Source organism: Symphalangus syndactylus, chromosome 8 (genome assembly GCF_028878055.3).
Source record: "Symphalangus syndactylus isolate Jambi chromosome 8, NHGRI_mSymSyn1-v2.1_pri, whole genome shotgun sequence".
Lineage (NCBI taxonomy): Eukaryota > Metazoa > Chordata > Mammalia > Primates > Hylobatidae > Symphalangus > Symphalangus syndactylus.
The window spans coordinates 80,113,070-80,180,298 of NC_072430.2; the positions used below are offsets into that span (position 1 = coordinate 80,113,070).

General features: G+C 52.0%; 7 protein-coding genes and 1 long non-coding RNA gene across 10 annotated transcripts in view; 6 read left to right on the plus strand and 2 right to left on the minus strand.

Annotated features, from left to right (window-relative positions):
* Positions 1-5,814, minus strand: part of EVX2 (even-skipped homeobox 2) — a 6,504-nt gene extending 690 nt beyond the window's left edge. The window contains exons 1-3 of the mRNA XM_055287825.1: positions 5,203-5,814; positions 4,029-4,300; positions 1-2,696 (exon numbers count right to left, since the gene is read on the minus strand). The exon at positions 1-2,696 is cut by the window's left edge and continues 690 nt beyond it. Of these exons, the coding sequence (XP_055143800.1) occupies positions 1,962-2,696; positions 4,029-4,300; positions 5,203-5,629 (1,434 nt within the window). The 5' untranslated portion in view covers positions 5,630-5,814 and the 3' untranslated portion in view covers positions 1-1,961. The remainder of the gene's footprint in view (positions 2,697-4,028; positions 4,301-5,202) is intronic.
* A 9,016-nt stretch (positions 5,815-14,830) lies between these two features.
* HOXD13 (homeobox D13) lies at positions 14,831-17,999 on the plus strand. Its single transcript, XM_055287827.1, has 2 exons — positions 14,831-15,775; positions 16,556-17,999. The coding sequence occupies exons 1-2, from the start codon at positions 14,998-15,000 to the stop codon at positions 16,804-16,806; spliced, it is 1,029 nt and encodes a 342-aa protein (XP_055143802.1). The 5' UTR covers positions 14,831-14,997; the 3' UTR covers positions 16,807-17,999.
* A 3,840-nt stretch (positions 18,000-21,839) lies between these two features.
* HOXD12 (homeobox D12) lies at positions 21,840-24,512 on the plus strand. Its single transcript, XM_055287828.1, has 2 exons — positions 21,840-22,420; positions 22,567-24,512. Exons 1-2 carry the CDS (start codon positions 21,847-21,849, stop codon positions 22,803-22,805), a joined length of 813 nt encoding a protein of 270 aa, XP_055143803.1. The 5' UTR covers positions 21,840-21,846; the 3' UTR covers positions 22,806-24,512.
* A 4,782-nt stretch (positions 24,513-29,294) lies between these two features.
* On the plus strand, positions 29,295-39,023 carry HOXD11 (homeobox D11). The gene is made up of 3 exons (XM_055287830.2): positions 29,295-30,151; positions 30,935-31,386; positions 38,927-39,023. Exons 1-2 carry the CDS (start codon positions 29,371-29,373, stop codon positions 31,168-31,170), a joined length of 1,017 nt encoding a protein of 338 aa, XP_055143805.1. The 5' UTR covers positions 29,295-29,370; the 3' UTR covers positions 31,171-31,386; positions 38,927-39,023.
* On the plus strand, positions 38,779-41,901 carry HOXD10 (homeobox D10). Its single transcript, XM_055287829.1, has 2 exons — positions 38,779-39,579; positions 40,930-41,901. The coding sequence occupies exons 1-2, from the start codon at positions 38,835-38,837 to the stop codon at positions 41,205-41,207; spliced, it is 1,023 nt and encodes a 340-aa protein (XP_055143804.1). The 5' UTR covers positions 38,779-38,834; the 3' UTR covers positions 41,208-41,901.
* A 2,350-nt stretch (positions 41,902-44,251) lies between these two features.
* On the plus strand, positions 44,252-46,877 carry HOXD9 (homeobox D9). Of its 2 annotated transcripts, none has more exons than XM_055287831.2 (3): positions 44,252-44,500; positions 44,597-45,537; positions 45,886-46,877. In XM_055287831.2, exons 2-3 carry the CDS (start codon positions 44,772-44,774, stop codon positions 46,125-46,127), a joined length of 1,008 nt encoding a protein of 335 aa, XP_055143806.1. In that variant the 5' UTR covers positions 44,252-44,500; positions 44,597-44,771; the 3' UTR covers positions 46,128-46,877. The 2 variants fall into 2 exon arrangements, with proteins under 2 accessions (XP_055143806.1, XP_055143807.1); XM_055287832.2 differs by having other exon boundaries at positions 44,600-45,537.
* Positions 46,878-51,648: 4,771 nt separating this feature from the next.
* HOXD8 (homeobox D8) lies at positions 51,649-54,674 on the plus strand. 2 transcript variants are annotated; one of them, XM_055287833.2, is made up of 2 exons: positions 51,649-52,855; positions 53,230-54,674. In XM_055287833.2, the coding sequence occupies exons 1-2, from the start codon at positions 52,306-52,308 to the stop codon at positions 53,523-53,525; spliced, it is 846 nt and encodes a 281-aa protein (XP_055143808.1). In that variant the 5' UTR covers positions 51,649-52,305; the 3' UTR covers positions 53,526-54,674. The 2 variants fall into 2 exon arrangements, with proteins under 2 accessions (XP_055143808.1, XP_055143809.1); XM_055287834.2 differs by having other exon boundaries at positions 53,233-54,674.
* A 2,073-nt stretch (positions 54,675-56,747) lies between these two features.
* Positions 56,748-59,013, minus strand: LOC129487225 (uncharacterized). The gene is made up of 3 exons (XR_008659263.1): positions 58,536-59,013; positions 57,236-57,339; positions 56,748-56,867 (listed from the first exon to the last, which is right to left on the minus strand). It is a non-coding gene; the product is annotated as an uncharacterized lncRNA (long non-coding RNA).
* Between the last annotated feature and the right edge of the window lie 8,216 nt (positions 59,014-67,229).

A 67,229-nucleotide genomic window follows, 5' to 3' on the forward strand; every position in this document is an offset into this window, starting at 1 on the left:
AAAATAACAATAATACGTCAGGACACAAATTTGAAATAAACCACAGAAAATAGTGCCAATGTGTATGTATACATGAATATGTGTGTATCTCTTACATATGTATTTGTTTAAGAGCACGGATATATATATGTATATACATACATATACATATATATACACATACACAAACACATGTAGGTAGCCTACCTACATTTTAATACACGTACACACACATACCCACTTCGCTGGGCCTAAACATGCACTAGCAAGTTATTTTAGGGCTTCAACTCTTCAGAAAATCTCATTATGTGAGGAACGAAGTGGCTCTGTGGGGAGCATTATGGAAATATCTGGGCTTGATTTAATGAGGCTGTTCACATTGGTGGAATATCAACTTAACAGAGAAAAGTCTACCCAGGGCGTCCAAGTTACCAAAATGAAAATTGGCAATTGAGATGATAAGAACGTGACTTTCTTCTGCGAAATCACTTCAGGTAACAGAGATAACATTAAATAACATACATTCTATGCACCAAGAACAATGTTTTATGTACCAAGTCTCTTATCCGTCTCTCCTAATGACTTCCCTTAGCGGGTTGTTAGTACTTGACAGCAGGTCTCCGTGCGGGGAACTTTTCTCCAATTCCACATTCAAAGGAGGTCCATCAGAGAGCATGATTGGCAATTTTCGTCATAATCTGCACATTATTAGCATCAAAATTGACGTGGCAGTTAACACTAGTGGGTTTTGATGTACCTTTCTTCAAGTTCAAGGAAACCCCTCCAGTAGCCGGGTTGGCAGAGCAGGTCTCAGCAACCCAGCGGTGGCTTTGCAGAGGCGAAGGCGCAATAGACATGCGTAAGAAATATGCCAAGAACCATTTCACCCGAGGAAAAGGAAAGCGAGGAGGGAAGGGGACGAGGGACACAGAGAGTTCTAACTTAGAAAAGTGTCTAAGGAAATGCTTTAGGATAATATTCATATATCTAGAGATTCAAGTATTTCCCAGATCGAGTGGAACCCGGTAGTTGGAAAACTGAGCTGAAAACGCCTCTCCAAATACTACAGCGATCTATCAGTCTTATCCCCACCCCCACCCCCTTCCTTTCCCTTCCCTGGCCTGGCTGTGGCAACCTCTTTTGCCATCACTTTTTGCAAAAAATATGCAAGATGCTTCCATTCCATCAGCACTGAAACCAAAGACCAAAAGAGAGAACGGTGTTGGACCGAGAAGGAGGCGGCGCAACGGCCACCCCTTCCAGCACCTCAGCTTTGTCCTTCCCGGGGAAGGCGGCCACAGCCCTAACCGCCTTGCTCCTGAATGTAGTAAACAATCTGACAAACAACCCCGCTGCCCACGCTCTCCATCCGTCCTCCCGGCCTTCTCAGACCTCCGTTCTCCCGCACTCTTCGGGCAGGGTCCCTAATAAGCTCAGGCTGAAAGAACGTTTGCCACCTCCCCAACCCTCGTTGAAAGAAAAGGAAGGAAGGAAGAAAAAGAGCAGCAGCAAGAAACCTCCGGGGCGACTCCTCCCCCGCCCCCAAACACCAGCGCACAGCATCCCCCTCTGTCTTTGTTGTGGTTCTCCGTTGCTTCGGGCCACGCGGTTCAGCCAAGCAACCCAGGCCTGAGAGCGCAAAGCCAGGACTAGCTTAGGGGGCGAGGGGTTGGTCTTTGGGAAACCAAGCGCTCAGGACAGAGGTGGAAAATGGGTCCTGGGGGCCAGAAAACAGAGAGAAGGGCAGACGGCTGGGTGGCAAATACAAAAATAGAAATAATTTAGGGGGATGCCCGCCAGGCTTCTGCGCCTGCTCCTTCTCCCCCAATTCGGAGCAGGTTCCCTTCGGCCTCCCGCGCCCCGGGGCGCCCCCTGGCGGCAGCGTTAGCAGCGGGCAACGCGCGGAGGACTCAGGGGGCGCACAGGGGACTCCCGGGCACACTCAGAGCGGCGGGCGCGGCCCCCTGGCGGTGGCGACGTAGTTATCTGGTGAGCGGAGCCTCGTCCCTCTGGTCCGGCGGGCTCACGGCCGTCTTACTAAGCACCGCGGCCGAGTATGGCAGGAAGCCGCTCTCGGAACGCGGGGCCGCCGCGCTGCAGCCGAAGTCCGAGCCTCCCCCGGCCCCTGCGCCCCCGCCGCCGCCGCCGCCGCCACCGCCACCACTGCCGCCACCGCCACCCCGGGAACCCAGGGCTGCGGCAGCTGCTGCCGCGGCTGCCGCCGCCGACTGACTGCTGTGGCAACTGAGGCACGAGCAGGGTGCAGAGCCGCCGCTGGGGGGCGCTCCGGCCGCCGCCGCGGAGGAGGCCGCAGCCGCTGCGGCTGCCGCGGCTGCCGCGGCGGAGGCCGCGCTGTTGAGCCCCGCGGCGGCCGCGGGAGCCTGGTAGAGACCAGGGTGGCGGAAGCTACACAGCAGCTCCGGCCGAGAGTAGGGGTGCGAGAGGGCGCGGAAGGTGTCCAGTGGCCGGATGGAAGTAGCGAAGGGCGACGAAGCCGCGGCCGCCGCGCCTGAGGCTGCAGCCGCGGCCGCCGCCGCCGTGACGCCCACGTGCGGGTAGTAGTGCAGCGGCACGTGCGAATGGAAGGGGTAGGGCAGGCTTCCGGTGGCGGCCGCGTGCGTCATCATGTAGGTGTAGAAGCTGGGGTCGGCTGGGTGCGGCCAGGACATGGCCAGGCGCTGCCGCTTGTCCTTCATGCGCCGGTTCTGGAACCACACCTGCGGGGAGAGACGCGCCTCAGCCCAGGTTAGGGTGCGCCCCGTGTTCCCGGCTCCTGTCCCAGGACCTCGGGCCCTCCCGGACCTCTGAATGGCTTGGTTTACTTCTCTCCGACCAAGCCCAACCCCGAGTACCCTGTGCTTTCCCAGCTGGGAAAGTGTGGACCGCAGTGTGTGGACCGCCGTGGGCACACCGTCCTCAACGAAGAGGGTCCTGTCCCCCGTGTCCGGCTGCTGCTGCTTCTCAGGCTTTTACTCCCTTACTTCTTGCTGCACTTTTTTATCCCAATCCAACCTTTCTTCTCCCTCCCGCCACCCACCAGTGCCGGTCTCGCTGAGCACCCGTTTCTCAATCCCAGGATTTGCACGGGGATTCTGGGCAGCCTTTGAAGAGAGGCTGCCGCTCAGCTTTTCTGAGAGGTCGCCGCGCGAAGTCTTGAGCCCTCCGAACTGCAAGGACCTGCCCCTAGGGACACGGGTCCGATTTTGACATTGAAGGGATGATTTTGTTGGAATCGTTTGCCTTAAATGAGCGGGTAAAACAATGTCTCCATAAACGGGGAAGGGGACGTTTCCACCCCTCCCAACACTATCTAATAAAGACATCATTCATCACAACTCTAAATTAAAGAAAGCCCGATCAAACCAGAGGGAGACTTCCACACTCCTCCCCTACCCCGTGGAGATTTTTTCTTTTTTCTGCAGTGTCGAACGCTCCATGAAGGGCTCACCAAATCGCCTAACCTCCCGGCTATCTCTCCCAGACGTATAATAAAATTAATAACCTAAAGTCATATATAAATAAGGACAATTTCGTTGCATTTTTCCCCGCAGGAGGTTGCCCTTTTTTCGTTGCCCAAGAGGAAAATGTTCAGGAAACTACTGTCTCAAACCAATCGATTTTAAAAATACAGTATCCTTTTCTCCGTGTAACGATTTATGCGGAAAATAAATCACCAGGCTCAAGAGCAAATGAAAAGTTTCACCTCTGGTTTCTGCTTGAGGAACAAAGACCAACTGGGCTTGCCGCCTAGGGGAAAGTGGGGCCGTGGGTATGGGCGAGGGGGCATCTGGCCAGGCGTTGGGCACAATGGAGCAGAGGCCAGTGCTTTCAGCATTGGAGTCACCATTCGGGGGCCTTCTTAGATCTGTCAGGCCGGACAACCGTTCGGATTCGGTAGCCGAGAAATAAATAAGCCAATTCCTTTGGTGACTACCCCCCGCGAATTTCAAGACCCTCAGCTAAATCTAGCCACCCGGAAAGGGGAAAAAGAAACAATCAACCCAGATGCCCCCGGGGAGGCCAGAGTAGGCACGCACTGGAATCGATACCTTGATGGTGGTTTCGGGCAGGTTGAGTGCCGCGGCCAGCTCGCACCGGCGGGGCCGCGACACATAGTTCTCCCGGTAGAACTCCTTCTCCAGGCGCGCGATCTGCTCGCGGGTGAACGCCGTACGGTAGCGCCGCACTTGATCCGCGCCAGAGCCGGAGCCACCCAGAGCCGCGCCCCCGCCGCTGCCTCCGTTGCCTCCATGCAGGCTTCCGAGGCCTGAGCCCGACGCCGACGTCGTGGTGCCGGCAGCCGAGACGCTCTCTGCGTACCCTGGCAAACAAACGACCAACAGCGCATGAGTGGCTGTAGGGCCAACAGCCCGGCGCTGGTGCTGCGCGCGGATCCGGGAAGCCCCGTCAGGAAGGAGAGTCGCTGCCGGAATTGATGGGGTTGTCACGCTTACAAATTGCTGCCGTTAATGGAATCAATAAAGTTTGGGGAGCACTTCATAAGCAAATAATAGAAACGGAATTAGGAGGTTTCTTTTTTAATAATTAGAAATTTTCAACCAAGGAGGAACAGTGGCCGAGGGAAAATGCCTACCTCTGGGCGCAGTTTGGGAAGCTCTGGGTTTGCCATGGTCTGGAGACCGCAGGGCAGCTTTCTATACGGCCTCTAACCTTTATTTGAGTCTTCGGGGTTTCAAATATTTTAAGAGTTCCAAGACAGCGGTAGCTCAAACCCAAGCCAATAGGGGGTGAAATCTACTTTTCAACTCTTTCTCCCGCTGACCTAAGCAGAGACGCCGGCGAGGCTTCCTCCGACTTACCCAGAAGAATGCCCCCTCCATTCAGCCCTGAGGGCATAGGGACAGCGGAGTTCAGAGTAGTTGCCCAGGGTACCTTTCCCAAAAGCAACTCGGCTGCTGACTAGGGGTCTACCGGCTCGCTCGGGCTCTTAGACACGAGCGCAGAAACATTTTTTCGGACTCAGGAGCGAGGGCGGGTGGGCCCGGTGTTGCAGGCTCCGCAGGCCTGAGCCTCGCGGGAAAGCTCAAGGAGCAGAACGGGAAGGCACGGTCCCAGACATGTGTCCCGCCCCCGCCCGTGCTAGCTCGGTGTAGCTTGCTTGTGGAGGGTCTGAGGGGGCAAAGGCACCGGGAAGGGCTGGCGGGGGCCGCGGAGGAGCAAAGAGGATGGGACTGGAGAGCGCGGTGCCGCCGGCGCGGTTACCTTTGCCATTGTTTTCCTTAAGCTGAGCGGCGCCGAGGCCGCCGGGGGAGCGAAGCGCGGAGCAGCCCACCTCCACGTCGCTGCTCATGTCGGCCTCAGCGGCCGCCTCTGAATAATGGCCCGGCTTCTTGCGGCTCTCAGCGGCGGAGGAGATTTCGGAGGAGACGGTGCTTTCGCTGCCCGTGTGCTGCAGGTTGAACAAAGTGTCTATTTCGAATTTGCCCTTGGCTGGGAGTTCTCCCAGAGCGCTGTGCAGGGGGGCCGACGGCAGGCGCGGGCTTAGGCGAGCCGGGTGCTGCGAATTTTCCAGGGCCTCGAGCACAGCATTGCCAGCCGAGTCGGACAAATTGGAGAATCTCTTGCCCGCCGTAGGGCTGTGCAGCCCCCTCTCCATGAGAATCATCTCTTTTCTTATTCTTTCCATCATCTCAGCTTTCTTAAAAATGTCACGGTGGCCCTGCTGTCCCGTCCTAATGATAGGCGCGCCTAGGGCTAATTCTCATTCAGCCCCAGCGAACGCCTCTAAATATTATTATCGCTTTCGGAGGGAGGCGGAAAAATTGTGGGATGCCAGAGCGAGGGAATGACTGGTCAAAATGACCCATACATCCTTCCGAGCCCGAGATGTCATTCATCAAAAAGTAGCGCCCGCTCGTCATTAAGGTACGAATGACGCTGTTCGAATAATCATTTATTGTAACAGGTTTATAAGCAAATAAATACACGCTCCTGTCAGTGGGTAATGAAGGCAGCTTCAGAGCAGACAAATAGATCCAGGTAGGAGGCGAGAAGAGACAAGTGAGGAGGAAGGCTCCGGTCCTTTGCCCGCTCCGAGCCAGTTCTGCTCGCCCGGGGGTTTGGCCTCGGGGGTGAAATTGACAGTCTGATTAATAGAGCGCGCCGCGGCACATTTCCCCCTTCATTTAGGGGCATCATTACGCTCTCAGTTTGCTAGGTTGCCCCTTAGGTCCTAATCATGCAGCGCCTTCCTCATTTTTCCTTGGACACAGATACGTATTAAATAATAAATAATGGTTTGACTTTCCAGAGTAGATCCTCGGGAAGGCTTTTTTTTTCTTTAACATTTACAAGCTGGGGGCATAAGTGGGGGGAGATAAGGGGGAGGATGCAGGAAGAGTTGCGTAAGGAGAAGACCTTGCGCCTCTCCTGTCTGGATTACTTATCTTTCGGATTTCAGAACCAAATATGTATTTTATTTAACAAATAGGACGCCAGAGTTCTTTCCCTCCCTATTTCTTCACCTCAGCCTAAATGCTCTCCTCCCACCCGGAGGGAGAGAAAGAGAGAGGAAGAGAGGGAGAGAGGGAGAGGGAGACGGGGGCGGGGGGGGGAGAGAGAGAGAGAGAGAGAGGGAGAGAGAGAGAAATATCGTAGAGTTTTGAAAGCGCTTTCTTGCTACGTGGCCGTGGAGGTGCATTGGGCCCGCGCCTCCAAACGGGAATCATTAGGTCCTCTCTGATTTTCTAATACCGTTTGCAGAGTTAGATCTGAACTCGAAGTCCCCGGTTTTTTACTTTTATAATCCTGCTGATAGAAAGCCTTCTCGCCTACGCATTTTCCCGAGGGGAAACGAATTAGGCTGGACGATTTGATAGCAGAATTCGACAGCTAACTTTAAACACAGTGGAGATTTACAGCGCCATACGGGCGCTCCGAATCCACTTTCACGTTGCCAGATTTTCCCCTCCCTCCTCAAATAGAATTATTTGCGGCAAAGGCGCTGTATTTCGAGGTCAAAAGAGGAAAGAGGAGACAGCCTTCTTCCCCTACGTCCCCGCTGCCCTCCCTTCCCCTTTGCTTTTCTTCCTTCTCTCTTTCCTCCTCTTATCCACCCCAGCCCCTTACCTGCGGCCACAGGTATTCCCAGCGTTGGGTCCGGGCGCAGAGAGTCGCCGAACAGCCTTACCGCAGCTCTCTGCGGCCTGGGCTTGGCGGCTGAGCCTCTTGGCGATAGCTTTGATAGTCATAATGACGCCGGTGGCAACCATTTTAACGAAGATCAATCTTCACTCCAGGCCTCTCCTCATCTCCCGCGGTTGCGCCCACCCTTCCCTGACCCTCCAAGCACTGTGCCCGCCCGCCAGCGGCCCTGCGGGAGAGAGATTCGCGGACACTGGCGGAGGCGAGAGAGGACGGGGATGGGACGCGGAGGTCCGCCCGTGAGCTTCTGAAGCGGCTGAGAGACCCTGACAATCTGGGCGCTGGGCGGGGGTCCTGCATCCCCGCGTTTAGCCTCAATCCGAACCCCAACCAGGGCCCCCTCTTCTCCTTTCTCCGGACACACCCAGAACATTGGGGTGTATAAGGGGGCAAGCTGGAGATCTATTCGCCTATGGCTCTTGGCGCTTTCCTTTTAACCTTAGACCCGTTGGGGGCGCGTCAGGAATGTAAGAGGAAGCGAGGTGTGAAGTATATTTATATACATATATACACACATACAGTCAATGCCAAAAGTTTATCTTCTGTTCCCCTCGGCGCCAACTTATTTCAACAACGCGAGCTTTACTTAGAAAATCAATTCCACCTCTTTGAGGTGATAAACGGAAAGCTCGATAGGCAGGCGGTGCCTGGGGGAACGGGGAACAGGCGGGGAACGCAGAGTGGGCATCCGGCGCACTGGGACTGGGACTTGACCCAGCGTCCACCTCTGCCCCTGCCCCATTGGCCACCCAGCTCTGAGCTCCTTGAGTTCTCATTGCGCCGGCTTTGGGGCCACCAGCGCGGTGGGAGCCCATCCCTGCCAACGCCCCCACCTGCTCCCTCCCTGCTCCGCAGCCCGGATGCCCAATTCTACCATGCCTGGCAGTCGCCGCCCCTGTGACCCAGGAAGGGTCCCCCTACCCAGTCCTCGCTGGCTCCAGGGACTGAATGGGACACCTTGGTCCAGGCTCGGGTCGTGCTGGGGTGGTGTGGGGGGGGTGGTGCGAGACCTTGGCGGGAGTGTGGGTGAACCGAGGCACTGCTTGGGTGGAAATCCGTGGATGCCTTTATTGCTGTCGTTTGGCGCCCCCATCTGTTTTTCTCGCGGTTTCGGCTGCTGTGAGTTGGTTTTCAAGTCGGAGACGAAGTCAGTGAGGACTAAGGTGAGGACTGACGACCCCTTCCTCTATCACTCAGCCCGAGGCTCTCCCACATCTCCCCTTCCTCTATCACTCAGCCCGAGGCTCTCCCACATCTTCCCTTCCTCTATCACTCAGCCCGAGGCTCTCCCACATCTTCCCTTCCTCTATCACTCAGCCCGAGGCTCTCCCACATCTTCCCTTCCTCTATCACTCAGCCCGAGGCTCTCCCACATCTTCCCTTCCTCTATCACTCAGCCCGAGGCTCTCCCACATCTTCCCTTCCTCTGGGACCCGACGCCTCTGGTCCCAAAGGCTGCGCCAAACCGGACCTCAGTCTGTCGAAAGGGAAAACACTATTTCTCAGCAGCACCTTCATTCATTAGTGGCTTTGAAAACTATTTTTGCACCTTTTAAATGACACTGATATTGCATTTCTAGCACGTTTATTACAAAAAACATGTCAGAGACCATGTCAACGAAATTACTCACAGTAAAAGACACCTATAATGTTTTCTCTAAACTGGGTGTAGCAGGCAATAATGTTTCATGAGGTACAGTGACCATTCCATTCCAATATTTAATGTCCCTTAATTTATTTAGAGATTCCAAGCCCACTAGTAGCAATATTGGCTAACTTATATGAAACTCTTGCTATGCAATTCCAAGTGCTTTTTACATGTTCTCTCAGCTAAGTTTCACAGCAACTCTGTGAGATTTAAACTATTATCCCTTTTCCAGAGGTTATGAGCCAGAGGGGTTCAGGGACTTGCTCGTGATTTAAATTTATCTCCGATGATAAAGTCAAAAGGGTTGTTTAAAACCTTGGGCAGCAGTTTTTAGGTTAATTCTCTCATTTTGCATATGTGTTATGTAAATATAGGCCTACCTCAAAAACATTGAACCTATATAGAGGGTAGTAAGAAGAATGCAGTTCTGTTGATTTGTGTGTGTGTTTCATTGGTGGTGGTGGTGGTGGTGGTGGTGGTTTTTGTTTGTTTTGTTTGTTTGTCTGTTTGTTTTTGAGACAGAGTCTCACTCTGTTGCCCAGGCTGGAGTGCAATGGCAAGATCTCAGCTCACCGCAACCTCCGCCTCCCGGGTTCAAGCGATTTTCCTGCCTCAGCCTCCTGAGCAGCTGGGATTACAGGCATACGCCACCACGCCCGGCTAATTTTTGTAGTTTTAGTGGAGACAGGGTTTCACCAAGTTGGCGGGGCTGGTCTCGAACTCCTGACCTCAGGTGATCCGCCCGCCTCGGCCTTCCAAATTGCTGGGATTATAGGCGTGAGCCACCGCGCCCCGCCCTGTTGATGTTTTTTGATGAAATACCGAAACTTGCACGTCTCCCAGAATGTGAAGGCCAAGGCTGGGAACAGGCCTGTCAAATGTTCCGGGTGGTTTGATGCAGCCTCTGTGACCGTCAAGGCCTCTTACCCACTACCAAGGTACAGAACCCACTAGATAAAACAAGACAAGAATCCAACCCAAGCCTGCATGCTTTGGCAGAAATTTTTAAGATGGGATGGGGAGTATAGGAAGGACTTCCTTCGCATGGACTGAAAAGCCTTTTTTGTTCTGAAGGAGTAATGACTTTGAAGAGGCCTAATTTTTTGGTTCGGCTTCCAGACTAAATATTTGTTTCTTGAGCAGCAGCGGGTCCTCTGAGGTGAAGTGGTAAACACTTTTGGCCTATGACTGCAGGTAATAAAAATCTGTCCGGGCTGCCCAAGGGGAGGGGCGCCGGTAAAGCCGGAGCTGCAGAGAAGCCCCGCGTCTGCCGCTGCCGGAGCCTGGCTCTCCTCTTACGCTGGGGGCTGCGGGCAATTGGGGCCGACAACTTGCGGGCCCGCCTTGGGACGCATGCTTGCTCGAGAGCTGGGGCTGCAGGGTGCGGTGGGACAGTAGGACCGCGAAAGCCTGGGCTTCGAGCCTCAGGCTCCCTGTCTTTAGGCAAAGTGCTGTTTCCACGACTGCAGGTTTCGCTGCATAAGGGAAGACTCGGATTTGGCGACTCCAGTCCTCACTGCGCAGTGGCAACTTTATGCTCCCATCCCTCGGCAGGCCAGCTCCTAGCTCTCTGTCCCTTCCGGGTCTCTCCGGTTGCTTCTGTCTTTCCTCCTCCCTCTCCGGTCGCAATCCCGCGCCCCACGGAGGAAGGTCGTGGTGCGGGAGTTGGGGGATACTTTCTTCCTGGGCTCGGGCTACGCAGACCCATCGCCTGCCTCGAGTTCCTGTGCCCTCAGACGCCACGGGAAAACTTGCAGGGACATCTAGCGCCAGGCGTGGGGAACTGCGCGCCGCCGGGCCGGGAAATGGAGCTGAACACTGCCCCTCCGCCTCCCTCTCGGCTCCCGCTTCATGCTTGGGCACTTTCCTCACCTTCATCCTTTTGCCCTGCCGGTAAGGACAATGTGGATTCCCCATAGAGACAATGGACTCTGCGGAATGGAGATAGGTAGGTAGACAGATATTTTCTTTTATCTCAAGCTACCGACAGAGTGAGAATTTACTGGACTTACCAAAAGTTTTGCTAGGGAAGTGTATTCCAAGGACAACCCCTCACCTTGAAATGTCGGATAAAACTTCAGCAAATTGGGGTCCCAGCTTTTATTTTCCAAAAAAAAGGCAACAAGTTACTCTGGGCCTCCGGCTCCTGCCTTCCTTCAGTCCATGCGAAGGAAGTCCTTCCTGTACTCCCCACCCCTCCTGCGTCCCTTTCACAGTGAGATTAGTGCTTCTCTTCAAAGGAAAGAATCCTCACTGTGTTAAATTTTCTCCAAGGCTGGAGAAGTTCTCTCCATCCCAAAGAAGGGCCCGCTGTGCTGCATGAGGCAAACCTGGTTCCACCAAATAATGTTTCTGATTTGGAGGGGGTTGGGGACTGTTGTTGCTGCAAACGATTTTCATTTGATAAAGCCTAATCGTGTTGTGAAACCCAAACGGAATATGTCTCAAAGGTAGAAAGTACTCAAATGTGGCTTCCACTGTCTGGCTGTTGCTAGGGTCCCTTTTTTTCACACTAGGTTTGGTTTGTTGTTGTTATTGTTTCTTTTGATATCTCCAGGCTGAGTAAAACTGGGTGTTGCCTGGAGAGAGAAAATTAGCTCCAAAGTTGGCAGAACACAGATTTGGTTAAGAACACTGCCCAGCCACTTCTGCTAGACTTAAGATTTTACTTTGGAATTAAGACTCTATTTCTACACCGAATATTTGGCTTCTTACAAGTTAATTAGGAGGGTGTCCTGCACTTCCTGATCTTGGCCATCAAGACAAGTGCTTTCAAAGGAGTCCCCAGGACCCCACTCTGATAGAATCCTGTGATCCTGGCCTTAATGGCCACTGATTATGTGGTTAATTGAGCTCATTGCTGTCTTGGCAAGCAGAGGAACTTCAATAAATCTAAATCACAGCCTGTATCTGCCCGTTCCCCCAACCCAGGACAAGAGCAAAATTTGAAAGATCATCTATTAGGATGAAAGGAGAGAATATGACTTCCAGAACAGCACTGATGCTTAAAAAGGATGCTTCTGGAGGAAAAGAAGGAAGAGGAGCAAGTGATGGGAGAGTACAGTGGGACTTTGGGCACCAAAGGGCCATCCTGAGTTTTTCACTAAAATCAGCAACAGCAGCAAAACTAGTTTCACTGAAGAAGACATGGATGTTTGGAGACATGTGTAGTCTCCAAGGATTTTCACTTAACAAAGCCTATTTCTGTTGTTAAGACCCCTGCATAATGCACCCACACACAAACACAAGGCTTGGTCTGTGCTCCTGGCCAGCTAAAGAAACTGATTCCCAGTAAGTTTAAACCCGAATGAAATGTTTCTGCAAATTCAGCCTCAAAATTCCTCCTCTACCTGGCATCCCTGGCTTGTAAACTATGTGTCTCATTAGTTCATAAACAAAGCAGCCCTGACTTTGCCTGGTACTCAACCACAGCCCTAGGAGCCAGTAGCATTTGTCCAGAGGTGCTGGGCTTGGGAGCCCAAGTTGACCAAGTCAGAACCTGTTTCCTCAGGGCAAAGCCCTCCCACAGGGCTGGGACCCCAAAGGCTATGCTGGAAGCAGATTCAGCAGCAGGATATCAAGGGGCAAAGCTCCTAATTCAAAATCTTCCTGGCTTCTGAACAACCATTAGGATGGACAGAGAAACCTTTTGCCCTGCTCTGAGAGGGTCCCACAGGGCTTTTGGAAGCAGAGCCACCATTGAGAAATCCCTTTCAACCTGAGTAGTAATTCAGATTTTTCTCCCACTCCTGCACAACTTAATTTGCTGAATGGAAAATTCAGCCAGAAGTGATGGGCTGCTTGAAATCAACAAAACTTGTCATATTCTTCCCATTTTCATTTTACTTTATTGTTAAACACCTAATTGATCATTAAAATGTACTTATCAGTGAGAAAATGAAGCAGAAGCCCAAGTCACAAAACCACAGGGATATTTAATTTTAAGAGACTGAAAGTTTGTTGGTTCTAGTTATATCTTAGAAATATTTCAACGAATTTGTTTTTTGGAGTCATAAAAAGTTAAAACTATCTTCATGTTTTCTCTGTCTGAGGAAGAAAAAATGAGACAAAGGGAAAATAAAAGCATTTCATGGTGGTCCATGGTTGGTGGTTTGGTACCAAAATTGTTTCATAAAGACCCAGCCAAACCCTCTTTAAAGTTAGCAATCCCGTCGCCTCGCCACAGTTGGCCTTTTTAAAATGCCGGTTGAACTTTCATTGCTGACTTTTGCCTTCTTTTCCCAAATAGTGAAAAAATTGTTCTCATCAGCAAACTTCTATTCCCTATGATTTCCTCTAAAATTCAGGCCCTTCCCATCTCAAATTTGATAATGAACATGTCTAGAACTTCAAAAAGATGAAACGAATTCTCTTGCTTTTCCTTTCCAACACCCCTCTCATAACTTTCCCCTTTATTTGAGCCTTTTATGGTTACTGCGTTTTGCATGTCAACACTCCTAACACCAGCAGCCCACCCTGAAATGCCAGGCCAGGCCAAGGAGGGCCTCCCTGGCTCTCTTCCTCATCTTACTCAGGGCGTCTTTGGTCGGGGAACAGTGGTGCTGGGTGACAAGCTCTCACCAATCACAGGCTTAGGGGAGTGATTTTCTTGGAGATGGGCTGGCTTGGGGAGTGCATGCCACAGAACCAAATGGGCTCTGAAGGATCCCATCTCCACCCCCAGAACCCTGGGCTCATTGGATCTAATATTGTTCCTAAGGCAGAGCCCCAAAGTCACAGCAGGACTCTCATTGGTGCTCCATTAGTTGCTGAGATTGAGGGATGGTGGGCTGGAGCTCTGAGGCTGAGGAGCAACAGAAAGGGATGATGAGGGATAGGGCTGTAATCCTTAACACCCTGGCAGCTTGGTTCCAGAGCTGGACCTAGCCCCACCAGCACTGCTCTGAGCCCACCTAACCCCTTGAAGTCAGACCGTTTCTCTGGGCTGCTCCTATCACAAACTCCGAATTTGCTTGGAACAAGCGCCCTCTTAATTTGCCCCTCTCAGTTCTCTGCAGTTGGCAGCTTGGAAAAGGAAGCGAAACAAAGGTCCCTGGGAAAGTGAAGTTTTCAATTAATTTGGTGTGAGGAACGGGCGGGAGTGGGTGGTGACTGCAAAATGCGAGGCCGGTCGGCTGCTGGAGAGACACAGAAGTTTCCCGGCGGGAGGCTGAGTGGCTTTCTCCCCCTGCGCCGTTCTCAGGGTCTTTCTGCGGGTCGAAGAAGGACCCGCGGGAGCTGAGGGGCCCCAGGTCGGAAGCGACTCCCGGCTGGCCCAAGAGTAGAGGCGAATAGCGTTGAGTAGGCATCCATGGACTTTTCTCTCTGGGACAGATTGTCAGGCTCACTGAGCCGATGCCTGTCTTTCATCTGTTTAAGTCTCTGCCGCCAGCCCCAAGGGCGCTTCGTGGGCATTTTCCGAACGGACAGCGTGTGTGTATAGGAAAGGTCTGCTCCAATGCCTCTTACCTGTGTGAAATGCCTTTACCGGGTACCAGTGCGCAAGGTAGGGCAAATTAGCTCACTCGGATTTGGGGTCTAGAAGTCGACTGAGGGATTCAGCAACAGGATAAAAAATTGGCCTGTTTTCACATCATTCTGATCATCTCTGTCCTTCGTCTTCATTTTGCTGTGCAACTCGCGGAGCCGAGGAGAGGTGGCAAAAACAGCGGTTGCCGAGACAAGGCGCAGGCCTTGGCGCCCGCCTCAGTCGCAGACAGGGCCTGGGATGGGCCGTCGTGCAATCAGCTCGTGGGGGTGGCTGCAGCGCGTACGCCTGGGTCGGGGGGAGGGCGGGAATGGGAGGTGGACCCTGCAAGGGGCAGGAGAGGGGTGGGGGCCGGGGTGGGTGGGTCCAGCCAGGCTTGGGCCGGGAGCCAGGCTCCCCCGCGTCCCTACCCCCACGTGGCCGCGCGCAGCCAATGGCACGCCCCCGGCGGGCGCCCTCGGGGCGGGAGGCTGCCCCCCGACCAGCCCAGGCCCCCTCCCAACCTGAACTTCGTTTTTATAAGCGTCCCGCAATGAGCTAACCTGTAGGAGGGCGGGCGGGCGGGCCGGAGGCGGGAGGCTCGCCGAGGGAGAGACGGCTAGAGGAAGAGGGCGGGAGCGAGCGAACCAGAGAGAAAGGAGAGGAGGGAGGAGGCGCGCCGCGCCATGGTGTCCTGCGCGGGGCCAGGGCCAGGGCCAGGGCCGGGCCAGGCCGGGCCATGAGCCGCGCCGGGAGCTGGGACATGGACGGGCTGCGGGCAGACGGCGGGGGCGCCGGTGGCGCCCCGGCCTCTTCCTCCTCCTCTTCGGTGGCTGCGGCGGCGTCAGGCCAGTGCCGCGGCTTTCTCTCCGCGCCTGTGTTCGCCGGCACGCATTCGGGGCGGGCGGCGGCGGCGGCGGCGGCGGCTGCGGCGGCGGCAGCGGCAGCCTCCGGCTTTGCGTACCCCGGGACCTCTGAGCGCACGGGCTCTTCCTCGTCGTCGTCCTCTTCTGCCGTTGTAGCGGCGCGCCCGGAGGCTCCCCCAGCCAAAGAGTGCCCAGCACCCACGCCTGCTGCGGCCGCTGCAGCGCCCCCGAGCGCTCCAGCGCTGGGCTACGGCTACCACTTCGGCAACGGCTACTACAGCTGCCGTATGTCGCACGGCGTGGGCTTACAGCAGAATGCGCTCAAGTCATCGCCGCACGCCTCGCTGGGAGGCTTCCCCGTGGAGAAGTACATGGACGTGTCAGGCCTGGCGAGCAGCAGCGTACCGGCCAACGAGGTGCCAGCGCGAGCCAAGGAGGTATCCTTCTACCAGGGCTATACGAGCCCTTACCAGCACGTGCCCGGCTATATCGACATGGTGTCCACTTTCGGCTCCGGGGAGCCTCGGCACGAGGCCTATATCTCCATGGAGGGATACCAGTCCTGGACGCTGGCTAACGGGTGGAACAGCCAGGTGTACTGCGCCAAGGACCAGCCACAGGGGTCCCACTTTTGGAAATCTTCCTTTCCAGGTAGGGGCGATGGAGAAAAGGGACCCACACGAGGGATGGGGAGAGAGGAGAAAAGAAAGAACTAAGAGTATGCGCCCCTACTTGGGAGTGGGTGCCTGTGCTCCACACCTGACCAGGGTTAACCCAGTGGAAGTTTGTCCAGTTCGTGTGAATGTAAATTCCTCCTCTGATTTCAACTGCCTCCCTCACTGCCCTTTCTTTCCTATGTGCAGCGCAGACACGTTTTTCTCCTAAAGTTGAGGGTCTCTGCGTGCTCTTTACTTGGGCCTCTCCCTTTTCTCCTAAAGAGGCCTTTTTCCTAAGAAGCCTGACAGAGTTGGGTGCCCCCATTTTCAAAGACATCACTGCCCCAAGATGACTACTAAAGCTTGTTAGATCAAGCCCACCAGCTCCTAACATAGGAACGCGGGAAATCAAAATTTGAGCAAAAGACCTGAATTTGTATGTGTCTATGTATGTATGTTTGTCTTTATACAACCAACATTTGCAGAAACTGTCCTCATGAACGTGCCCAATAACCACACCATAAAATTGCAGGCTTGTTAAGATGCCGGTTTGAGAAACTATGATAATCAATCAAATTAACCATTGTTAAGTGCAAATAATCCTTCTTTAATAACAGGTAAGTGTTATGTCTATGTACATAATGAAGACCAAGCAGCATGGCTTTTTAAAAAAATTTCCTGCACCCCTGCAAACACACACACACACACACACAGTCCTCAGCTAGGTGCTCCAAATATCCCAGCCTAATTTTTCTTGTGCTTTTGTTTGTATCAGGGGATGTGGCTCTAAATCAGCCGGACATGTGTGTCTACCGAAGAGGGAGGAAGAAGAGAGTGCCTTACACCAAACTGCAGCTCAAAGAACTGGAGAACGAGTATGCCATTAACAAGTTCATTAACAAGGACAAGCGGCGGCGTATCTCGGCTGCTACGAACCTATCTGAGAGACAAGTGACCATTTGGTTTCAGAACCGAAGGGTGAAGGACAAGAAAATTGTCTCCAAGCTCAAAGATACTGTCTCCTGATGTGGTCCAGGTTGGCCACAGACAGTTTAGAAGCCATTCGGTTGTCTCCAAAAGGCCTTTGGAAAGACTTGAATATGTATTTAATTCCCCTCACCCCCTGCCAATGGTGGCAAATTTTGTGAATTGTTTTTCTCTCTTCCCCTTATCTGGCTCTAAAACCTTCTGCTGCCCAACCTGACTTTGTAGTTCTGATTTTTACTTGTTTATTATTGGTTTTGTTCTTGCCTAGGGTTTTTTAAATATCTGTTTTTAATGTTCTGTTTCTCCCTCCAGGCCAGTATAAAGGGACTTGAAGTATTTTTTAATAATCCCCCCCTCAAATGAACTTCAGAAGTGCCATTCTGATTTAAGGTTTTTTTTTTTTAAATTACTTTATTTGTTCGTTCCCAGCACTGATTATCTTCATAATCCATTAGGACAGAATGGTTTTCAGTCATTCATATCCTGTAATTAGGTAATTGAATCATTAGCTCTCAGCAGTTGCCCTGAGGCAAGTGGAAAGGCAGGCAGTGCTCTGGGGTCACTGGGAAAGTCTGAAAACAGGAGGCTGAAGGTACTGTGATGGCTTTAAAAGTGGCCACCTTATTAAATAGGGTTTGTATCAATATTGAAATGAAGACAATCTTTCCAACTTTGGGTGTTTCACTTGCTGTTTTAATTGTTTATTTTTAATACTTTGTAGGTTTGTGTTTTCATAATCTTTAATTTGAAACTCATGTGTCCTCATGGATCGTGGATGCCTTCATTTCTTGAGCTCTCAATGCAGACATTTAAGTGGCTGCAATCAGTAGAGTGACCCGCGGATAGCATAAATGCACCTCCTTTTCTTGGCCTTGGATCTGTGGGTCTGGGATTGTGGTCATCTCCTCAATCCTCAAAAAGAGGCTGAATCAATGTTACAGAACCCAATGAAGAACTTGACTGTCTAAACAAATGCGTTGGGCCTCTCATGGAGCTGTAAAGCATCTAACAAATATGAAAAATGTGAAGTTCCAAGGTCCAAGAAGAAAAATAATGATGTTTCTGAAAGTGATGATAAATAATTAAAGTGCTGCATATTTATACAATTGAGAGATTATTTTTGTAGATGCAATGTCTGTGAGCTGGGATACATGGCAGTGCTTCAGACATTCAAAAATCACTTTTTACTCCTAGGGAGATGCCAATAAACAGAACTCTTTTGTTTCTTCTGAGTCCTTATGCATTTGTTTTATTTTTTCAAGTTTGTGTTTCTTCTTGAAACGATTCTTATTTATTACAAAATCTTGGTATCTTGAACACAATTATGTTCTCTATAGATGAAGGAAACTCAACACTAATTCTGGTTTCTGGAACCTTCATGCTCTCCACTTTTGCCCCCCTCCCTCCCTTTTGCCCATGACTTTAACATAAGTAGTGATGTTTTAAAATGAGGATATCATTTCCAGCGTTTAAAATTATATATTATACCAGGCCAGCTCAAAAGACAATAAAATTTTACTTTTCTTTCACTATTGTCAATTTATTTATATAGTTCTGTTTATTTTTTAATCCATATGTATTTGTATGCCTGAGCATAGAAAAACTTACTCACTTGCAAATTTTCAACCTAGAAAGACCATTATAAACATCTGGACTAGGAAGGTCTTGAAATTAGAAAGACATATCCATATTTGGCAATCGAAAAAGAAACATTTCAAGCTTATCCCATATCGCCTTCTCCGGGCAGTCTGCACAGAGCAGTTGACAACTGAAAACATAAAACCTAAACTTTCAGACACAATTTTTAGGCACTAGAATTTTCTGTTTGAGGCCTTTTTGCCACTCAGGGAAATGGCCGGTGAGGAACTGGATGACTGCTTATGGTTAGCTCCCCACACAATCAACTCAGTGGTTGCTAACGTTTTCGTGTGTAAGTTAGTTACGTACTGATATTTAAAACCTCACTTAGTGTGAAAACTCTCCTGGTGGGAGGGCTCCCTCATGACTTTGAAAGAGAAAACGCAGAGACCTAAGACTTGGAGCTACTTTCGTTTTCCCTGTCCCAGCTTGATTTCTTTCATATCTTACTGCCGACAGTGGACAGCTAACTTCGTTTTTGAGGGGGAGGGACAGAGACAGAGAAACAGAGAAATTTGATCGCGATTCAATCTCTGCAGAAGAAATAACCCACGTACAAGGGGTCACGCCATCCCCCACCTTACACTTCGGGAAGGGTCGTTACCGTTTTTGTGGTTTTTCTCAAAAGATGTGTTTTCATCAGAAACGGGCACATTTTTCCTTTTTCCTCATCTCCAACTTCCCCTCCATTTTTTGTGAGTCCCACACTCCGGAGCTTCACTCCATTTCCCATGTCTATTTCTCGGGTTTCTCATCGTGGGTAGGGGAGATTGCCTCGAGGTTTTCCTTTCATCTCTGGTTTGCCTGTCAGATCCCCCCCTCCCCCCGCCTTGGAGAAATGGTAGGTTTGCTGAATATTAAAACTGTGCTCAAACGCTCTCTGGAGGAATTTGGATTGAGGGCTAAATCAATAACAGAAGAAGATATTGTTATTTATATGCGTTCCTTTTATATTCCAAATTGCAGAGGGAGGAGAGGAACTGGTAAGTGGCCCAGGCACTGGGAGGGAGGCTAAGGGGGCTTGGAGAGAGGCCTTTCCTTCGGTTAGAGACAGGCGGCAGGAGAGCGCCTCAGAAACTGGGCAGGTTTTTAGCGCCGCGGGTGGGGGAACGAGGCCCCCGTGTCGCGTGATTCAAGAGGCGAAGGAAGCAATGGGAGCCGGGACCCACGGTCAGACAAAAGGGCGACTGCAATGCTTCCCCGCCTCTGGCAGCCCCCTGTGTCCCTCTGGCTCCGCTGTCAGGGGCGGCCTTGCCGCCAAGATCTCCAGCTTTCGGAGGCGCTCGGCTGCGTTTGAAAGCGGGCTGTGACCGCGCGGGCTGGCGACCACAGGGCGGCCGCACCGCCCTTCACTGTTGATCTTGACCGTGCGGCTGCGCCTCGATAGGCATGGAGCGCGCTCGCCATCTCCTGGGCGTTGGGCGGCATTGGCAGAGCTCGCTATTAGCTCCTCAGCCAAATCCTTTTGCATTCTCTCAATCACCAGCCAAGCCACCTCCCGCCACTACTTTCCACCCCGACCCTCCCTCGATCCGGGTCCCCAGCTCGCAGAAGACTTTGTCTGCCAGACCTCGAAAGTCATAAACCCGGGGGATGAAGTGGGAAGACTGCGCAAGGAGCAATGGAGGGAATCTAGTTGTTCTTGTTTTTCCTGTTTTCTACTTAGTTCTTTTATGCCTTTAGTCCTAAGGCGCAAACAGCTGTTGTAGGCCTGCCTAAAGGTCCGAAAGAGACACCCCTTGGCTTGGAAATAACGAGGAATCGTAGTGCACTGAAACGTGAGGAGAGACTGCAGGGACCCCTGGAGCTGGAGCTTTCGGGAGTAACGAAGCTGCAGCTCCTCGAAAATAGGATGGGTTCCCCAAAATAAGAGCTCTTAGGGATCTGAGGCTTGTTTTCCCTTAAGTATCTAGGAACTGGGATTGCAGCTTGTGCTTGCCCCCACCTCCCAAGAGAGGACGCGAGCGACTGAGTCTCTATGCCTGAGCTCCTAAGGAAACTCTCTGGCAGAGCCAGAGTAGCCCCAGACGTCCCCACCCCCACGTCCTCACTCCCCCTACGCCCCCCACCAGAGCAGGAGGAAGAGGCCGATTGCGTTCCCCAGAGCCACCCAATTGGTCGCCATAACTCACACAATAAAGTCGCAGCGCGGCGGTCAGTCTTGCCCTCCGGCGGCGCCTGTGTGGTCTCAGTGCGGGAGCCCGCGATCTAACCAATTCCAGCTTGGCTCGGAGACCGAGGGTCCTGCTGCAGGCTGAGACTGGCGCCGGTCACGGGGTCTCCAAGGGTCTTGGGATCAGAGGCAGGAGGGGAGGACCCTTAGCCCACTGGCCGGACTAGGCAAGAGGGCCAGCGGCGGGGTCTGTGTACACCGCTCCCAGCTAAGAACTGCTGCCCTTCCCACTTCCCTGCTTGTCAGACCCGTGAACTCCCTATCCCCGGCACCCCTGGGGGCGCTGAGGCGAGGAACTCTGCTAGCCAGCTGCCTCCGAACGCCCGCTGTTCCCCGGTCAGGTGGCTCTGGCTCTTCTGCCTTTCCACACCCAGTCGGAGGAGTTCGTCTTGCTTTGCCCTCCACTTGGTGGATGGGGACATCTCGGAGTTCTGGTTTGCAGTGTGTAGTCCCGGAGAGGACTCCTGACGATAAAAGGAATGTAGCCTTTGGTCACGATTGGTGGATCGAGCTTATGGGTTCCCTGGCGGACATGCTCCATGGACCTGTATGGCAATTTCCCTAGGATCAGAGTTCTTAGCCATGGGGACACAAACCAGGAATAATGTGGCCTCCTTCCTGGATCCCAAAATTGGGTAGTTTGTGATGCCCTTTTTGTGTCTGCGGCCTGGGACTGAGGGCTCAAGCAGCAAATGGGTCTTTGCTGCCAGATCCTCAGGCAGAGGTCTATGGAGAAACCCTTTCTGTGGGAGTGATTGGGGTAAGAGTGACATTGCTCAGGCCAAGGGACAGAGTTCCTGGTGCCGCCGGACCGCGCCCTCTCCGAAGTCAAGAGGCGCCGGTTAATGGAAAATGCCTCCGCTGCAACTTAAAGCCAGTAGAAGCAAGCCGGGCCCAGAAAGTCTGCGGAAAACGGATCGCAAAGCCAATCACGACCAAGAAGAGTCCCAAGGGACACTTGGGCTGAGGCACCCTCTTGCCCGATATCCCCAGCTGCTGAAGCCGGGCCTGGAAACCCGCAGACAGTTAGTCTTTGCTCAACATGATTTGGCTCTGCTGGCAGCCTCGTCCTTCGCCATCGAACATTGCGGGTGTTATCATAACACTCTGAAGGGGGGGAAAACGGGTCGGGGGGATGTAGGCGGTGCTGAAATGACCGGCTTTGAAGAACCTGCAGGCAAAGTTTCATCCAATCGTCTGAGCCTGTCCTCTTATTCCCGGTTGTAACTAAATACTGTTGCGAGCGCAGCCGAAGCCCTTTGTTGGAGATGTGTGAGCGCAGTCTCTACAGAGCGGGCTATGTGGGCTCGCTTCTGAATCTGCAGCCGCCAGACTCTTTCTACTTCTCCAACCTGCGGGCGAATGGCGGCCAGTTGGCCACGCTTCCCCCTATCTCCTACCCGCGCGGCGCGCTGCCCTGGGCCGCCACGCCCGCCTCCTGCGCCCCCGCGCAGCCTGCGGGCGCCACTGCCTTCGGTGGCTTCTCGCAGCCCTACCTGGCTGGCTCCGGGCCTCTCGGCCTGCAGCCCCCAACAGCCAAGGACGGACCCGAAGAGCAGGCTAAGTTCTATGCGCCCGAAGCGGCCGCTGGGCCAGAGGAGCGCGGTCGTACCCGGCCGTCCTTCACCACCGAGTCTAGCCTGGCTCCTGCAGTGGCTGCTCTCAAAGCGGCCAAGTATGACTACGCGGGTGTGGGTCGTGCCACGCCGGGCTCCGCGACCCTGCTCCAGGGGGCTCCCTGCGCCCCTGGCTTCAAGGACGACACCAAGGGCCCGCTCAACTTGAACATGACAGTGCAGGCGGCGGGCGTTGCCTCTTGCCTGCGACCTTCACTGCCCGACGGTAAACGGTGCCCATGCTCCCCGGGCCGGTTTGGGCCGGGATGGGAGGTGGGGTTCAAGGGAGAGTGTAAGGGGAGGTGAACCGCCTGGGGGCGGGCAATAGACAGAGTACGGGCTGGGTTGACGTGGGTTGGGGCTGTGTTGCAGGCCTGCCGTGGGGGGCGGCCCCGGGGAGGGCCCGCAAGAAGCGGAAACCCTACACGAAGCAGCAGATTGCGGAGTTGGAGAACGAATTCCTCGTCAACGAATTCATCAACAGGCAGAAACGCAAGGAATTGTCCAATAGGCTGAACCTCAGCGACCAGCAAGTCAAAATCTGGTTCCAGAACAGGCGTATGAAGAAGAAGCGCGTGGTGCTTCGGGAGCAGGCGCTGGCGCTCTACTAGCCTCGCGCGCGCGTGGCCAGGACCGGGCTGGATCTGCCCTTTTGGACAGAGGCCTTGTTTGGGGAGGGGGATCTGGGGCTAAGGCTAAGGCTTTTCCTTCGGTTCCTTCTCTGCTGGTCCCAGAAGCCAAGAGATTTAGCGACCAGGCCAGCTGGGCCTCCTTGCTTTCCTCAGTCCCTGAGAAGCCCGTGAGAAACGTGCGGAAGTACCACTGCAACTCTGGCTGGCCTTAAGGCTTCCACGTTGGGGGACTGAGGCCACCTCTCCTTGCTCCTGGCTGGAGCATTTGCACCCACCGCTCATTCTTGCTCCCTGGTACCTGGATTTTTCTGTTTCCACCCAATTCGTTCTCCCTTTCCCCCTCTCTCCAGCCCCTTCAGCGTATAGCAGTCGCCTAGTTAGGGCTCAGAGTGGAAGGCCTCCTGAGGGAATGGAAAGGACTGTGGGTACAATTAGGTCTCTGCAGCAGAATCCCTTTGTGGCAAGGCCAGGATCTTCGCTCTGGAGAAAGGAAAGGGCACCATCCACCCTCCACCCTCCTGTCTGCCCTGGCTGATTTGAGAGGACAAAAGCCACACTAGATCTTCAGACTTTGGGAGGAAAAGGGAGGGAAGGGGAGGGGCTGGGTAGTGGGGTAAACTTGGAGATATCTCGAAATGAGAAATCTGAAATAGGCTGGCCTATTTCCAGCTGGGTGGAACCTTCGTTTCCTGAGACTGGGGCTCCAGACAAGTGCCATCTCCAGACAAGACTGGCAAACATTGCCCTACTCCCACCTTCTCATACATGCCTAGGTCAGGCCCATGAACCCTGTAACCGGATCCCCAGAGCCTAGCTCTGGTGAAAGGAGCTGTTGGTCTGCTTTGAAGCTCTGTTGCACAGGGAGGAGGGAAAGATATCCAGGGGAGGAGAAGGGAGTGAACAAGAGGAGGAGGGGTGATACACTCCAACTGTAAATATGGCTTTCCAGTTGAGGTGAGTAAAGGTGTCGGTGCATCTTTCTTTCTTCAATTACCTTAATGGAACCCCACAAGGATAGGCAAAAATCCTTCTCAAGAGTCAAGGAGTGGGGAAGGAAATCTCTTAGATTCTCCACCCTGCTAGCTGCTCTTGACAAAGCAAAGAGGACCAGAAGTTCCTCTCACCGTCTCTACCATCTGCCAACTCTACCAGAGGCCCAGCTACTGTGCCCCTTCTGAGGCATGTCTGGCCTGTCCCAGTGGAGACTTTAAGGCCCTGGGCCCTGCCAGGCTTGCCTCATGGAGGCAGGGGTTCCCAAATGCCAGGTGGAGTTGTTCTGGGTGTACTGGAGTTTCCTGCCTTAATCTCAGTGAGCCAAGCCTCACCCTGCCAGCTCATTCCACTATACCTGCCTCTTCTCCCTCTCCTTCTGACATGTAGCACTCCTCCTTTGCAATTCCTAGCATGATGCACAACAACCCAAGGATTCAGGATTTCTTCCCAAAGTGCAGTGATTTCTTTTCAGTGGAGGACCTGGCCCTAAACCTGGAGTGGGCCCCTCACAGAGAGCCCTGAGCATTAGCCCAACTGAATTCAGTTGATGTTTAGACTAATTTCATTTTCTAAGCTATCTAATAGTTATCATGCATGTTTTGTTTTGATTTTGTCCAAAACAGTAGCTTGTGTATATCAGACACAATATATACAAATGTTTTGAGTGAAAATAAATATCCAGGTCTAAGCCAAGCTGTCAAGGGGCTGAAGTCAATTTTTCAAAATGTTTTGGATTCCACCTTAATGTTTTTCAGGCCACCAAATTCGTTTTACTTTTCTGGTTGTTGTTTCACTGCGGGTGTTGACTGTTCGTTAAATGAGAAAATGGCTTCTGAGGCGGTCAGGAAATGGTGTGTAAAAGCCTACGAACCAAATATGTTTGGAATATCCAAAAGGGAAAGACCATGGCAGATCTGAGTGTGTCTCACACGTTAAGGGGACTCTCAGCTTGTTGCAAGCTGGGACTTCTGCACTCAGCCTAAATTCTCAAATTTTAAAGCTTGCTGGTATTCAGGGTCTGTAAAGATTTGAGGTTCCTCAGATGTCAGAACAAAATGTCTGTCTCCACCGAGTTTTGGTCTGACTTCTCTGGAACCGGCTATGTTCTGCTAAATCCTTGATACCAGCAGGTTTACCAAGAGCCCAGCAGACTCCCTTGGGAAATGGGGCCTCAAAACTCCCTAGTCCATCTGAACCTCTAGCTTAGTCCAAGAAAGTCAGGGCCTGCTTGCTGCTCATTTTCTTGCAAACCCCAGCTCCTAGCTGGTGGAGGTGGAAACTAGCTTTTAGCTAGAGGAAGAATTAGCAAAACCACTAAATCACTAACACTGAATATTCAACATTTCAACTCCCCTTCCCAGAAGCAAATTTGGTGTATAATTAAAATTTTAATTGTTCTTTAATTGTATACACACACACAACTATATATACATATATGTATATATATTCAATAGGAGAGAAAGAAGCAAGAGCTGCCAAGGCCCTATGGCTCAAAAGGATTCTCCACCTGGCTGGCACATACAGGCGATGGTACCCAGAGCAGGATCTCCAAGTCTGAGTCTGCATTCAGAGGTTTGCGTCCTCAAAAACAACTGAACAAAGGCGGAAGCCGCACTGAGCCCTCGGAAGGCTGGGGAAAGGAGGAGGAAAGCATATGAACTCAGATCCAGGCCTTAAGACAGAAAACACGGAGGCTGTTTCTTTCCAAAATATATCATTAAATCATAGTGTTCTTTCCCTTTAGCCTGGGATGAGTGGGGGGAGGGGATACTCATGGAGATCACTCCTCAAAGAAAATTAAATTTTTCTAAATATAAAAGCATATATCTTGGTTCAGCAGTTTTTTCCAAATCTATCCCTTTTGCTATTTCACACAAATACAAAGACTCTGGTGTCTCCTTCCATAGCTCGTGTTCCCGCAAAGATTTGGAACCACTAGGAAATTTGTAAAAAAAAAAAAAAAAAAAAGTGCTGAAGAGAAAGGACGCTAAAATCTGAGCGCTCAACATTCCCTTCAGAAAGAGAAATGTGTCCTCTGAAATGCTGCAGTCCAAGCGGGCCTCTTGACTAAGAAAACGGTTTTAAAACGAGAAAAAAACAGCTTCGTCTGGCATTCAATCAGTTGGGAACTCAGAAGGCGGCGGGGAAGGGGGGACGCTTTTAAGGCCTGGGGGTTCTCCCCCAGGGAGGCGAGCTGGGGAGGCTTCCGGGATGCCTGCGGGTGGAAGAGAAATCTGGAATTGTTGTAAATATTCATGTGAGGGGATGCCCCTTCACCTTTCACCCGCCTCTCCCAGCTGCATTCCCCCCTCAGTGATAGCGGGGGAGGGCAAGGAGACTGCCCCACTGTCCTTAGACAAAGGTGATCTCCCCATATTTTTGTTCTCCAGTCGCTTGACTTAAGGAGTCCATTCCGAAGGCTCTGCAGGGAAGGAACTGGCTCTGGGTGTTTTCCCTGCGTTTCTCTTCTTTCGTTTCTTAAAAGAGCATAAATAATTAAAGTTTGGCAGGGAGGAAAAGCTTTCTTGCAGAACTGTAGTGGCAATAAATGAAATGACTCAGAATCCCTTCCCCAGTCAGCTTTTACGAGAGCTGCCAGACAGTGCCTGTTCACGTTCTCCAGATACCAGGGGCGCCCTGACAAAGTTAAGGTCAAGTTAGCGTCTTATCTTGGGTGGCTCAAAATCACCGCATCGCGTCCCGGCGCTGTGCGGAAAGCTCTTCCTCGCGGAGTGGCTGGCTGCGCCCCGAAGGCCTGGTGCGCTCCCTGCGTTTCGGGTAGGGCCGCGCAGGCGAGGACAAGGCCACAGAGCCCGGGTCTTCACGGTAGGTTCTCGAGCGGGACGCGCGGGTCCGGAAGCTGCGGTTTTTCCTGGGTTTGGGGAATGGGGGCAGGAACTAGCAGGGAGCTGGGGCCAAAGAGCCAAGCGGGCTGGGACTGGAATGAAAGCGCTCTGGGCTGTGGAGTGGGTCGGGGGGCAAGGGTTCATGCTAAGGAGCCGAAAGGGGCCGGCCGCCCCCTTCCTCTGTGCACCGGCGCGCCACTGCAGATGGCTCACCCTCCCCCGCCAAATCGCTGCTCCCGCCGGAGCTGCCGTCGCCATGTCGTTGAACTTGAATGGTTCGTCCTCCCCATTTCCCTCTTCGGCGGTCAGCAGGCTCCACAATGGGGGCGCCGGGCTGCCTGCGCCCCACCCCGTGCAGCCAGCAGAGAGAAGGTGCGAGAATTTTGCGAACCCCCAGGCACATAAAGACCCGGATTGAAGTCCTCGCAGCTGCTCTGGGTCCTGAGCTACCGCAGGGCCAGTGTGCAGCGTCCGGGGAGCCATTTTAGGAGAGAGATCCAGGGGCGTCGACCACGAGCCCGAAAGGGAGAGGCTTGGGCCTGGGATGGAGATGGGGAGGCAGATAAATGTCCTGGGGGTCTGGGTTGAGAAGAAGAATGTCAGCTGGAATCTGGGCGGGGGTGCCAGGTGTGGGGAGGGAGCACACAAGATGGGCAGTTCTAGTTGGGGGAGGCTCGATGCCCTCCAGTCGCCACAGACCTATTTGCGCAGTGTTGGGGGAGGGAAGCAGACATGGGAAGGGGCGGAGGAAGGAGAGAGGAAGGGAGAAAGGAAGGGAGGAGAAAAAGAGGAAGGGGGAGGACATCAGCCAGAAAATAGATATTAGCTCAGACCACCCGCCTTTTCTCTGTCTGTCCGCACGGTGGGCAGAGCGCACAGCACCGGCACTGCAGCAGCCCGGGCCAGGGAGGGAACCAGCATCACAGACAGCGCCGCCTGCCCTGGGTATAGGACTGAGGCCCAGGCCCCAGCGCTGGGATTGCCTGGGCGGAGGCATCTTGGGGAAAGGGGCAGCCTCCTGCCCTTGGTTCTGGGATTTGGGTTTGGGAAGAGACGGTTTACCTTTGAAAAGCGTCTGCTCTCTCGGAGGTGGGAGCCCAGGCCTCGCCTGGACCCATGGGCTAGAAGAGGGTCGCGGCAGGCTGGGAGGAGAGTGAGGCCTTGGGGGAGTGGATGGGGTGCCCCACGAAGAGTCTGCCTCAGAGCCAGGTGACACAGAGGGGCTCCAGTAGGGAGTCAGGCTCCGCTGAGTGCCCTTAGAGAGACAACCTATCTTGGGGGAGGGGCTGAAGTGACCATGCAGACCCAAGGGTACCAGAAGAGCCTCGGGGAAACGCGGCGTGGATGCGCAGGCCTTGGAGGGGCTCCGAAGCAGTGAAGGGTCTGGCTATAAGGCGGACACCCAGGCCAGGCCTGAAAGCAGAAGGGTGAGGAGGACGGAGGTGCGAGTGTGTGGGGGTTGTCTCTTATGGCGAGCCAGCGGGAAGCCGGGCACCCTGAGGGTAGGTCTCCAGATCCTTTTGTTCACCAGACTCCCCAGATTCTAGGGAGGCCGGGGACCACGGGCTGAGCCCCCTCCTGGCTTTAGTGCTGAAGGGGAAAGCAGAGAGGCAACAGGGAGAGAGACAGAGACAATGACACACAACTTAGAGGAAAGGAGGGGAGAGGATGAGAGGACAGAGAGAGAGAGGAGAAAGAAGACAGGAAAGCAGGAGGAAGGAAGAAGGAAAGCGGAAAAGAAGAGGAAGGACAGAAGCGAAGACAGGAGAGAGAAGGGAGAAGACTGAAGAGGGACCGAGCAAGGAGAAAGAGAGACAAGAACAGAGAGGGAAACCAGAGAGGAGGGAAGAGAGCCGGGTGGGCACGAAGGCCCCGGCCCGGGTGAGTGCCTAGGAGGTGAATGGCCTGGGTTTTTCGGAGGCCGGCACTCGCACCCCTGGGGTCAGAACTGGAAAGAGCCAGGTCACTCCGCTCCGAACGCGCTGGGCAGAGAAATATGTAAATCAGGGCTCCCTGCGCCCTGGAGAGTGGCGAAATTACGCCCGGTGAACAAGAAGCAACAAGCTCCCAGGCGGGTGAGCTGCAGAGGGTGGCAGAGTCGCGGGGGAGGGAGCGGCTGCAGTAAGGGGGGTGGGGTTCGGAACCTCACACCCTCACACCTAGTTCCTAGCTTCTAGGGAGCCTGGAGCCGGGGCTCCCCCCCCTCTGCTCGCTGCTTCTCTCCCTTCCGCCTTCCTCCCCCTCTTCCCCCTCCTTCCTCCTCCCCGCCGGCCTCGGTCCGCGTACTTAAAGCGGCGCGGGAGGGCGGACGCGGGCGGGCGGCCCATTCGGGCGGTGGCAGATGCGCCCAGCGGTGGCAGCGGCCAGCGGCGCGCAGGTGACCGGCCTGAGGCGCAGCCTGGTCAGGGAGCGCCCGGGGAGAGCTGGCGGCAGAGGGCAGCCGATCCGCCCCCAGCGCGCGCGTCTCGGCGCCAGGAGCCATCCCGGGGCGTGTTGGCGAGCGTTGATATAGATATAAGGACATTTCTCTTCATGGCGTCACGTGACATAATTACCACCAGAATCAATCAAGATGAATTGCACGTCAGCGCCCGGTGGGGATTTTTGCTTAGTTGATCCTGGCCCAAGCCTCTTGTGCAATCGATGGCTCAGGTTGGCTGCGCGGGGAGCGGCCGGGGGCTCGCTGGCGCGCACGCCGCAGAGCCATGAACGACTTTGACGAGTGCGGCCCGAGCGCAGCCAGCATGTACCTGCCGGGCTGCGCCTACTATGTGGCCCCGTCTGACTTCGCTAGCAAGCCGTCGTTCCTTTCCCAACCGTCGTCCTGCCAGATGACTTTCCCCTACTCTTCCAACCTGGCGCCGCACGTCCAGCCCGTGCGGGAGGTGGCCTTCCGCGACTACGGCCTGGAGCGCGCCAAGTGGCCGTACCGTGGCGGCAGCGGCGGCGGCAGCGCGGGGGGCGGCAGCAGCGGGGGCGGCCCCGGCGGGGGCAGCGGCGGCGCGGGGGGCTACGCTCCCTACTACGCGGCGGCGGCGGCGGCAGCTGCGGCGGCCGCGGCGGCCGAGGAGGCGGCCATGCAACGCGAGCTGCTCCCGCCCGCGGGCCGCCGGCCGGACGTGCTCTTCAAGGCGCCTGAGCCCGTGTGCGCTGCGCCGGGGCCGCCGCACGGCCCCGCGGGCGCCGCCTCCAACTTCTACAGCGCGGTGGGCCGCAATGGCATCTTGCCACAGGGCTTCGACCAGTTCTACGAGGCGGCGCCCGGGCCCCCGTTCGCCGGGCCGCAGCCCCCGCCGCCGCCCGCGCCCCCACAGCCCGAGGGCGCAGCCGACAAGGGCGACCCCAAGACCGGGGCTGGTGGCGGCGGGGGCAGTCCCTGCGCCAAGGCGACCCCTGGCTCGGAGCCCAAGGGGGCAGCGGAAGGCAGCGGTGGCGACGGCGAGGGCCCCCCGGGGGAGGCGGGGACCGAGAAGAGCGGCGGCGCAGGTAGGCACCGGGTGCTGGGCGAGCGGTGGGCCCAGGGGCCGCGGGGGAGGGGGGCGGCGGGGGCCTCCCTCTGCTTGAGCCTTTTTATGTGCTACTTTATAAGCATTCGAAGAGGTTTATACATCCTATAAGATTTCCCGGGCCGTTGTAAAGCGTGTTTATGGTAGGAAACCAATTTAGGTGGGCTTAAGGTAGACTTCGAGGAGGACATTAATCGCTGTAGAGAGCCTTTTCCCAGTTTTGGGCAGGGGGGTGCTAGATACCATGGAGGGAGGGAGGGAGGTTTCAAGCCAGTGTGAGTGCATACACCGGAGCCTCCTGCTTTTAAGGGAGAGAGGCGGGGGGTGGGGAAGTGGGGGGAGTTTGATCCTTGCACTGGACTTTATCCAAGCCGCTAGCTGACGCGCGCCGCTGGAGTCAAGCAGATGCCCCGGCGGGCCCGCTCTTGTCTCTCTTCCCTCAGGTTCCAGTTTAGAGCCTGCCTTGCCCCTGCTTCCCCACCTCCGTGCCAGGCTCCGTGTGTGTGTGCGTGTGTGTGTGTGTGTGCGTGTGTGTGTGTGTGTGTGTGTGTGTGTGTGTCCGGGCGTGAACACATGTCCACGCCCGCACTCTCTCCTGTGCCCGCCCATATATCATCCCCCACGACGCAGGCAGGGCCTTTCAGCCGCGGCAGAGAACGTCCCCAACGGGGCCAGGGCCTGGCCCTCGCTCAGTGGCCCGGGCGGGCGGGTGGGGGCTGTCAGGCAGCGGCCTCTCTCACCCCTTGGTCTCTTTGCCTTGCAGTGGCCCCCCAGCGGTCCCGGAAAAAGCGCTGTCCCTATACCAAGTACCAGATCCGCGAACTGGAACGCGAGTTTTTCTTTAACGTGTACATAAACAAAGAGAAAAGACTTCAACTCTCTCGGATGCTCAACCTCACTGACCGGCAAGTCAAAATCTGGTTCCAGAATCGCAGGATGAAAGAAAAGAAACTGAACAGAGACCGTCTGCAGTATTTCACTGGAAACCCCTTATTTTGAGAGCTCCAGGAAGCGCCCCCTCCCCAGCCCCACTCATCCACCCTCCTTCCCACCAGCCTGCTCTCCGCAGGCCCAATGTCCTTGGGTTTAATGACGTCTCCTCTCTGTGGAACTTCACGATTCCTTCCCACGGTCAACTCGGGACCTCCCAGCGACCACTGCAGCCTGCGGACGAGGCCGGGACTTGGCCGAGAGGATCCTAATAAGGGGAAAATGGTAAATGCAAACGTCCCTTTACAATTTTACCGCCAATGTGCTGTCGTTCCCCCTCCCCCTCTCGGAGTCCTCGTGGGGACGCGGCGGGGTCTGTAGGAAGTTGGGCCGAGTTGGGGGTGCTAGAAGGCGCTGGTGTTTTGCTCTGAGTTTTAAGAGATCCCTTCCTTCCTCTTCGGTGAATGCAGATTATTTAAACTTTGGGAAATGTACCTTTAGTCTGTCATATCAAGGCATGAGTCACTGTCTTTTTTTGTGCGAATAAATGGTTTCTAGTAAAATGGAGGTTACAGCTTCTATACACTGTATGAATTCTCCTCTGAGGTTTAGTGCCTCATTAGGATATTTTAGTGGCCAGAACCCATGCAACTGAATATCGAATGAAATACTTTTTAGTCCCACTAAAATAGTAGTCATTCCTTCCCACCACCTCTAGGTTACACTGGTTTTAAAAATCATGTTAGTGATGAATTTCTGAATTGACGATGTGACCAAGCAATGCTGGCGCTGCCTTCTCCAGGCAGTAAGGCTGGGGCAGCAGGAACCTAAGAAGCAAACTTCCACCCCTACCCCTAGTCTAGTGAACTTGGGATTTCTGAAAAGACAGCAACCATTTTTAAAAACTGGTTAGAAAATCCAAATGATCTCTTCCAAGCTAACAAGGAGCCGCAGTCCCTTAAAAGAAGAAACCAAAATTAGAACCTTCCATTGAAGGGAGAAGTTTTCGAAAAGGAAGTCATCAGTAGGTGGAGAGGGCTTGCTGGTATCATAAGTGGACCTGGAGCAGGGAAGGTAAACCCTCCCCGCCCCCACTGAAATAGGGCCAGGAGCTGCAGACCCTCTCACGGCATTTATATCGCTTCAAGTTAAAGAATGTGGTGAGGGCTGTACTGCACTTTATGTTGCAGGGCCAGGCCAGGCTGTTTACAAAACCTTGAACTGTCTAGACAACACCATAAAAGCCAAAGTTCTAAACAGCTTAATTAGGTTATATTATACACCTTCTGGTGGGCCCAAAAGAGATTTCCGCAATGTGCAATAAACTGGAGAAGTGAGAAAAGCTCTCTCTCTGAAAAGAATGAAGTGAATCTTATGACTCTTAACCTCTCCTAAGCCCAAAGACAAAATATAAATCTATAAATGCACAGTAATCCATGCATCTTCCAAGGAGTCATGCATTTCAAAATGCAATTTAAAAAATTGCTAAGCTTTATTTGGGAAGGAAAAAATAAGTGCATAAATGTATGCCTTTGAACTTCCGAAATGTCAAGGTCATCACCTTTAACCTTTCTGAATAATTAGGCGCCTTAAGGTTCTTCTTGATTTTCAGCTGCCACCCACTCTCACACATATATGCTCACACATAGCCAGAGCCACACACACATTTATGACCACACAAAATCATACCAGGAGCTCACCATAAATCTAAGAAAATTCCTAATTTCAGGATCAATAACCTTAATTTCCCTGCAAACGTTTGTGTAATGCAATAGCAGTCAACTTCTTTTTAAAAATACTGATTAGATTAAAATGCCTGCTAGCTGCTTTCACTACAGCTAGGAAAGGCTGATAATTCTGGAGGGGGGTCTTAAATAGTGGTCCCCTTTGCTTTAATGAAGAACTACAGTTTTAAAATCAAGCATTTGAAAGAGGAAGTTCTGTGCAGCCTTGCACCTTCATTAAATTTGAAAGCAATTTGCCACCCCGTGAAATAAATTATTGCACTTTCTATAATAAGAAACAAAAGGAAATATAGTTAGATTGCTTTTAAAAGCATCCTTTGGTGAAAGATGCAATGGAAACAAAGCCTACAATCGAAAAATTTCGTTAAGAAGGGGATTCCTTTGTTTGGTATTCTAGACATCGGTTAAAATGTCAGTGCCCTAACAGTATGATCGTTCCATGAGCTTAAAACTGTTTTTTTTTTTCTTTCTGTTTCCATCTGCTTTTTAAAACTGCATCTAAACTAGCAAGCTTGTGTGCCCACCACCCAAAGCAAGCCGAACCCGAGATACCATTTTCCGTTTGCAGGGGCCTGGAGATCCACACGAGGGCGCGCTCACGTTCCAGAAGCCGCGTTTGACCAAGAGGCCGCGGTACCTTATCTGTCCAATACTAGATTCTAATAGGCGACCTCAACCCCTTAGAAACAGGCGGCAGCTAAGGTGTTTGCTAGTTTATTTGTTCTAAGCAGCCATGAGGTGTGAGAAGTTGTATAGAGACAGAAAACGGAGCAACTAGATTCACGAAACAGATAGCCTAACCTTTGTCTCTTTAAAGATAAAGCTGTTGCAAAAGAATACATTGGTATAACTTGATGGTGTGGAGGAGAGAGTTTTAAAAGATAAATGTATGCGTTTTGAAATACACCATAGCCACTGCTAGTTAATTAAATTAGGGAAAATCAATTTTCTTGGTTTCAGTGTGGAGAGCCTTGTCTAGGGTTGGACACCCCCCACTTACATCCCCTCCCCCAGCAAAAAAAAAAAAAAAACAAAAAACTTCATCGGTTTTACCCCCTCTCAGACCGCCTGGGATGATTAAAAGGCTTTTGTTTATAACAGATCAGGGCGAGGGCAACTTAGCCAAATGTCTCTCAGAAAAAAATAACGCATGGGGGACTGGGAGAATCGTTCTGGGTTAGGGAGCCCGCGGCCGTGCCTGGAGTGCGCGGCTACCAGTGGCGACCGGGTGGCGCCGGCAGGACTGTGAGTTGGTGTGCCCAGGCCGGGCTGGGCTGATGCGGACACGGGAGGCAGCAGGCACTCAGGGGGAAACGTTTATACTTCAAGGCGTTGTGGAACGGGGAATGTATTTGAAGCAAACGGGCTTTGCGTTTGACAGAACACTGGCCACCCTTCCAAGTTGCACGCCGGTCTTGAGCAGAGTTGAATTTTGGCTCTCAGAAGCAGTGCATTCGTTGCGTGCCCTCCTTCCTCCAGCAAAGCCCCTGACCTTGGGGAGGACTTGTGTCCCCGTTCGGAGTCCACAAGAGAGAAGACAGGGCTCCCGGACATTGGTCTCTCTAAGGGAGGATGACTACCCCCTTTCCCTCCCCGAAGTTCATTGTGAAGAGCCTGCAACCCCCAGAATTAGCGCCGGCCTTGTTAGCCCTCCAAGCCCTGGACCAAAGGCCCTGGGGCCTGCCGCTTGCCCATCTCCCGGAGCTGGCCTCAGCTTTGGTGGGGAGGCCGGGGCTCCAGTGAGCCCCCAGGCGAGGCTCTAACGAGTGGCGTGGGTGTTCCCCGCGGGCAACCTTGGCTCCACTAGTCTAACCGCCGGTCCAGCTTGGTTATAGTGAGGCTACCTTTCCCGACGCTGAACGGGGTCCTCGGTCTATGTGGAGTGAGAGCTGCCCTCCCTAAATGTCGTTGTGTTCCTCTCAAGGCGGCCCTAGCGGCTGCACATCTGGCTGTTCGGGGGCCCCTTGGACTTGGCTGGCAGCCGCCTGCGAAACACCGCTTCTCAGCGGTCTGCAGTTCCTTTCCTCCCTGCGCCCAAGATGGGCCTGACAAGGGCTCGGGATCAGACCAGAACCTCTGGGGGCTGAAGACCTCTCCCCACCCCCATCTTTCAGAATGTGTGGGGCTTGCGGAGAGTGGCCTTGGATCCTGAGGCGCCAGGGTCTCAGACTCTGAAGTGGAAGGGAAATGCGCGAAGTAGGAGTCTTTTGTGTCTGCAGAAAGAGGCTGTCCGGCCGCTGGCCCTTGTTGCACGTCTCGATAGACCCCTTATTGCATTGGTGGTAGACTCCCCATTTGCCCCCTTCTTTCACCTTGGCTTGGAGGTGCACAGTGCAACCCGGAGGAGCGCCCTGGGAAGACAGCTTTTAATTGACTCCATCCGCTCTGTCCCAAAGAGTGACACAGCCCAGAGGTGGCTCAGCACCCTAATCCGGGATGACCCTAAGAGCCCACAGGTCCACTCAGGCCCAGGGCTTCAACTTTTCTTCCAGGAGACAAGAGTGCAGATGCAAGCCACTTTTTGATTACAAATGCTAATTTCTTGCTCAAGCTATTCTTTTAATTTTTCCCTGGAAAGAACTGTGGCAGGGAGAAGGGCGTCTTGGTACAAATATGGGTATTCATCTCCTTTATGGTGCAATATTGATTTATTATTAATGGTAACTGCTCCAACTGATCTAAAGATGATCGAAAACATCAGCTACATTAAATACTTGGAAGCAAAATAAAGGCTGCCCTGTAGAGCACTGCCTTTTTATTCCATTTGTCTCATCTCAGCCTTAGAGTCTCAGGCACACTTTCCATCCTTTGAGGCTCAGATCATTCTTTTGTATTATTTCTATCTTGCTCGATTTTTTAATGATAAAATATTGACAGTCTCTTGTCTCAAGGAGCGGGTCTGAAGGCAGAAATTTTAAAGATAAAAAATAGAATTTTGTGAGAACAGATTCAAAATTATGTCTGATATGCACATTTTTGTCTGTGAGTAAAAACCTATTTAACTCTAACCAATATGGGAGTGACTTTGAGCTCAAAGCCACTGAAAGCTGAAATGGAAAGGTCCCCAAATTCTGAAGACACATCCTGCTTATTCTGGCCCACTGCAGACCTACCCGCCCGCAAGGAATTGCTTGTTTTTGTTTTTAAGCCTGTATGTTTTCTTCATGTATAAATAAAGATTATGAAAGGGCATTTGATGGGCATAAAATTCCCGATTAGATTAAACAGTCTTGCCTTGCTTAGGGTAGGGAAAATTGGGCAAACAAGTTCCCAGCAGCTCTCCTGGCCGAGAGGCAAAAGGGCGACACTCGATACTGCTGGAGCGCCAAGCTAGTTTCAGGGCGCCTGCGGCAAGCGAGTGCAGCGGGCACTTTATCCAGCCTTGGGCACGCTTAGCCCTGGCTCGAAACAAGATCTCTACTATGTGAGAAAGCAAATTTCAGGGCGCTGGTCAGTGGCTGTTAGCTTTGAACAGTACCTTAGCAACCTAGAGTCAAAAGTTATGTTTTGTTTTGTTTTGTTTCTCCTGCCATCCTCAACCCCCCCACCCCACAGTTCGAAAACAGCCACCCCTGTGGAAAGGTAATGTTTAAACCTCAGGCTATGCTGGTATGCCGCAGCCAAAGCAGTTGGAGGCGCCAGGCTTTTAACCTGACAATGATGTTGTATTTGAACAGCTGCGTAAAGGTTTAAAAGGTCTGTCTCATTGCCACCGCGGAGTTTTTTAAAAGAGGTTATTGTTTGGTCGAGAGCACTGAGAGGGAACAGGCGAAACGGTCCCAAGGCCGAAAATAATGTTCAACGCTTGTTTCCGCCAGGCCAGGGGAGATTCCTTTTTGGGAAGCGGGACAAAGGGTTTGCTGGGAAGGGTTTTTGTAAAGGAGCGGGCGGGCTACTAGGTCCCCCAGAATGCTGAGGCGATTTAATGAAAATCAGGCCCCAAAGAAATGTTCTGCTGAGGTGGAAACCCAATTTACCCACAAGTTCAGTCTCTGGGCCTGAAATCCAAGGCCAGCCCATGCCCCAGCGAGTATGGGGAAAAGAGAACACAGATGCCCTCCCGGAATGAGAACTGGTTCATGGTCAGAGTTTCTGGGGCCGCTTTAGTTTCTTGGCTGGCAGGAAGGGAACCTGGCAGGCCGAAGGACGGCTCCAAGCCCTGGCTGGCCCCTCACTCAGGGCAAGTCTTTGGAAATCAAGGTTAAAGCTCCCCGCTGCTGCCCCGAGGCCCGGGCTTCCGCAGGGCGGCTCACCCGCCTGCAACAAGAGAGGGAGGAAGTTGTTGAAGTTTCTCATAAAACTCTGAGTTTCCATGGTGGTAGTGGTGGTTCTTTAATGAGCCGGACCACAACCCCAGACCATATCCTCTTTATAGAAGTTTCGCTCACCAAAAGAAATAGAGAACTAAGATTCTCACCTCCTTCCCCTCCCTTACCCAAGCAAAGCCTTGTCAAATAATTTTAGGAATTGTCCAAAACTGTAAAACTCAACTTCTGACAAAAGTATAGCTTTTAATAGTTGACAGTTTGTATTAAAACAAAAATTGACCTTCTTGGTTAGCAGCGAAGGGAAAAAAATCAATAGCATAATTTTCAATAATTCATAAAGTGAACGCCATTATGCTAAATTTAACTATTAATCTTATCCTTCACAAAGTCTCGATTGATTTGTTAATAAAGTATCTTCCCGTGTGTGGCAACAGCGAGCATAACTCTTTAAAAACCTTCAGAAGCAAGAAAATTACCAAGTAGCCCAAGAATGTAGATGAGAATTTTATTGATCGCCCTGATTCTTCTTAATATGTATTAATAAATTCCACAACCTTTTGTACCTTGCGCTTGTCAGAAACCAATGCTTTTACAAAATCCATAAAAGGAAAACATTTTTCTTTGCAGAAGAACCAAAATGACACCTTTGCATTTCTCTCTGTCCTTCTTGGCCCAGTCAGTTTTCTAAAACTTCTGGATTCTGAGGGTCAGAGTTTCCCCTTTTCTTAAATTATTTTTTCCTTTCTTCCTTCCTTTCTGCCCTCCATTATCAGGGTGTGGGGAGAGAAGCCTCGGTTTAGTTCTCCTGCAGGGAGCCCGAGGGACGCTTTCGCGGATAGTGAACTGCTGGCAAAGAATTGTCTCTGGCTGAAAGCTCCCAGACGTCCGGCTCCGCAGAGGTCAGGGTGTGGTTTCTCTGAGAGCCGAAGGCTCGTGTAGCCCGCCGGGGTGCATAGGAACCCGGAGCCAGGCAGGAGGACCGAGGGGGAGGACAACGCCGGGACCGACCCATCCATGGGAATCCGGGCCCGGCCAGCTGCTTGGCCTCCCGGCCCTCGCGGCCCTTTTTGCCTCCGCCCTCCGAGAGACACCTTGGCCGCTTCTTAGCCCCAAGGGATCTTTCCTTTGGACCCCTGGGGTGGAATGTCTCAGGGCCCGCGGAATCCGACTCACCTTCCCGCTGGGCTGCCCGGGACTAAATTAACCAGCCTGCGCCCCCACCCGCTTGTCCTGGACCCGGCCCTCTTAAGCGCGTTCTGCCTGGGTGTGTGTGAGGGGGATGCTTCTGTGCGCTGGCGCCAGGGCACTCTGGCTTCCCTCCCCTTCCGTGCGTGTCCACTTGGAGGCCCCCAGAGCTGAGCCTTTCCTTCCGCCGGTTGAGCCCAGGGGCCGAAGCGGGGGACGCGAGTGGGGCGGGCTGGCCGAGCGAGCCCTGGAGAGGCGGACAGGAGGGCGGCGGAGAGCGCTGGGCCGGTTGTCTCCAGCGCGCACTATCGCAGGCGCGTAGTAGATGTCGCTGTTGTCCGTGCTTACGCGGCCAGCCGGCCAGGCTCTGGAGCACGTGACCTGAGAGGAGGCTGCGGCTCAAGGCCATTTTCAATTCTCATTGGCTTGGTTGTCATGTGGTCGGCAGAGGCATCCACAATTACACGGGGAATGTTTTCCTAGAGATGTCAGCCTACAAAGGACACAATCTCTCTTCTTCATATTCTTCCCCAAAATGTCCTTTCCCAACAGCTCTCCTGCTGCTAATACTTTTTTAGTAGATTCCTTGATCAGTGCCTGCAGGAGTGACAGTTTTTATTCCAGCAGCGCCAGCATGTACATGCCACCACCTAGCGCAGACATGGGGACCTATGGAATGCAAACCTGTGGACTGCTCCCGTCTCTGGCCAAAAGAGAAGTGAACCACCAAAATATGGGTATGAATGTGCATCCTTATATACCTCAAGTAGACAGTTGGACAGATCCGAACAGATCTTGTCGAATAGAGCAACCTGTTACACAGCAAGTCCCCACTTGCTCCTTCACCACCAACATTAAGGAAGAATCCAATTGCTGCATGTATTCTGATAAGCGCAACAAACTCATTTCGGCCGAGGTCCCTTCGTACCAGAGGCTGGTCCCTGAGTCTTGTCCCGTTGAGAACCCTGAGGTTCCCGTCCCTGGATATTTTAGACTGAGTCAGACCTACGCCACTGGGAAAACCCAAGAGTACAATAACAGTCCCGAAGGCAGCTCCACTGTCATGCTCCAGCTCAACCCTCGTGGCGCGGCCAAGCCGCAGCTCTCCGCTGCCCAGCTGCAGATGGAAAAGAAGATGAACGAGCCGGTGAGCGGCCAGGAGCCCACCAAAGTCTCCCAGGTGGAGAGCCCCGAGGCCAAAGGCGGCCTTCCCGAAGAGAGGAGCTGCCTGGCTGAGGTCTCCGTGTCCAGTCCCGAAGTGCAGGAGAAGGAAAGCAAAGGTCGGTATGAGCAGAGTTGCCACCCCAGCGGGGCGCGCAGCCCGGGAACCCGGCAGAGAGGGCGTGCCGGGGTGCCCAGCGCCGAGCTGGCGCCCGACTTGGCAGGTGGTGCTCCGCCTGGCTTTTAGAGGGGTGATCTCAGCCCTGAGATAGTCCCCGCTTCTCCCCTGCTGCCCTGGCCCTCCCCGCCAGTCCTGGCCCCACGCTGATGGCGCCCGGGCAGAGGAAAAGCTTGCCGGTTTTATTTTTCCTGAGCTAGACCTGAACACAACAAAAGAGCGCAAAGGAGACTTGCGGCTCGTAAACACGACCCCAGAGCCTCCTTTCTCCTGCTCAGATTTGCAGTTCCAGTTTTGCCTTGAGCCCAATGATCATGTTAAGGTGACCCAGGGCACCGTGTTCGTGTTCAAGTGTATGCACCCCGCATCCTGCGAGCTTGGGGGTGGTGAGGGGAAAGAGATGGCAGGGCTGATTGGTGCTTGAGTTGGGAAACAGGGCTTACTGCCTTTGCTGGGCTAGGTAACCTTGGCTTTGTTTAGGAAAAGTGCTGCAGGCTTTGCAATCCGTCGGCAAAGAGGGCAAAGGCGGAGGGGGAGAGTGGAACCCGCATTGCCCATCCTGCAAGGCCAGCCTTAGGGCTGGGCTAAGGCAAAGAGCCAGGGATCTGGCTTTTTGAGAAGGAGCCCTGTTCCTCTCCCCCAGTGCTTAGAGGTGGGCCACAGTAGGGGGCTCCCTTTCTGGGGGAATGCTTTTGTGTGGGGGCAAGAAGACATGAAAATTAAGGAAATTCTGGGGAATGCAACAATACCCAGGCAAGGTGGGGAAGGTGTCTCGCTTCCCCATTTATCTTTTGAAAGAGAATGGGCACCTATAAACCTGGCTGTTGCGCTCCCTGACTGCCTAGGAGAGGTGGGGAAAAAGCGGCAGATTTGGGGACCTGAGGCAGCAGTGGGGTTGGTAGGCTTGTCCGGGTTGTGACTTATTCCCCTCCGTCCCTGTTAGGAGCTGAACCCTTAGAATGTTGCTGGGGAGATCTGGAAAGTTTACTATTGTACTAATGTTTTGTACAAGTGAGAAAGTTGAAAGAGAGAGAGAGAACCCAAATGCAGACTGTCCTGCCATCATGTCATTTAAGTAATGTGGCATCAATGTAAGATTCCCTTCCAGGGCCCACTTCATGTGAGTAATGTTTAATACTAGCATTTTCCAAAGCGCCCTGGCTGCCAGCAGGGTCATGGCCAAGGGTACATTTGAACAGTCTGAAGAAAAAAAGAAAACCGAAAACCAAAAACCAAAAAAAAAAAAAAACCCTCTTGATTTTTTTTCTTCTTCTCCCTTTAATTTTGTTAGAGGAAATCAAGTCTGATACACCAACCAGCAATTGGCTCACTGCAAAGAGTGGCAGAAAGAAGAGGTGCCCTTACACTAAGCACCAAACGCTGGAATTAGAAAAAGAGTTCTTGTTCAATATGTACCTCACCCGCGAGCGCCGCCTAGAGATCAGTAAGAGCGTTAACCTCACCGACAGGCAGGTCAAGATTTGGTTTCAAAACCGCCGAATGAAACTCAAGAAGATGAGCCGAGAGAACCGGATCCGAGAACTGACCGCCAACCTCACGTTTTCTTAGGTCCGAGGCCGGTCAGAGGCCAGGATTGGAGAGGGGGCACCGCGTTCCAGGGCCCAGTGCTGGAGGACTGGGAAAGCGGAAACAAAACCTTCACCGCTCTTTGTTTTTTGTTTTGTTGTATTTGGTTTTCCTGCTAGAATGTGACTTTGGGGTCATTATGTTCGTGCTGCAAGTGATCTGTAATCCCTATGAGTATATATATATATATATATACATATATATATAAACTTAGCACGTGTAATTTATTATTTTTTCATCGTAATGCAGGGTAACTATTATTGCGCATTTTCATTTGGGTCTTAACTTATTGGAACTGTAGAGCATCCATCCATCCATCCAGCAATGTGACTTTTTCATGTCTTTCCTAACACAAAAGGTCTATGTGTGTGGTTTGTCCATGAACTCATGGCATTTTGAATACATCCAGTACTTTTAAAATGGCATATATATTAAAAAAAAAAAAAGATTAAGAAAACCCACAAGCTTGGAGGGAGGGGGACTTAAAAAGCACATTACAATGTATCTTTTCACAAATGAATTTAGCAATTGTCCTTGGTGAGATGGGATATTGACGATTTATGCCTTGTAGCCTTTCCCTTGTGGTGCATCTGTGGTTTGGTAGAAGTACAACAGCAACCTGTCCTTTCTGTGCATGTTCTGGTCGCATGTATAATGCAATAAACTCTGGAAATGAGTTCGCTCCCTCTGCTTTCTGAAATGGAAATATGTTATAGTGGAAATGAAAGCCTATGGTGAGATTATCTTCTGGTTACCTTCCCTGTTTGGGGCATTTGGGCAGGGGAGTAATAGACTAGTAGGGGAAGGGAGATGGGGGACAAAAGCTGGAGGAGGCCTAGGGTGTTGGATTTTGGCAGTGGTTGGGGGAGAGGAATGATAAGCTAGCCTGAGAGTGAAGTTTTCATAATTGGGAGGAAGGGGAGTCTCCTCTTTCCTTTCCCAGTCCCCAGTGATAGTAACATAATTGCACTCTCAATGGATGTGAGCTTTCCTCTGGCCTGAACCTGGTAAGTAAATCTATACCCCAAGCCACTTTCTCCTCAAAGCCTCCCATTTGCGTGTTTTCTCCTCTTTGGTTTTGGTTGTGTTGTTTTTAATGCTTTCAGTGGCGTCTTGGTGATTTCTGGCTGGCGAGCAGTCATCAGGGGCTAGGTTGAAGCTAGTCTTGCCCACCTGGAAGTTGGCGGCCTCCATTACAGGAGCAAGGACAAGCAGCAGTGTAGCACTGCAGGGGATCCAATTCTGCCCCCTTTCCCTCAGCCCTACCCCCATCCCAAGCGCAAGACAGCCAGACCCCAGAGAAGCCGAGGATGGGTGAGTTTTCCCATCCCACTTTGCCTTGATCTCCTTGTGGATGGGTTTTATGTTCAGTCATTACCTTTTAGTGGCCCACGTGAAATTTTTTTAAAGGAAGAAATGAAAAGATTTTCCCCAGTCAGTCTTTCCTCTATTTAATTACAAAATGCAGGCGGGAACTGCTGCATCTGGGATGCAAGAAAATGCAGAAAAGGTGACTGAAAATTTTGCAAATGAACATGACTTCCCATGAAGTTTAATGTTCCATTCGCCGCCATGGCCCAGGAGACTCCCACCAGCTTCCACCGGCTTCTACAGGATCCCCACTAGAGAGCCCAGACTTATCTAGTCCTGAGGGGAAAAGGGAGAAGAGGCCTTGCAGGGGAAAGCTAACAGAAAATTCGTTACCCCAGGTCCTGCCTGCAGTTTCAAATAGCTTCCAGCAGTTTCACAAAACACATCCTTTCCATTTCTTCCTTTTAAATGTTTCCCTAAGAACGATCCATTTAGGTGCTCTAAGTCCTCATCTAGGGAGTCTCTGAGACACTGGCATTCGGAGTTTTAAACTTCCGCCCCAAAATCAGGAACATTCCAAGACAGAACTCTTTTAGGGGGCCATTTGCTGGGGGTGGGGGAGAGGGCTTGGAATCCATGCTAGATTGAAAACGTTGAATAGGTTTGCCCCAGACTTAACACCGGTTGGGCAGCAGGAGGGTAATTTTTATTTAGCCGTTTCTCCGATCATGTGGGGAGCACCATTAGTTGTTGATAGCGGGCCATGTATCCCAGGAAAGCCTGAGCTACAAGGCAAAGGCATCCCCTCTAGAACAAAATCAGAAAGCTATTGGCAAAGGTAATCAATCAGGCCATAAGTATCCATTTACCCGCTTCCTTTTCGGGGCTGGAGGTGGGCCGGGAGCCCTCCAAGGGTGAGCTGGGCAACTTGTAGAGCGAGGAATATGCCCTCCGCCGCCGGCGCCCCGGCCGCTTTTGTCTCGGCTCGCAGCCGGGCTTCCAAGGCTTTATACCATGGATTTGGGAGTGACAATGGGCATTTCCCTCAGATTCAAGGCTGCTCAACCTCACCTCCGTAGGGGGGAAAAAAATCAGAAGGGAGTGGCCCAAGGACCTAGCCATTCTGCCGAATTTTTTAGACATTTTGGGAGTCTCCTCCGAGGCCTTTAAGTGCGAACCGCGCGAAGCGGCCCTGCCGGGGAAGCTCACTGAGGCAGGGCTGGGGCGGCGGGCAGGAGCAAGCTGCTCTAGGATTTGGGTTCTGCCATGTGGCGTGTTCTCTTCCAGGGCCTTTCCAGCATCATCGGAGAAGACGAAGCACGCTGGCCGCCACTGTCCGTGCTGCGCCAACTCGCCCGGCCGCCCGCCCTCCCGAGGGCAGGCAGAAGCCCCTCTGTGTCCTCCGCAGCCGCGCCCGGCCGCCTCGGCTCGACCCTCGGGCCGCGGCGTGTGCCCAGCCTCACGTCGGGGTGTGTGTGGCCGCGCGGGCGTGTGTGACTGTGGCAGGGGGAGGGAGCCCTCCGAGCTGCTCCATCCGTCCGTTTTATTAGGGACACATTAATCTATAATCAAATACACCTCATAAAATTTTTATTGAAAGGCATAATATCATTAGAGAGGTCTTCCACCTGTTTTAAACAACACGACAAGCTGTGAGCAAGCGTGTGTGTGGGGATGTGTGGGGAGGGGTGGGTGTAGGTAGCGAGAGAGGCGAGGGGAGAACAGCTCCCCTCGGGCGCCAGGGGCCGCCCCGAGGGCCCGCCTGCCTCGGGCAACACCGGCCTGGCGCGCCCCCGGCCGCTCCGTGTGCCCCGGACGCGCCGCCCGCGGCTCGAAAGCTGGAGAGTCAGCGACGGGGCCCGACTGCGGGAGCGAGGACTGCAAGAAGAAGCGAACAAATAGTCCCCAGCGCCTCCTCTGGATGCGGTCGCGTCTGTGGTCCCGGCAGCCGCTGGGCGGGCCAGGTCAGGCCGGGCCGGGCCGAGCCGGGCACATGTACCTGGGCCTGCGGGCTCTAATTGCGGCGCTTATGTTGATGATTTTTTTTTTTTTAATCACAGCAGCCCCCAGTTTAGCGGACTGATTTACTCCCGGTATTGGTAAATATGATCACGTGGGCCGCGCGACCAATGGTGGAGGCTGCAGCCTGCGAACTAGTCGGCGGCTCGGGCGCCGGCGGGGAGCGGCTCGGCGGCCGACAGTGTAACCTTGGGTGGGAGCGCGGGACGCCTCAAAATGTCTTCCAGTGGCACCCTCAGCAACTACTACGTGGACTCGCTTATAGGCCATGAGGGCGACGAGGTGTTCGCGGCGCGCTTCGGGCCGCCGGGGCCAGGCGCGCAGGGCCGGCCTGCAGGTGTGGCTGATAGCCCGGCCGCCACCGCCGCCGAGTTCGCCTCGTGTAGTTTTGCCCCCAAATCGGCCGTGTTCTCTGCCTCGTGGTCCGCGGTGCCCGCCCAGCCCCCGGCAGCGGCGGCGATGAGCGGCCTCTACCACCCGTACGTTCCCCCGCCGCCCCTGGCCGCCTCTGCCTCCGAGCCCAGCCGCTACGTGCGCTCCTGGATGGAGCCGCTGCCCGGCTTCCCGGGCGGTGCGGGCGGTGGTGGTGGAGGCGGCGGTCCGGGCCCCGGTTCCAGCGGCCCAGCCAACGGGCGCCACTACGGGATTAAGCCTGAAACCCGAGCGGCCCCGGCCCCCGCCACGGCCGCCTCCACCACCTCCTCCTCCACTTCCTTATCCTCCTCCTCCAAACGGACTGAGTGCTCCGCGGCCCGGGAGTCCCAGGGGAGCAGCGGCCCCGAGTTCTCGTGCAACTCGTTCCTGCGGGACAAGGCGGCAGCGGCGACGGGGGGAACCGGGCCTGGGGCAGGGATCGGGGCCGCGACTGGGACGGGCGGCTCGTCGGAGCCCTCAGCTTGCAGCGACCACCCGAGCCCGGGCTGTCCGCTGAAGGAGGAGGAGAAGCAGCATTCGCAGCCGCAGCAGCAGCAACTTGACCCAAGTAAGTGCAAAAGAAATTGCCCCCTGATTTATTGCTGAAACCTGTAAGGCTCGAATGTGCAAAACTGATAGTTTTACTAACCTATAAAAACGTCTAGACGCCTACCCAAGCCTAGGCGAGCAACATGCATCCATAAAAAGAGCTTCCCATAACCACCTACCCTGGGCGCTCGGTTTGTACGGTAAACAGAGCGTGGGCATTAAGGCTTTTTATGATAATTTCCCCCAAGTTGTGAAAAGCGAACATCCTTGGTGAAATTAATTTAACGACCTCTCTTCCCCACCCTGTCGTTTCTCCCTGCCTCCCCTCCGCCCCTCTCTCCCCGTCTCCAAACCTCCCTCTTTGTAGACAACCCCGCAGCGAACTGGATCCACGCTCGCTCCACCCGGAAAAAGCGCTGTCCCTACACCAAATACCAGACACTTGAGCTGGAAAAAGAATTCCTCTTCAACATGTACCTCACCCGGGACCGGCGCTACGAGGTGGCCAGGATTCTCAACCTAACAGAGAGACAGGTCAAAATCTGGTTTCAGAACCGTAGGATGAAAATGAAAAAGATGAGCAAGGAGAAATGCCCCAAAGGAGACTGACCCGGCGCGGTGCTGGCGGGAGCGCTCAAGGGCAGCGGTTTTTGTTGTTGTTGCTGTTTTCCTTTGTGGGTGCTTGGTGCTTGATTTCCAGAAACTCTCCAGCGACTTGGACTTTTTTTTTTTTTTTCCTTTTTAGATAGAAGTGACTGTGTGGTTGGTCTCTGTGAGGTATTTGGGGGACCCTGTATTTGCTCGTTTATGTGTTGGAAAAACCAAGTGGCTTTGGGGTTTCGCCCTATCCCACTCCCTCCCTTTCCTGCTCCATTGGTTCCTTAAGAAATGCTATATTTTGTGAGTGCACGCTGGCTTGGGGAGCCCTCTCTTGTGTAAATGTCCCCCATGTTTCTGAAAAGTGCTGTAGTTTAGTCCTTTCACCCCCAGCACTGCCCAAACAGGGGCCAAGTGCGCCCCAATTCCAAGAATGAAGGCAGAGCGACAACAGTGCGGACACCCCGGCTGCTAGCCCACGCTGAAGCCCGGCCGGGTTGCCCACCAGTTGCGAAAGCCCCCTTTCCTCAGGGAGCACGCGGGACCTCGGCGGAGATCTCCGTGAGGCCTAGAGAGAGGAGCCCAAGGGCCTCGGTCGGGTTGGGGTTTGTCCTCAGTGCATTGGACGCTGCTATCTCCCCCGAAAGCTGGGCTCGCGTGGGCGGCCGCGGGTGGTGGCCCTCCCGGTTCCTGCCCGAGGACCAGTTGTAAATGTTACTGCTTCCTACTAATAAATGCTGACCTGATCAAATGGAACCCAGACGCTGACCCTAAACGTTGTGCCTGCTTTCTCTGCCTCTCTGCAAAATATCACACTCAGGATATTTCTCCTCTACCCCTGGGAGGGAGACATTGTTAAAAACTCAGGGCCCTTCCACCTGACAGATCTCTCTGATGTGTCTCTGCCTTCTCTGCTTCACATCCCTTTGTGTAGGCAGATGCAACAGCACAGATCCTGTGGGGGGACATTGGTGCCTCCCCAAGCCTGGTTCAAGGTCCTCCACGAACTCTGTGCTTGGGCCCAGTGTTAGCCTTGCAGCAGCGCCCAGAGGACCCAGTAGGCCCCAGAAGCCAAGCACTTTCAGGCTGGGGCTTGGGTACACAGCACCCTAACCTTCCCTGGACTCCTGGAGCCCCAGATGCCAAACCCCTCTCCAAACAAGTGAAAGGCCAACTCTGCACTCTGGAGCAACTGTCCCAGCTCGGCGGGGCTGGCTGGCTCCGGGAGGTCCCAGCTGGTCAGGCTGTGAGCTTCTGCCCCTCCCCACCAAAGCCCCAAAGTGACCTTAGCGATCAAAATGGTCAAGGCTCTCCTCTCCAGCCACCTCCATTTCACCGTCCCCTTCCCCCACCCAGCTTCTGTGTATGTTTAGCCCCCAGCTTGGCCCTCTGAGGGCTGCATTCAGGGGCTAAAATGAAGGTCATTGTAAGTGAGGGTTTGGGTGAGCACAGCCTTTGCAGGCCAAAGAGGCGGCACTGCCAGGTGGCCAGAGCTGGGTGGAAGGTGGGGGCGGTGGCAGAGATCGTGCGGGATCCCAAAGAAAGAGGGGACTCGAAGAAAAAGCAGAGGGGGACTGGGAGGGAAAGCCAAGGAAGGCCCAGATCCGTCAGAAGGTGCTGCGTACGCCTGCCACTGTGGCCAGCTCGCTACCTAGGGCTCTTTGAAAACAGGAAGAGCCAAGGTGTCATAAAGCCATCTAGCCGGCCAGACGTCTGGAGGTAATGAGTTTACGACAGGCCCGGCGCTTTGCTTTGAAACCATCTCATTTTGATGTTTGTGTTTGTGGGAGGAAAGTAAAAATGCAGACAAAACTGGGTCTTAAAATCTAGACAATAAAATATAAACAAGACTGCGTTGGACCAAGAAGGCAGGGGCATAGGAGCCCCCGGGTGAGGTGTGAGCACCTAGGAAGTAAACATGAAAGAGGTAGGAAGGAAGAGATGAATGAATTTCTGATTTTTGAAATGAACTGGGTATTGGAAGTAGCCTAAGGCGATGGCATTTTATAATATTTTGACTATGACCACGGTTTAGCTGGTTCTTTAGAAACAAACAAAGAAAAAAATTGGCCTGTTATCTGGGGATTGGATGGTTAGTGATCTTAGGTCATTTACCCAGGTGAGAGTCCCCCAGAAGTATGGTTCGCGGGAAAAGATGAAGTTAGATGCCTATTCACAAGAATTTCTGGCCCTCCACTCCAAACTTTGAAGCAAAATATTGTTGGAATTTATGTCTATTCACTTATTAAAAAGTACAATTGTTACACCTAAACTGGAGGAAAGCAGTTTTGAAGATGAGTAAAAAGATTAACCTAACAGGAAACACTTAAGCCAATTGAATAGTCATTGCTTTTAAAAAAATTCTAGTGGAATGCTTAGTTCAATGACTCTTGATATATATTTTTTAAATCCCATTCATTGTCCATAGAAATTCAAACGAACAGAAGCGCAAAGGGACTTTCCAGACAGCCACTCAGAGATCCAGCAAAAAGCTTTTGATTTGGCTTCGATTTCCCCCAAAATCGCCCACCTAAGTGGGCCCAAAGCATTAAAGTTACAGTGTTAAAATAGCAAATATTCATGATTTAATCCCAAAAGCAACAGCTGTAAGAGAAAAACAAAAACATAACAATACTTGATTTCTGTAATTTCTTGGTTGCCAGAGTGTCTGGTTCCTCTGGAAAAGAAAAAGCCTCTTGGCAGTTGATATTTAGAAAGTTGTAGGTTTTGTTAAATCTAGCCTGTCCTATAATTGTTTTAAAAGGCACAGCTGGACGGTTACAGCATGGGGACTTTTGGTGTCTGGCAAAAGAAGGGCTGGAAGCTTTTGGAAAAGACACTACTGGAAGCTGTTGGGAGCACTGATTAGAATATCCTAGGCATGCAGGAGCTCCTGCTTGCTGCTCTTGACTTGTTGACAGTCACAGGAATGAAGCATTATTAGTGTCAGCAGTCCAAGCCCCAAACTAAAGAACGAGATTAGAATTGGTTTGAAATGAATAAAAATTAAATTCAGTGGACTGGAGGTGGCATTTGGCCACTAGAGAGCGCTGTTGCTCCACTTTCTGATCTCGTAAAGCTGGAATTGCGGCGGAGAAAGGTTTTGATTAAAAATATTTACAATCTTATTTTTAATCCCAAATTAGGATAATTTTAGCCAAAAATAAACAAGGTGTACTATTAATTTCTGTGTTTGCTGGGCATAAAATTTTGGTTCGATCAGGGCTTCAGAAAATTTGGACTGTGGCACAGCTGAAACTATAAAACATTATGATAAATTAATGTATTATATCAAAACAGAAAACTGTAAAAAGCATAGATCTTTGCTTACTAAGTTAATCGCGCTCTTTTTATACTCATATTATAAACTGAATGCTTAAATAAATGTTAAAAACTGTTTTGTCCCAAGAGGAAATGTTGTGTTGTAACATTTTCTAAATTTGGCCTGAATGTCTATAAATGAATTTTCTAGTGTTCATTTTTCTTTTATTCCCCCGAGGAATCACACAGTTCTACAAGATGACTGGTATTGTTGAGATCCGGGCTCTTTCATTTTTTTCCCCCATTCCATTCCAAAATCCACTCATTTATCCAGAGTTCAAACACGCACACACACACACACACACATACACACACCAAACTGAAAAAAAGGGGCACAATTACAAAGGTAGCTCCAAGGCTTTATTGACAATAATAATCTTTTAATTGGGCATTTGCAAGATTGAAGGACAAATCCTTAACTGTCAGAATCAATTCGTTCGCCTTCGGATTTAAAGAAAGTCATTATACTTGGCAATAACCAGCAGAAAAAAGCCTCACAAAAACAAACACAACAGCAACAAAAAAACCTTGCTCTCCACCACCTCAAGTCTGCACTCCTTACTAATTTAAAAATTAAATAAAGCATGCCTTTATCATCTCCAGATTCATTAACGATTCCTTTACCTTTCAGTCATTCCCAGTAGAAATAATTGAGTCAGACATTATCACCTTGCTATGTCTGTCCATCTCGATCTCATTTTCTCCATTTGTAAAAATGATATTTCAGTCCACCCAGACACAAGTCAGGATCGCGCTCGCAGGCTGGGCCAACCCACAAGGAACTAGGGGTAGCTGAAATCGCTCGCCAGCCTGCGGCATCTCTGAGGCCGTCTGGGGTTTTCGGAAATTTGCATTTGGTGTGGAAAGCCGGCGTGGTGCGTTTAGCTTGAGCAGGGGCGCCTTGAAGGTCTGTTTCCAAAGCTGTGGGCCTGGCGCCCTCACAACATTGTACCTATCCCGAAGGAAACGGGGCTCAGTCACCCAAAGAGCCCACGAAAAAGGCCGAGCAGGAGAGGGGAAAACACACACACAACAGAGAACCATTGCATTTATTGGACATTGAAACGAGAGCAGAGAGGGAAAGGAAGTGTGTGGGGAGGCGGTTGGTAGGGTAAAGCCAGACAGCTTTGGAGAGAGCTGCTAATATCAGGAATATTTTGTCGATTCACACTCGACTGGGCCACATGACTAGGGCAACTTTTCTTCATCTCTGCTCACAAACTAGGCTGAGCCTTCTCTTTCTCTGCTTTGGGAAAAATTCGTAACTTTGAGGCCTGCGCGCTCTCTCGGCAGTAATTTCACAGGCTTGGCGGGGGAACTAGGATCGTCAGCAGAAGATGGGCCGCCTGCAGCTGCCTGGAACCGGCGCGATCTGAACGCCGGCCGGGAGGCTCCTGGGGGGAACTCGCGGTCGTCTGCCCCCCGCGCTCCTCCGGGAACCGCAGCCGGCCCTGGTTCGCTGCGCGCCGGGGCCGAGACCCGGGAGCCGCGTCCTGCCCGAGGAAATGTCACCCTCCCCAGCGCGAGCCCTTTTTCCCGCCTCAGAACGTTTCTGTCCGCTCTTCTATTTACTCTCAGCAAGCCTAATGCCCCCTCCTGCATTCTTCAGCCTCCCCCTGCGCCCAGTGCTGACGTCTATCAAGGGTGAAATGATGGAAACTATATTCATGGGCATGATTTCCATTAAATATCAATGAACCTGAGAGCCTCGGCCAGGCTTGCGGTGCGCCAGGGGTAAATGTACGTCTCATTTCCACAGGGCCCACTCGGCTGGAAAAGAAGGGCTTTGATTTGCTTTGATAACGCCAAGATCTGGGGCCACACTCGCGGCTTTTAATTAAACCACTTCGATATGCCCCAACTCAAATGCACGGTCCGGTCCGTCAACACCTCTTGTCCACGTTCCCTGGGCTACACCCGCGTGTCCAGAGCTGCAAAAGCCACGGGCAGCCTCTGCTGGGCTGCCCCAGGGGCTCGGGGAGGGAGTCATTTGCTCCGCAGCCTCCTGGGAGTGGCCTCCTTGTCTCCCCCAAGTCTAAGGCTCCGCCGCGGCCCCTCCCTGCCGGCTGCGGTCAGCGTTCCCGCGGCCCCGGGGCACACGGAGCCCTTGGCAGTGCGTCTTTATGGGCCCCCTTTAAGGCCGGCGGAGGCATCTCGGGCAGGGCGCGGCGCTCCGTCCGAGGGACGTAGCGGCTGAACTCCGTGCGGATCCCTCCGCGGGGCTCCTGGCCCCCGTCACGCCGCCTTTCCGTGCAGTGCTGTGGTGCGAAAATGCCTCGCCGGTGCGCACCTGGGCTGCAGCCTCGGCGGCGGGGGCGAGAGCGGCGGGAGGGGGGCGCGGGGGGGGACGCGGTAAGAGGTGGCGGCGGGCAGAGGGTGTTTTTTTTCTTTTCCCTCCAGAGCTGGGGTTTGTAAACCGAGGCCAGAGTGTCCCCGTGGGCCGAGAGCACTTTTTTCTTGTCTGGGTGCGCTCCGGCACTCTTGGTGCCTAAGAGGAAACAGTGAAGGCAGCGGGGCAGGTCGCCCGGGGCGTCGGCGATTATATTGCGGCCGAGCCGGAGCGCGCCGGGAAAGGCCGGGAGGGCGGCGGCGCGCGGGGGCTGGGCGAGGCCCCGCGACCCGCGAGGGAGGCGGCGCGAAGCCGAGGCGGCAGGCGCAAGAGCCGGGCATGAGCTCCCAGTAGCTGAGCGCCCGTGGCTGCCCGGCCTCAGAAGCGACGCGCGAGCGCGGGCGGGCGGCAGCAGCGACGTAGCCCGTCGGCGAGGGCAGCCGCCCCAGAGGCCCCCGCGGCAGTGCGGCCGAGTCGAGGCTTGCTCCCTGGCTGCTTAGCGCCGCCCGCCCGCCCCGGGCCGCCGCCACTGACGCCCCAATGAGTTCGTACTTCGTGAACCCGCTGTACTCCAAGTACAAGGCGGCGGCGGCGGCGGCGGGCGAGGCCATCAATCCCACTTACTACGACTGTCACTTCGCGCCCGAGGTCGGCGGCCGTCACGCCGCCGCCGCAGCAGCCCTGCAGCTCTATGGCAACAGCGCCGCCGGCTTCCCGCATGCGCCCCCGCAGGCGCACGCGCTCCCGCACCCGTCCCCGCCGCCCTCCGGGCCGGCGTGCGGCGATGGGGGCGGCCGGGGCCAGGACTACTTCCACCCCGGCGGGGGCAGCCCGGCCGCTGCCTACCAGGCCGCCCCCCCGCCTCCGCCGCCGCCTCCCCCCTGCAGCGGGATTGCCTGTCACGGGGAGCCCGCGAAGTTTTACGGATACGATAACTTACAGAGACAGCCGATTTTTACGACCCAGCAAGAGGCCGAGCTGGTACAATATCCTGACTGTAAATCGTCCAGTGGTAATATTGGCGAGGACCCAGACCACTTAAATCAGAGCTCGTCTCCTTCTCAAATGTTTCCCTGGATGAGACCACAAGGTTGGGATGCATTTTTTTTTTTTTAAGAAGGGAGAGGGGGAGAAATCTGCTTTCATCTCACGTTCTGGCTTTAAAACTCCCCTTCCCTCTCCCCCTCCTTTTCCTTCTTGTGTAGCCACAGTGGCTCTTATTCATAAAGTAATACAGACTTTTTTTTTAAAAAAGTAGGAACCATGTAAAGATGATGGGGACAATAATTGTGAAGACCTTTTCTCTGCCCCTCTTGCCTGAACACCCTATATATATCGGAGCTAAAGAGCGCTGTGTATATTTCACCCCGTAGACCCCCGTTCCACAAACCTCCAGCAACATGCAGAGGTACCATAACATTTTCAAAACGCTTATTCCCTCCCCCCTTTTTTTGTTTTAATCAGCAGCTCCTGGTAGACGAAGAGGAAGACAAACCTACAGTCGCTTCCAAACTCTAGAGTTGGAAAAGGAATTTCTTTTTAACCCCTATCTGACCAGGAAAAGAAGAATCGAGGTTTCCCACGCCCTAGCCCTCACCGAGAGACAGGTAAAAATCTGGTTCCAGAACAGGAGAATGAAATGGAAAAAGGAAAACAACAAGGACAAATTTCCCATTTCCCGGCAGGAGGTGAAGGACGGGGAAACGAAAAAGGAAGCCCAAGAGCTGGAGGAAGACAGAGCCAAAGGCCCGACAAATTAACTTCTACCTTTAAAATTTTACCACAGACTATTAAAACTAATAATCACCATATGCTGTGGACACCACCTATTTTCTTTGTTGGAAAGGACCTTACCTGTGTTTCAAGCTACCTTCATGTCACTGCTCTTAAGGTTTCTGCGCTTTGAGTGGGATTTGGGTGTTTAAAAAAGTTTCTGGTATCACATAGAAGCAGTCCTTGAGCTGGCCTATGGAAGGGTAATTTGATACTGACCTTGTAGCTGTATTTTTATAATGGTTTTTAATGTCTGAGCTGGTGATTTGCCTGAACAACGTAAACTTCCTAATGATTAGTACTTAATAATTGCATATAAAATGCTTTATTAATCAAACAAGTGCACTTGAACATTTTAATCTTTGTGGTGAGTAAATTAAAAGGAGTCTATTAATTTTTTTAAAAAAATTATGTCTGCAGAATATATTATTTGATTACAATGTATTATTTATGGATTTTTTATTCTTTCTTTTATAATGAATAGTTCGGGTGCGTTTTGTTTACTCCTAAAAGGTTTCTTTGCGTATTTTCTAAATGTAATTATCTCGGGGAAAAGGCTGGGCTAAATATTCGAAAACCACTTATTAGCCGAAGAGTGTAACGTGTAGTCCAGCTCTGCAGCTTCCTTAAACTTAAGGAAAAGATTGGGCCAGTGACAAGAGTTTAAAGACAATGTCCAAGTTGACAATTATTTTTCTATAGTCCATACAAATTAAATAATCTGGCAACTCTGGCAAATCGCCTTGTAAAATGCGTCTCATTTTTTAACTTGCTTTCGTTTTGAACCGCCCTTGTAATCGCCTGAAATCGCTAGTTCTTTATGCGATGGCTGCCGCTGTGTTCCGTTATTTTCAGTAGGTGCCATATTTATTTGTATTGCCTTCGTTCTGTTCGCCGCTGGTTTTAAACCAGCTTGCTGTGCGCATCTCAGACGTCGGTTGGTACGTCCTCCGCTGTTCTTCAGGAAAGCGATAGCTTCACCTATTTGAAACAAGCCCTGAGAGCAAACGCAGAAAAACCTGAGGTGTAAACAACTCCAGAATGTCGCTAGCTCCTTAATAAATAAATGAATCTCTTTTTGGAGCTAGTGTCTTTGAGCGCCGCAAATACCCCTTTTCCATGAATCACTAACAATCCCCCGGGCTCGCACGAAGAAAAGGACTCGCTCAAGGCTTCTGTTTAATAAGAAAGGGGTGGGGTTACATACATTCCGCGCTGTTTAAAAAAAAAAAAAAAAAGCCGCAGGGGCCCCTTCTTTTTCCAGAGAGGACTGGCTAGTCTATCTTGCTCTAAATAATCTTGCTAAGATGCTCTGAGGGCTTTGATCCTCTTAAAGGACTCAAGTTGTAGGCCCAGTGGGGGACAACGCAGAGTCCATGTTACACCACAGCTTATTGCACTGAGCCGGCGTTGATGGTGGGGTTTGGCATCTGTTATTAACAAGATATCCATTTTCCACTGGAGGCTGCTTCTGCAGCTGCTATTTTACAGGGGAAAGTGGGGGGAAGAGGAGCGGGAGAAAAGAGAAATTCAAGTAAAGTAACATTCCCGAAAAAGGGAAAGCATCTTTATTAGGTAGTCATCAAAGAGCTCTCTGCTTTCTCTAACCATGTTTATTTTCAAAGGGGTACGTTTTTATTTCCAGAGTTGCTTTTATTACATAGATAAGAAAATGGAATCCTATAGTTTTGCGCCAGGGTCACCTCATCGGGTTTTATCAGGCTGTTTGCCTGTGGCTTCATGGACCACAGAAATGTTGCCACTGGCCAGGTCAGAAGGAAAGCACCACCTGGCTTTCCATGCTGGGAAGAAGTGATGGTTGTGACATTCTCTGACCTGAGCCAGGAAAGATAATTTTAAATCACAGGTGGCCCAGGACTTAAACATTTGCACTCCAAGAGACAGCTGCAAATGCCTATGCTGGATTTGAGAATGTTTTGCTCTGTGCACTGCTTAAGACTCTGCTGTCGGCTGGTACAGAGTAAGGATGCCAAGGGCCAAGAGGCTGGGGAACAGCCTCCAGTGTAAACCATCCAAAGACCAGTGCTGGCTGAAATCCAGCTGCCCTGGATTTAAGGGACTCAGGACTCCTTTATATGTTAGCAAAACTGGCTGTCTCCTGCTCAAGGATGCTCACCAGATACTTTTAGAACCCTGAAATAATGTTGGCAAGACTGTCAAGTGGGAGCCCTGTGTATGGGTGGATATGGAAATCAAGGAAGGAAGAGGAGATAAAATTGTCATTTCTTCAGCATTCTGTGCTGGTCTCAAAGTGTAACTTCTGGCCCCACTGGCCGCCTAAGCCATGGTAAATTCATACCTCATGTACAAAGACTGTTGCAATAGCTGGTATATATTAGATTATGAATTTGTATGTATACATAGCTTACACACACGCCCAGAGTGTTGATTATTCATGTAGGTAAATGTTTCCTTTTGTAGCTGGGAAAGAGCATAGATTTGTGTTCAAATAAAGACCTGGGGGAATTGCAAATCACATGCACTCGCCACCTTCTTTCTTACACTGACTAGACATCCCCACCCCCCATCATGGTGTTTCATGCAGACAGACTGGAAGTGACTTGCGCACAAGAGGCCCTTCTAATTGGCTCAAATTTGTCGACATCCAAGCGTTGAGGCAACAAGCGAACATTTTTTTGCTGCAGAAATTTGCATAAACCTTCAGAGAATGCTTTGCCATCCCAGGCAGCGCTTTTCAGCCCTGGACTGCAGCAGTCTGCTTAGTGAGGTCTGTAAACCGTTTAGAGAAAAATAATACTCTCCAATGTTAACACTGAATGAAAGAACCAAGCCTTCTGAGTGATTTAGTCTCTCCATTTGCAGTGACCAGAAACACACAAAAGAGAATGTGGGTCTCAGTGGTTTTCAGAGAAGTCAGTTCAAGGATGCCATTTTGTGAGGTTCCACAAAGCCCAGTATATTGCTTACCTCTGCACAAGGGGAGAAAATGCAAATATGGCTGCTTTTCAGTGCAAAGTCTCTTTGTGGCCCTCATTCCGCAAGTTGAAAGGGAGGGTCATAAAGCTCTGCTTTTATTTGGGTAAGACGGGGGAGAGGATAATGAGGCAAATTGACTATTGAGATTATTTCTCAGAAAATTTTGGAATTAAGTTCTTTGCTCAATTCCACATGTATATAGGAGTATACCCGACTTCAGTCTTCTGGGCTTGTGAGGGCCCAAAAACTTGCCCCATCTGCTTGTGTAATTTAAAATATTGTTTTATTCTGTAATACAGAAGGAAGTGCTATTTCACATCCAAGCTTGTTGTGTCCTCTGCTTGCCCCGTGTTTGCTGAATCCTTGGGCATCTAGGGGTGGACATGGGAGGAGAGAGAACATTTTAATGGGCTCTGGCTGCTGCTGCGGTTCCCTCCAGCAAAGTTAGGGCCTATTGGCTTTTTTCTAGAAAGAATATGACTTTTGCTGACAGATGGCAGCAAAAGTCCTTTAATCAAAAACATCCAAGGTCATCAGAACTTTTTCAAGGGATAACAAATGGCCTGCTCCAGAGGGTGCTGTGCTGCTTCCTGCTTCAGTCCACATCCACTTAGGCACTTACTGGGTGTGCAGATGTTAATAGCAGAGAACTTATACACAGATATGCAATGCAAATATTTGAAACATAGTATTGGAAGTTTAAAGACACTGTCTTTAAAAGGATGGGGAGTGGTGTTACCTCTTTCAGGAAGGTTCTGAAGGCTGCATGGTTATGCCCATGAAGGGAATGCTGGAGGCCAGCCAAGGACATTTACTTTCAGGGGGAGTTCACCAGAGCAGTTCCTGTGAAAAATATAAAGGGAATGTGACACCGGCCTTTGAGGAAAAGGAATTATTCTTTTTTCTAGGCTGATCTGAGGAAGTCACTCTTTTCCTGAACAAATGTCTTTTCAGTACTGCGTTGAACAAATTTTTCAATTGGGAAATATTTGGGGGCAAGGGGAGAGGGGAGAACTAGAATTAAACTCCATAAAAATGAGAATTGCTCTTAGAGGGGGACGTAGAGCAAGGAGTTTCAGAAGGGATCCAGAAACCATAACCCGTGTCTGTCCAGAAAGATGTTTCTGCGGAGAAAGACCAGGTGGTAGACTTTCAAACGGGTATTTCGGAGAGGTTGACAAGTACCTAAAACCATTTCCAGCCTTTGAGCTGGTTGGTGATTATCCTACTGCAGAACCTCCCGGGAATGGGAGGGACCCCAATTTATGTTGGAGCGGTGTGTGGGAGGCACATTTTCTTGGCCTGCAGAGCCCGTGTTTTCTTCCCAAGATAACTGGGGCTGGCTTGCAAGATGAGAGGGAAGAGGGGAAACCGAAAGTGGTCGGCTGCCTTTGGGGACAGGCCTTTTCCTGCGGGGAGGGGAGGAGAAGCCAAGTGACTGGCACAGGGTGAGAGATGGGGGGAGGTAGCTGTGGGGATCGCTTTCCCAGGGCGTGAGCAGTACGTTGAGTTCATTTCCCTCCTTCACAATGGCCAACTGCGCAGAGGTTTTGAGCCAAACCAAAGAAAAGACACACACACACACACACACACACACACACACACGCACACACACAAATAAATCCTAGAAAAAGAAACAGAGGAGGCGAGGAGGGATGGAAGAACCACGAAGGGAAGAAAAAAGGGAAAGGTGAAGAGGGACAGAGAAAGAAAGAGAAGGGAGGAAGGAGAGAGGGAATGGAGAGAGAGGAGGAGGAGAAGGAAGAGAGGAGGCGGGGGAGAGAGAAAGCAGGAGAGGAAAAAACATGGCGCTTGCGAGCTGTATGTGCAAAATCCGCAAGGAATTGCAGTAAATTCCTTTTTGTTTGAAGAAAATTTACAACTTGGTAATAGACCTTTTTATGACCTATTTGCGGTCGTCATTGGCTGCGGCTGGTCATGTGCAGGCGCCGCTCGCCTTCACGGCCTTTTTCCTGATTTCCCAGGCGAATTTCCCCCCGCATTCTGCTTTCCCAGAGCCTCACCCCCTTTTTTCTAACCTTTGTCTCTGCAGAGGTGGGCTCCAGTCGCTGGCTGTGGGATTGCGGAGTCCGCCGCGGCCTCGGCTCCCGCCCTGCGCCCGGCCTGGCCCCACCGCCGCTCACTCGGTCCGCACCGCCGCCACCTCCGGGGCTGGTGGGGAGCCCGGCGAGGGAGGGCCTGGAAGGGGCCCTGGGCGCCGAGCCCCCCGCCGGCGCCGACACCGCCTGCCAGGAGCAGCCGGCCTGCTCGAGGTGACTGCAGCCGCGCGGTTCTGGCGCGGCTTCTTCACCAACATGAGCGGGTCTCTGCGTCCGAGAGTGAGCGCAGCCGGGCAGCGCCTAGTGGATTACAGCAGACGCCCGGACCGACCGCCGCCTGCAGCTCGGCAGCCTTCGGGTAAGAATCGCCCCCTCCCCGCGCCCCAGCATGCAACCAAGAAGCCTGGGGCGCCGACCCCCTTGGGCAGCTTAGTCCGGCGGCTCCCCTACATTTCCCGGGGAACTGGGGGTCGCTGTCTAAGCCCCTTCCCCCAATCACTTCGTTCCTAGGGCGTCCCCTGGGGCCTGGGGTGGGGTCCGGCTGGGTTCAGAAGTCTAAGGGGGCAGTATTATTTCAGAAATTCTGAGATATGGGTAGCCACAGACAGGATCCCACTGCCTAGATGGAGAGCCCCTCAATCCTACCCTGGGAAAATGTATAGACGGGTTACTACTGAACATCTCCACTTTGCTGGGGGTCACTAAAGGCATTTTATATAGAGCTGTGGTTTTTGTGGTTTACCTGTGGCCGTGGCCAGAGGTTCCTGGGAGGCTAACAGGTGTTTTTTGAGGGTTGGGGCTTGGGTAGGGGTGGGGTGAATTCTCTGTTTCTAGGATGTGCTTGGTGTTTGAATCTAGGCTTTAGTGACTGATGCTGGTTAATTTCTAGGGTTGATGGTTTATTGGGCCTTGGGTTGTATGAGATGGAATTTTAAATATTTTTAAATGTTTCTCTAGTTCTTAGAGAAATTTTTAAACAACTCAAGATAGGCTTTTCCCACATATGATAATCCGTCAGGTGAATTTGGATTCTTTTATATCACAAAATGAATGCATGTTTTGGGAGGTAATGGTATCAGAATATATGGTGCAGGTCTTGGTAAAAACCCAATAGATCTTTCAGAAATACAAGACATCTCTGTGTTGAAACATCGTGTGTTTCTTATTTGCCAGAGTAGGAAAAGAGTAGATCTTTTTGCTCTCTAAATGTATTGATGGGTTGTGTTTTTTTTCCGCCTACTAATAAATATTACATTGCAACATTCTTCCCTCAACTTCAAAACTGCTGAACTGAAACAATATGCATAAAAGAAAATCCTTTGCAGAAGAAAAAAAGCTATTTTCTCCCACTGATTTTGAATGGCACTTGAGGATGCAGTTCGCAAATCCTATTGCCTATTCCCTCATGAACATTGTGAAATGAGACCTTTGGACAATCTGCCGCATTGCGCATGAGAGTGGCCTGCGCAAGGCAAGGGTATGGTTCCCAAAGCACCCAGTGGTAAATCCTAACTTATTATTCCCTTAAAATTCCAATGTAACAACGTTGGCCATAAAAGCGTTTCTGAACAAAACATGTCATCTTTGTGGAAAGGTGTTTTTCGTAATTAATGATGGAATCACGCTCATTTCAAAATGGAGGTCCACGATTTGTGGCCAGCTGATGCCTGCAGATTCTCCTGGATCACTAACTCTGATCACTTACAAATAAGAAATTTGAGTGATTCTTTTTTTATTTGGAGTGTTTGTATTTTGTAATTATTTCTCTACTAAAGTACAATGACCTTTGAGGTCATTCTTTAATCGGGGTAAAAAACATTCCCCATTGAAAAGCAGGCACCTGGACAGTGCCTTCTAGGCCCTGCCGGGTAGATCCGGCGCAGGAAGAGTCCCTAGGTCGGATGGTAGCCGGGTGGGGGTGGGGGTGTGGCCCTGATGGCCAAGCTCTATGTTCAGAGCTTCAGTGCTTTTCCCTGGTTCTGTAGCCCAGGGCGCTTGGGTGACTAAAAACCTGGGTTGGGTGCAGGTCCGATTACGCAGCAGAGGTTGCTGTCATGGGCAGATTTGGAAGACTTGAGGGATTCTTTGTAAGCCTCGTGGTAGCATTAATTCTTACTGAAACGAAATGGTTGATTGCATCTAAGGGAAATAATCCGCAAATCACAGGAACTCTCGGGCCATTAGTCCACAAGAAGACTAGTTCGTGCTGTTGCCACTACCGGAAATAACCCCATTGTTTCTGTTAACCTAACCAAAAAATGGAACGAAATTTTAAAACGCTGGGACCCTAAGAGCTGAGAAGCCCGAAAGTAAAACTCCCAGTGTCCTTGGCCCAAACCTCTGTTCTCTCATAGATCAGGGAGCCGATAGCATGTCCGGGCCTTGGTGACGACGGGTCAGGCCATGAACTGGGCTTGAGATCTCTGGCGAGGACAAGGAGAAAGATTGAAACTCGAAATTATTAATGTGGCCAAGCACGAGAGCTGAAAACAAAGCGTATTTTCCCGTCAGATGTTTCTACAAATAAATACATTTCTCCAGAGTTCTGTTTTCTGAATCAGAGAGGCAAGGGAAATCGAACAAAGACAGTATTTCACCCTGGGCTGGCAGGCAGCTGTTAGAGGTATTTACGGCCTTGCCGCAGTGCGGCGGCCAGGCAGCCGGGTAGGGTATACGGGGGCACCGGAAGCTGGGGAGAAGCCATCAAGAACTCAGAATTTCAACTTAAATTCAATTTAGGGTCACGTTTTCGGAAATGGCGTGAACAGATGCCCTTTCTAGGGACTGGTGCTTTAGACTTGATAGTTTTGCAGAATGAGGGAGAAGTTGTGCTCTCTGGATGTAGGATGGTTTTCCCCACCTTGAAGAAGGACTCAAGGGAAGCGGTGCCCTAGATGTGACATTTCTGATCCACATAACAACCTTCAGAGTGTTCATTGGCAAGGAGGAGATGCTGCTTGTTCGGCGGAATAGGGTTTGCAAATCAGAAAGGACAGTTGAAGCTTTTAATACAGGTTTTCCTGAAAAAGAAAAGTATGTTTCCTGCTTCTTGAGATGAGGTTCCCAAGCTCCTCTGCATCCAGGCGTAGAAGCGGTGAGCGGTACCTCATTCGCACTGCGCGGTGCAAGCCGGCTGCACAGCTCAGGGCCCCGCAGCGCCCGCCACACACGCGCGCAAGGCGTCCAGCGCATGTGCAGTGAAATGGCCCAGCCCGGGAATTCGATCGGCACAGCACGGGTTGGGTGGGGGGAGGGAGGGGGCAAGTGGACTCGAGCAGGAAGATACACCCGATCTTTCCATTCTTCCTCCGTCAAGGCTCGCTACTCATCTTGCCTTTATCTCAGCCTTCCCTGTATAGCTGAACAGTTCTACCCTTTGGATACACTTCCAATCATTATGACTTATCACCTCCCCCCAATTTAAATCTACGCTAGACATAGGCTGCAAATACGAGACAGGGGCCAAAGGAAACACTCTTCTTTCCAGTTGATATGTGTATATATATAGTGTGTATATGTGTGTGTGTGTGTGTGTGTGTGTGTGTGTGTGTGGCATATATTTGCCCCTCGGGGAAGGCTGTAGATTTTTTTTTCAGCCTGGTGCTACTACTTTGGGAAAAGGCCTTTCCTCCTGGCGCCTGTTCAAACCGCCAAACTTCAGGCCAATCCTTCAGCCTGACCATGCCCGGATCTTGTTATGCCAGCACAGCACATTCGAGGGCTCTGGGGGGCAGCAGCTCGGCGAAGAGCAATCAAATAAATAAACGAACGTATAAGGGATTTTCCCGCCTGGGTTCGCTTAATTAATGGGGGACAAGCGCCTCTGAGCCACGAGCTTGTTGTTTGTCTTGGGGTGGGGGGTAGGAGATGAGAGGTGGCCTCAGGTCCCTCTTGCTCCTTCCAGCCGCCCCAGGGGACACTGTAGAACCAGCCTCTGGTGTGGGGAAACCTCCGCCCGCCGGAGGAAGTCCCAGCTTCAGGTTTCCGGGGCTGGTGGTCTCCCTGCTCTGCTGTCTGGCGCCTCGTCCAGGAGGAGGCGCTGTAGGACAAGCGTCTCGCCGGCTGGTCCGGGCCGAGGAGGGCGGGAGCGGAGGGATCCCTATCGCTCCTCCCTTCCCGCGCACTCTACCTCCGCGCGCAAAGTGTGTGGGGCTTTGAACAAGGGTCGACGGTGCTGCGCTCCATCCCCCCAGGGGTTCCCTTCCCCAGACTGGCAGTGGAAGCAGCTCCGAGGCCTGGGAGCCTAGAGCCGTTCCGGGTTGGCGGGCCACCTCGCTTTCTCCGCCCTCCCGGAGGGGGCGCGATTTCCTCGTGCTGCCCTTCTAGGAGCAGCAACTTGAATCCTGTGTGGGACAAGCTGGGCCCAATCCGCGGATCCCAACCAGTCCCTCCCGCTGGGCCGTGGGTCTTGTCATTTACCTTGCCCAGGATTCCTGGTACCCAGAATGGACAGCCTTGAAAAGCACATCCTTTCGTGCCTCCTCCAACAGGCTGATGGGCCTTGCCCTTGCTCACGTAGAACAGGGCCTGGGTCCTGAGACTCCCTGGAGACTCAGAGCTTGGGTAAATCCCATTTGCTCTGTGGCTCGAGAGAACTAGCCAGATGCTCATGTCTACTCTACACCACCCAACCACTCTTCTACTACCACTTCGCTCATTTCTGGCCTTTTGTGGGCTCCACTGGGCACTCTGCGCACCAGGTTCAAGAGCCAGCGACGCCTTACTTAAATAATGCTCTGACCCAATCCCACTGATGCTCCGTTATCTCTTGGCAATGCAGTCTTTTGTCCCCCTCTCCCCACCGCCTTCTCTAGGGTAATGATTCTCAGTGAAGACCTGCATCAGATCTCCTGTTTATAATGAAGGTTTCTGGGTCCTATCCCAGACCTACTGAATCAGAATATTCAGATATGGTACACAGAGACCTGCATTTTGTAAACACTCCTCAGCCCAGGGCACTTGGGCTGCATACTTATGTTTGAGAACCACTGGTCAATTATCTCTCCTGCTCCTTTTATGATCCTTTGTTCTCCAAAGATCAAGTTCCCTCTACCCCTACAACTAGGCATTCCCCAGAGCTCCTAGGGTTCCATCCAGGGTTGTGGTTTTTAAGGTCACCACCCTATAGGCTGAGTACTTTCATTTTAGGGAAGAGGCCGTGGATCCCTTACTTTTGGCTTAGAGATTTCAAAGACAGTGGGTTGTGGGTTCAGACTGCCGTGGTACCACTTACCTGTTGCGTGACTTTAGGCGAGTACTGCAACTCTCTAGACCTGTTAATTTCTTTGAAAAGGAGGGATAAGAGTACCTTCAAGGGTTGCTATGAGAATTTTTACTTACTTGCAATTCTATATGTCAGGCACTATTCTAACTGCTTTATGTACTTTAACTCACTGGTTAAGTACTTAAACCAGTGTTTTGCCACATACCAAGTATTCAATACATACGTGTTTCTTATTATCCTCCTTTTGCTGAGTAATCAGGCCTAGACTTTTAGAGCAATAGACCCCTGGTTCACTCACCAAATTTTTGAATTCTATGGAGGACAAGACAGGTTTGAACACACAGGAAGTAGCAGACTCAGGAGAACATAGTTCTGTGACCTAACCTATTGCTGTTGTGGGCCATATAGTCCTGGCTATCAGTGTCTGGCACCTAAATGTATCAGGGTTACACCAGGCAGAAAGTGGCCCTAACTCCTCAGTGGGCAGGTATCAGGTAGGGGAGGCCTCACATTCACACAGGCACATCTTCGACTCCTACAGATGGCTTCAGGTCTTTCCCGAGAGCAGGCCCATTTATCCAGCTCCTGCAATCACCTTCTCCATCACCACCCTGTCCTGTCATTCACACCCACCCCCACCGAGCTGGTTGTTCTTCTTGTTCTCCTATAGCCCCAGGGCAAGGACCCTCCTTAGTCTCTTAAAATCTAGGGCAGGGTAGGAAAGCAAAAGACCAACAACAGCTGAGGAAGCCGAGGAGCCCCACCTCCACTCCCCCCAACACTTCTCACCCCTTTAACTGCTTGTGCCCCAGGATCTGGGCTCCAGGGCAGCAGCTGAGCCTCTGCCCCCAACATGTTTGGGGGTTGTAGCCAGAAAGGGTATTTTTGTAACTCTTCATAAAAGATGTACAGAATTTCAAAGAATTGGAAGGGTCAATGGAGAATTGAGGGATAAGTCCTCATCCTTAGTTCTGGGTCCATGACTTCTGTCTACAGACTTTTTTCATAAAAGCCTTAGTAGCTCTTGGCCAAGCTGCTTTGCTTGGCTTAACCAGGAAGTCCTCCTGGGTCAGATTTTCCCTCAAAACATACAGTTTCTTCTGCTACCAACCTTGTCAGGCAGTGTTCTGCCTACAGCCTAGGGCAGCACCTCCTGTTCCAACAAATCTTGGTTCTCCTAGTACTTAGATGGCCACCTTAGCCTCTTCTGCCCTTCTTGGGACCACTGGAGCCTTATTTCTAGCCTCCACTCTGCTCTCAGACATCTTGCCCCAAGCCCCCTCCCCTTTTGTTTTGGTCTCTTCTCTCACTATTGGCCTTTTTGTCTGAGGTCACCTCTGCCTCCCTGGGTCCTCAAGCCAGAGCTCCAATGAGTGACTCCACTGGGGCGGGGGGAAGTGGGCAGGGAGAGAAATGTTTCTGTTTTGGTGGTAGAGGATAGTGCCAGGAATATAGAGTTACGTTTCTCTCATGCTGGGGACTCCCTGTTCAGTCCTTCTCTGGCTATACCCCCATACTACGTCCTTAAGTACCAGCCCTGGGCAGTCTTCTTTCTCCACCTGCCCCTGGCCAGGGAGTGTATTCAAAGCCCCACCTATCTCTTCTGGTTGTACAAACATTTAGTTTAAGAGGAAAGCTCCACCCTGCTTCAGGCAAAAGGCCTCTTAAGAGTCAAAATGAGAATATTCTTTCCTGGAGCCACTAGCAGGGGCCCTTAGGGTGGGCAGAGGGCTGATTTTCATTACTTTTGGAGTAGAGCTGCTCCCTCCCGGGACCCCTTCACTCTCTCCTCCTTCCTGCGAGCTACTTTGGCTCCCAGGGTTTGGAGGAGCCCTACAAGGTGCCCTATCTCATGGGAGCTTGCTAGGCTCTTTTTAGCCACATGGGGAAGGACAGTACCCACAGTCCCACTTTACCTATAAATTAATTCCTTCTAGATTTTTAAGAAGGCTCAACTTGTCCTTCCCCACTGCCTCTTCCATTATCACCACAACCATTGCAAGTTCTTGGGAAACTCCCCAACAAACTGGCACATGCTAGCTCTGCTCTTCCCACCACTCAGCTTCTCTTCCCCATTTCACTCTTTCTTTCATCTACAGAAGACCAGGAGTGGGGGGGAGGAGAAAAGGAACAGGGGAAGGAGGAGACAAGAGAAGATTATGGGAAGGTGGACACTTACTCTCTCTTTAATCACTTTGCCTTGCTTTCCTAAGATCAAGACATAAATGATGTCTGCCTCAATATATTCCTTTCGTCTCTTCTTTTCTTTACTCACGGACACTTTGCTGTTATTGTCTAAATATACAGAGTAGGCTATGTAATTTTATCTTTTTGTGTAGGCCACAGTAAAGGTTGCAAGCATGTCTCAGTCACCATGCTTCATCACCGTTTGTTCAAAGAATGTCTACCTAGACCTGACTGGGTACCCATCACTGTTTCAAACACTATTTCTCCTCAGTCTTATCTTCTTCTTACCCCATTCTCATAAAAAGCTCATCACAATTGCCTGGAAACTAATATGTACTGTGATTAATTTCTTTATTTTTATTTTTGTTTTTTTTGAGACGGATCCTAGCTCTGTCGCCCAAACTGGAGTGCAGTGGTGCGATCTCAGCTCACTACAACATCTGCCTCCTGGGTTCAAGCAATTCTCCTGCCTCAGCCTCCTGAGTAGCTGGGAGTACAGGCGCACCACCACGCCCGGCTAATTTTTGTATTTTTAGTAGAGATGGGGTTTCACCATGTTGGTCAGGCTGGTCTCAAACTCCTGACCTCGTGGTCTGCCTGCCTTGGCCTCCCAAAGTGCTGGGGTTACAGGAAAATAAAGAAAGCTCTTCTCAACCCCTCAAACTATTATCATTATTTTACAGCTGCTCATCTAGTGCTAACCAGAATCAGAAACTATGTTTTGAAGAGTTTATCCATTTTTAAAAACAGATGCCATCAACCATAAAAGAAAAATATCTTTCTACAAGGCTAATGAAACAAAAAAAGGAGAAATGGATGCCTTACAATCCAGGCTAATAGCCCCCTGCTTTCCAGCTAATGACAGTGAAATCAGGAAATGGGTTTGAAAATGCATGTAGAATGGGTGGAAATTGGGATGCAAAGAGATCTTTGTATGAAGGGATCTCTTTTATGGGCTTGATGGGTCTTTCTGATGGGAACAGTTGCAACTGAATTTGATTTAGAAATCATATGTGTGTGTGCTCTACAAATCTCCACAGAACATCCATTATTTTCATCAGAATAGTCAAAACTACACATGTTTTTACACTGTTTGGTGGCAACTCTGGTGGGCTATTGAAGGGTGCTGGGTGGTCAATTCTCTTTTTATTTATGCTCCTTGGTGGGAGCTGAGGGCATCTTTCCCTCTCTCTTTCCCCCACTCCAGCCTCCCCCAAGCAGAGAATGCTGCATTTTCCTAGAGAGCAGGTTCAGACCCAAGC

Coding starts and splice junctions, on each gene's coding strand:
- HOXD13 (XM_055287827.1), top strand. CDS start 14,998: ATGAGCCGCGCCGGGAGCTGGGACATGGACGGGCTGCGGGCAGACGGC. Junction 15,776..16,555: donor TTGGAAATCTTCCTTTCCAG/GTAGGGGCGATG, acceptor TGTTTGTATCAG/GGGATGTGGCTCTAAATCAG.
- HOXD12 (XM_055287828.1), top strand. CDS start 21,847: ATGTGTGAGCGCAGTCTCTACAGAGCGGGCTATGTGGGCTCGCTTCTG. Junction 22,421..22,566: donor GCGACCTTCACTGCCCGACG/GTAAACGGTGCC, acceptor GCTGTGTTGCAG/GCCTGCCGTGGGGGGCGGCC.
- HOXD11 (XM_055287830.2), top strand. CDS start 29,371: ATGAACGACTTTGACGAGTGCGGCCCGAGCGCAGCCAGCATGTACCTG. Junction 30,152..30,934: donor CGAGAAGAGCGGCGGCGCAG/GTAGGCACCGGG, acceptor TTTGCCTTGCAG/TGGCCCCCCAGCGGTCCCGG.
- HOXD10 (XM_055287829.1), top strand. CDS start 38,835: ATGTCCTTTCCCAACAGCTCTCCTGCTGCTAATACTTTTTTAGTAGAT. Junction 39,580..40,929: donor GCAGGAGAAGGAAAGCAAAG/GTCGGTATGAGC, acceptor TAATTTTGTTAG/AGGAAATCAAGTCTGATACA.
- HOXD9 (XM_055287831.2), top strand. CDS start 44,772: ATGTCTTCCAGTGGCACCCTCAGCAACTACTACGTGGACTCGCTTATA. Junction 45,538..45,885: donor GCAGCAGCAACTTGACCCAA/GTAAGTGCAAAA, acceptor CCCTCTTTGTAG/ACAACCCCGCAGCGAACTGG.
- HOXD8 (XM_055287833.2), top strand. CDS start 52,306: ATGAGTTCGTACTTCGTGAACCCGCTGTACTCCAAGTACAAGGCGGCG. Junction 52,856..53,229: donor TCCCTGGATGAGACCACAAG/GTTGGGATGCAT, acceptor TGTTTTAATCAG/CAGCTCCTGGTAGACGAAGA.